General features: G+C 44.9%; 4 protein-coding genes across 4 annotated transcripts in view; 1 reads left to right on the plus strand and 3 right to left on the minus strand.

Annotated features, from left to right (window-relative positions):
• The window catches only part of RPL22 (ribosomal protein L22), an 11978-nt gene extending 2771 nt beyond the window's left edge, over positions 1-9207 (minus strand). Inside the window, exons 1-3 of the mRNA XM_044671238.1 lie at positions 9131-9207; positions 6028-6132; positions 1-80 (exon numbers count right to left, since the gene is read on the minus strand). The exon at positions 1-80 is cut by the window's left edge and continues 45 nt beyond it. Coding sequence (XP_044527173.1) covers positions 1-80; positions 6028-6132; positions 9131-9142 — 197 coding nt within the window. The 5' untranslated portion in view covers positions 9143-9207. The remainder of the gene's footprint in view (positions 81-6027; positions 6133-9130) is intronic.
• An 8517-nt stretch (positions 9208-17724) lies between these two features.
• On the plus strand, positions 17725-34045 carry RNF207 (ring finger protein 207). Its single transcript, XM_044671239.1, has 17 exons — positions 17725-17915; positions 18872-19004; positions 21670-21814; positions 21915-21996; positions 23721-23796; positions 23903-24028; positions 24367-24413; positions 25482-25554; positions 26466-26534; positions 27427-27495; positions 27648-27745; positions 29184-29370; positions 30194-30379; positions 30865-30916; positions 32113-32230; positions 32711-32788; positions 33941-34045. The coding sequence occupies exons 1-17, from the start codon at positions 17725-17727 to the stop codon at positions 34041-34043; spliced, it is 1833 nt and encodes a 610-aa protein (XP_044527174.1). The 3' UTR covers positions 34044-34045.
• Positions 34046-40416: 6371 nt separating this feature from the next.
• Positions 40417-49620, minus strand: ICMT (isoprenylcysteine carboxyl methyltransferase). Its single transcript, XM_044671240.1, has 5 exons — positions 49435-49620; positions 45361-45449; positions 44269-44438; positions 43092-43309; positions 40417-41020 (listed from the first exon to the last, which is right to left on the minus strand). Exons 1-5 carry the CDS (start codon positions 49618-49620, stop codon positions 40838-40840), a joined length of 846 nt encoding a protein of 281 aa, XP_044527175.1. The 3' UTR covers positions 40417-40837.
• Positions 49621-68643: 19023 nt separating this feature from the next.
• Positions 68644-68956, minus strand: LOC123243072 (40S ribosomal protein S29-like). Its single transcript, XM_044671242.1, has one exon. It carries the CDS (start codon positions 68954-68956, stop codon positions 68786-68788), a length of 171 nt encoding a protein of 56 aa, XP_044527177.1. The 3' UTR covers positions 68644-68785.
• Between the last annotated feature and the right edge of the window lie 912 nt (positions 68957-69868).

A 69868-nucleotide genomic window follows, 5' to 3' on the forward strand; every position in this document is an offset into this window, starting at 1 on the left:
CTTCTCTCAATTGTTACAACACCACCACCAAGGTTGCCAGCCTTTCCATTCACTTTGATTCGTTCTTGTAAAAACTGCTCCTGTGAAAATGAGAATGGCTAATGAGGGGCCAGGCCATGCATTTGAAATCTGTCCCCAGAACTTACCATTTCCGGTCTTTCTCTGGATTCTAAATATAAGGAAAACACATCCACAAGGGAACTGGGAGGAAACTTAGTTTACTTCCTAGATAACAGTGATCATCAGCTCTTAGTACAACTCTTAGGACTTCCAAAATCTAGGACCCAAACAGTAAAAAAGAAATACATAATTTTTAAAAACCTGAACTTACAACTTTTGGCATAATTTGTAGTTAAAATAACAAAACCAGGGGCACTAGAGATTACTTTTGTCACTTCTGTCAGGGTTGTTTTCATCTCCTAGGGTGTGTGGGAGGGGGAAGGGCACTGAGAAGTAAAAAAGGCAGAGCTGCCAGGTCACCACTACACACATAGATAGAAGCAACTAACAAGTATGGAGATTTGCAATTAAAATCTAGCCAGAAGGGGCAGCTGGGTAGCTCAGTGGATTGAGAGCCAGGCCTAGAGATGGGAGTTCCTAGGTTCAAATCTGGCCTCAGACACTTCCCAGCTGTGTGACCCTGGGCAAGTCACTTGACCCCCATTGCCTACCCTTACCACTCTTCTACCTATAAGTCAATACACAGAAGTTATGGGTTTAAAATTTAAAAAAAAAAAAATCTAGCCTGAAGACTAAGCTAGCACCTTTAGTCTACACTTAGAGCTGAAACATCTGGGCATGGCATGGATGGACAACAGTCCATGCATTGTACAACTATCTTGGGAGAGTTTGTTTATCATACCCTGTATTGATTCTAAGACAGAAGGTAAAGGCTTAATAAATAAAACCCCAAATGAGTTATGAAGGTTGGACATACATAACTGAACAATACAAGTTTTTATATAGCATTTTAAGGGTTACAAAGTGTTTTAGTTATGCTTTTTTAAAACCCTTACCTCCTACCTTAGAATCAATACCGTGTAAGAACAGTAAGGGCTAGGCAATGGGAGGTAAGAGACTTGCCCAGGGTGACCCAGCTAAGCTGTATCAGAAGCCACTTTTGAACCCAGGACACCTTGTGTCTCCAGGCCTGGCTCTCTATCCACTAAGTCACCTAGCTGCCCTGCCTCCCCCTTTTAGGTATACTTTTTAATTTCATCCTTAAAGTTAAAAACAAAAGGAAAATAATTCCAATAACAAAGAATGGAGTGGCTGAGAGTACTGTAGCTACAAAATTATTATTGATCTACCATTTCTGATTTTTCAAAAGACACAACCAGAACTTGAAAGCAAGGAAAGAAAACAGATGATGCTTGGTTAGATGCTTTTAGCCTCTTTCCTGCTTTAGTCCATCTGATGAAAAAGCATGGTTAGATCCTCTAGGGAGAATGTCAGAAGTGAGTGCAAAATGAGATAGTATTTCAAGGAGAAAAAAATAAGAGTCAAAGGAAGATAGAACAGAGAAAAGCCAGAACAGTTAATAGAGGTGATAGGTAAGTAAGGAGATAGAAAAAAATGACACCCATCACACATCACAATGGTAAGCTCAAGTCATCTAACTCAACTTATATCCTAGGGCAGTGATGGGCAAATTTTTTAAAGAGGGGCCAAAGGAAAGGAAATGCTCATCTGTCAGTCTGTTTCTAAGGCAGCTCTTTGGGAAGTTTCATTGTATTGTGTCCTACTCATTGTATTGTCAGATCAGGAATGTCTGGCAGAAGGATAGAACATTTCAGGGGGCCTAATCTGGCCCTCAGGGTGTAGTTTGCCCATCACTATCCTAGGCAATTGCAGTGGATGTGATTGCTGAACCACTGGCAGGTGGAAGAAAGCAAAATTGTTCTAATTGAAAAAAAAAAAAAAAAAAAGCCTGGACCCTGCAAACTATTGCCCAGGGAGTGTGTCAGGTCCTAAACCATTACTATCATTAGTGGTCATCCAGAAAATGACAAGAGTGGTCACTGAGTTAGCACTATTTCATCAGAAACAGGTCATTGTAAAGTTTCTATTTCTAGACTAGAAGATAATTAACCAGATTTCAGGAAATCTGGAGTCTCTCATGCTATCTTCATGCAAGAAAAATGGGTAGAAGAATGCAGTTTAAACCACAGCAGAATGAATTCAGAACTCATTGCAGGATCAGTCCATGGAGTCATCATCAATAGGTTGATCTCTCTCTCAGGGATAAACATCCCTGCCCGGCGGATGTTCATTTATCCCATTTGCAGCTGACACACAGTCGAGGGGCTTAAACACTGGATGATAGCCAGGGGAATGAGCCGCAAAGAGGCCAGGATGGAGGCCACGTCTTAAACTTGGGATTTTAAAAATCAACTTCCCGATCAAAAGCTAGGGCTTGTGTCTATGTCTATAGTTCATCTGATGAATATGGCGATTCAGCGGGCTGCAAGCATGATGTGGTCAAAAAGACTAAAGCACACACTAATATGCATGGAATGCCTATCCCTCATCACCTTGGTCAAGAGGGAATACAACACAGCCACACAAGGAAATAAATGCCAAGTCTATCTAAAGTAATGCAAAGTACAGGGGAGAAAGTAGTAACAAGGAGGGGGAGGGAGCAGGGTCAGGAAAGACCTCAGATAGGAAATAGCACTTTAAGAAAGCTCAGGGCTCTCAGAGGCAGAAGTGAGGAAGCAAGGAAACACAGTGCTAAGCCCCTTTACAAATACTACTACATTTGACGTCACAACAACCCTGGAAGGTAGATGCTGTTATTATCTTCATTACATAGATGAAGAAACAGAAGCAGGCAGAGGTTAAATGACTTGCCCAGGATCACCCAGCACCCTGGTGATAACTCCTAACTCAAGGAGCCTCCTAGCTGAAGGGAGACTACATTCCAGGAATAGGGTCAGCCTGTACATGAAGTTTTATTTAAGGGGAACAGATGACTGGCCATTCTGAGTAGAATGCCTATATGTGAATAAGAAACAAGTCTAGAAGGAGAGGTGGGAGCCAAATTTTGGTGGGCTTTAAATACAGGCTGAATAGCCAAGTGGTCTGAATTTTTCCCTAGAGGCAATAAGAAGTCAAAGAGGGGGGAACAGCACCAGGCCTGGAGTCAGGAGGACTTGGGTTCAAATTTGACCTCAAATACTTCCTAGCTGTGTGACCCTGAATCTAGCCTTTGCTGTTACCTAGGCCTTGCTACCTTTAACTTATAACTCACTTATAACTAATTCTGAAACAGAAGGTAAGGGTTGAAAAAAAAAAAGATAGAAGTCAATGAAGGTTTTCAAATGGAAGTGGGAGAGGGAGTGGATTAGAGATGGGAAGAGAGGAAGGAACAAAGTGAGGCCTGTTATAGGATTATCCATCTGATATGTGTATAAAGATGGACTGGAGCAGGGAAGAGACTAAAGGCAGGGAAGCCCAAGCCAAAGCCAATTTGATCAGCTAGGAGAGTGATGGTGATACCTGGAACTACAGTAGAACCTGTGGGAGTGGTGGGGAGTCTGTCAACTGACACGATGAATAAATGAAGAGAACTAAGGATGAAGGAGTTCAGAATAATTCTGAGGTTGAAAATCTAAGGCGATTTGAAGAATCATGGTACCTTAGCCAGAAAAAGGAAAATCTGAAGGATGGATGGGTTTAGAGAGAAATGTCTTGTCTGAAACCTATTTTTCTGAGTTATCTTCAGTCAATAACTCCACAGATGAACTTGTCCAAAAAGTAGTAATTCAAGACTGGAACTTAAGTAACACACACAGAGATTACATATACATATATAGAGAGATTTGGAACTATCTGTATAATGACCGAATATGTGGGAGCTAATGTGATCTCTGAGAATAAAGACAAATGTTAGGAGGGAAGGGGGAATGGGATGTCCAGGAGGATAATTCAGAAAAGGGAATTAATAAATGAGTCAGACTCACAGGAGAGCAAGAAAGTGCAGTTTCACAGAAGTCCAGGGAAAAGAAAATAGCCAACAATGACAAAAAATACAACTATGAGGACTGAGAAAAGGTTATTAGAAAAAAACAATTTTAGTTAAGTGATAAGATAATAAGGAATTAAGAGAGTGAAAAAAAGGAAATGGAGGCAAGAAGGACAGAATGTGGGGGAGACAATCACGTTTGGAGAAAGGAAAAAGTCAAAGGATAAAGATGAGAAAAATAATGACTGGGGGCCGGGGAAAGGATCAAAAGTACAAGTGAATGGGGTTGGTACTAACAAGGAGAAAGGCCCTTTGATCAGAAATAGGCATAAAGGGGAAAAATCAGGCAAGAGGAAAGTTTTTAAGATACAAGAGAAAAGAGGATGCTTATATGACAATAAGCCTCTGCTTTTTCATAAAAGTAGGAGGGAAGTGGGGAGAGAAGGGGGGATGAATGCTGCCTCAGTGGAGCATGAGAATTCATCAGGGAAAATTCACATACTGCAGCGTGAGGACCCTGCTGAAATTAGTCATATGGAAAAGGAATCTGCTTGTTCTTTATGATCCCAGAAGGGACAACTGAGAACAATTGTGTGTGATGTGACAGAGTGGTAGAAGGGCTTCAGCAATAAGGAGGAGAGCTGCAGACAAGGCAGATTTTGGCTGAAGATAAAAGAAAATGTTCCTAATAATTAGATCTAAAAATGGAATGGGCTGTCTACAAAGATTGTACTGAAATGGGTCAAATTTTCGGAACTGAAAAGAATCAGAATTCTTCTGGCTGGACCTTTTCATTTTCCAGCTGACAATACTTAAAACCCTGAGAGACTAGTGATTTGCCCATGGTTACAACAATAACAACAGGCAGAGCCAGGATTAGAACCCAAGAGTCCAAATTCAAGCCTGCATTCTTTCTACTTTAATACTGCTTCCTTCACTTATTAGGTCTTCAAACCAAGACTGGACCACCACTTGTGTGGATGTTATAGATTTCTATTCTGGTATGGTCTGGGTGAAAAAGTTCTGAAGTCTTTCTCAACTCAGACATCCTACAAATTACAAGGGACTGTGCCAATTATGTTCTATAAAGCACACTTAAAAAAACAGGTAAGTCTAGTGGGCATCTTTATTTTACATATAGTTCTACTGTAACAGTTTTCAATTGAACACAACTTGACTTTTCCCATACTGATTGGGGAGGTAAGGCTATAAAAAGATCCTGGGAAGGAGTCTTCTACACAGAAAGAAAGCCTGAGCTCTCCTCACAGGCAGGTGCTGAAAGCAAAAAGGCCAAGGGACTGGCTAGCAACTTTACAAAGCTGAAATAAATTCAATTTCTGCAAGGATTTCATCTGTCTAGGTTTCCATTGGGAGAAAGCAAAGCAGAGATGCAAATAAATTAACACTTAGAAGAAGCTAATTCAAAGACTTTAAATTGAAGTTGGCAGGATTTTAGGAAGATACCAAAATGGATTCCGGAATTCTAAAGACAAATCATCAAAGGCCAGTTCACATCCAGGGTCTCCTCCATATGTGTTGTTGTTATTGCTGAGTCACCTAAGGCTTATCTGACTCTTCATGACGCCATCAGGAGATTTCTTAGCAAAAATACTAGAGTGGTTTGCCATTTCCTTCTCTAGCTCATTTTTTTTTTAAACACTCACCTTCTGTCTTAGAATCAGTTCTAAGACAGAAGAGCCATAAAGGATAGCAACTGGGCTTAAGTGACTTGCAGAAAATCAACCCAGCTAGGAAGTGTCTGAGGCCAGTTCTGAACTCAGGAAGAGGACTCTTCCAAGCCCAAAATACTATCCATTGCGCCACCTAGCTGCCTGTTTCCTCCATAGCTGAGAAACTAATCTACCAGTCTCGCAGTCATCACTTTCAGACAACCAAAATCTAGTAATTAGTTACAAGATATCTTGTTTCCTGTCCTAAAAAAAAAAATTAAGATGCTTGCTGCTTCTTAAATCATTTCAGGAATGAAACCCACACCTATACTTTCATACTAAGAGTTTACTAGAGCTTGAGAAATGAAAAGCTTTGGGGATATAACTTACGAAATTAGCTGCATCCATAATCCCATCTTCCACAGGATGGGTACAATCCAGGGTAAATTTGAGGACTTGCTTCTTTTTTTTGCCGCCCTTCATCACAGATTTCTTCTACAGAAAAAAAAAAAAACACAAATACTGTCTGTAAGTAGCTAAACCTCAAACACACAAAAAAGGAAAAAAATAATACCTACATTCAAAAGCAAAATCCCAAATACTTCCAACTTTTTTTTTTTTAAACCCTTGTACTTTGGTGTGAAGAGTGGTAAGGGTAGGCAATGGGGGTCAAGTGACTTGCCCAGGGTCACACAGCTGGGTGAGGCCAGATTTGAACCTAGGACCTCCTGTCTCTAGGCCTGACTCTCACTCCACTGAACTACCCAACTGCCCAGTACTTCCAACTTTAAGGGGTCAAGCAAGGGACTGGTTCCTCCAATCTAGAAGTTCTGACTTTTTTTTTTTTTTTTTTTAAATAACCCTCACCTTCCACCTTAGAATCAATCCCATGTATTGGTTCCAAGGCAGAAGTGTGGTAAGGGCTAGGCAATGGGGGTTAAGTGACTTGCCCTGGGTCACAAAGCTAGTAAGTATCCAAGGCCAGATTTGAATCTAGGACCTCCCTCTCTAGGCCTAGCTCTCAATCCACTGAGCCGCCCAGCTGTGCCCCAAGTTCTGACATTCTATAAAACAGGATGGTTATTTCTCACCAAGAGGTTCATAGCCTAAAAAATAAACCTGGATTTATCAAACAATTCTTCAACTTAATGATACTTTTATTCTGTATATTTGAATATTAAGTTGTAGGAAAGTATTATTTCTTAGACCTACTGACTATTTAGGGTTGTTCTTTCCTGCTCCTTTCCTTGCTATGTGATATAGTCCTAAAATTACAACAACCCACTGCTATATCTCACTGCCCATGAAACCTTCCCAAATCTGCTGAACTAAGAGATTGCTCCCTCCTTGAATATGGTCACTGTTTAACTTCTCTTATATGCTTAGTAATTTCCTACTGTGTATATTGTTGATGTCTATCTGGTTCTTTCACCACTCCCTCTAGGTTACAAACTCCTAAAGTTATAAACTCCTAAAGGTCGGGGCTATCCTGTTTGTATGTTTAAATCTCTACTCCTGACACATGTTAGGTACTGAACAATTTTGGAATTGAAAGGTAGATTTAAGTGTCTGAGGGCATGATAACTTTTATCTCTTTAATTCCCTCCTTAAAGACATTCTACCTTTTAGATAGGGTTAATCTTTAATCAATAGTCCCCTAAGCCAGAGTAACAGTATTAATCCTTCCCTCCAACACATAAATACAGACACCCTCACACTTGGTCTCCAAATTACTCAACTCTTGAAACTTATTCAAAGCAAGGATACTGCATGCTCAAAACTATGGAAAAAATTTTTCCCCTAAGCTCCCTACAGTAATAATAGTTGGCATTTATACAATGCTTACTATGTGCCAGGCATTGAGCTAAGTATACTTCACAATTATCTCATCTGATACTCATAACAATCCTGGGAGGTAGCAGGTGGTATTATTATCCCATTTTACAGATAAAGTTAGGGAAATAACACTTTTTGCAAAGTTAGGCTGCTCAGTGACACTCAAATCATAACATTTAAAGACTCTCTTTTTAAAATCACAAAATGTTAGAGTTGCAAGGGGTGTACTCCAAATTCTGATCATATTTATAGAGAAAGAAATTTAGGATAAGAATGCAAGTGCCTTCCCTGTCACAAGACTATTAAGTGAGAGAATCAAAGACTGAAATCTATGGAGGCCATGCTTTGCACCCATCATCTCTTCACTTAAGTTATCATGAAACTGAAGATTTTAAGATTTCCAATCAAAAAACATTTGAACCTTACACCTTTACTTAAATCTTTGAGATACAAAAGTACTAGAGATCCTACCAACAAGAAACTTAACTCTTCCAGTCAGTGAAGTTTCCAAAGAAAAAGAGGGATACATATGACCATTCAATCATCAAACCTAAGATGGACTCTGGGAGAAGAGGCCAAATGTACACAAAACACAATTCCTGCCTTTAAAAAACTTACATGTTAAATAAACTACAACCATGGACAAGGAAATGTTCCCAGGGACATATAACTGAGTTCCTTAAATCTGAAGGTGGAATTCTAGTTATTACCGAAAATAAGAGGAAGGGAGGGAGGCTGTATCACCGAAAGGATGGGGACAGATGGAGGAAATCGACCCCCAACCCCGCCACCTTGCCCCATCCGCCTTCAACCAGGCAGATAGGGTGTAAACTCCCTCTAGAGAATTTATGCATCTTGCTCAGAGCCACGAGGTGGGCCTAGACCCCAGCTCTTCCTGGCTTCGAGCCTGGCTCCATACCCACAACACTCAACAGTCTTTAAAGTCTCAAAGAAAGTCCGAAGAAGTCATGAGTTTCAGAACCAAGAATAACAATAACTCATGCCTTCACACACTCTCCAATTTGCAAAACCTTGTGTCCTTAAAAGGGTAGGAGCAGTTGTTATCCTCATTTTGCAGGATGGGAAACTAGGTTCCGAGGGGTACGATGAATCCCCCAGAAGTCCGCCCCGGGGCTGGCTGGGAGCCTTAGAGACCCAGTCCAGCCCCAGAATTCGCCCAGAAGAAGCAGGGGCCGGCGGCTACAGGAAGTGCCCGAGGCGGGCTCCCCCCCCCCCAATCCCCGGTCTCCCACCTCCACCCCCAGACTTACGAAAGAGTAAACTGAGAACCCGGAGGCTGAGGCTTAGGCCGTCCCTCATGCCCGCCCGACGGGCCACACCCGGGGCAGGAGATCCGGCGTGGGGCAGAGGCAGCCCCAACTCCGGCGGGGCCCCATCGGGTCTCAGCTGCCCCTAAGCCCACTCCGGGCCCCCTCTGGGAACCAGGCCCCGGCCTCGGCCTCCTCCCCAGGCAGCGTGCAGCAGCCGGGCCCCGCAGAAGTGGAGGCAGCGGTGGCGGAGGCAGCTGGGTCCTGCCCCGATCCCCCTCCCCACCCACCCCTCGGCCCAGACTCGGGTCGGGCCGAAGCCCCCGGAGCCCAGGAAGGTGCGCGGGGCAGGCCCCCAAGGAAGGCCGCGCACGGAGCGCGATACTAACCACGGGCGCCATGGCGATCGAGGAGCCAGAAAGGGGCCTCCGAGGACCGCGCAGGCGCAAAACCCTCCGCGAGCACGCCCGGCACGCAGGCTCCAGGCACTGTCAATCCCTCAAACACGCCCCTGGATCGCCCAGGTCTCCTTCCGGGCCGAGGCTCTCGGGGAGCGATTAGTGTGACCTAGAATGTCTACCTTCGGCCTTCCCTCCGCCGCCGGGAAGCCGGTATGTTCCATTGGAGGAGGAATGAAAGGGGGGAGACGGCTGGTGGACTCTTCCATAGGGACCGAGAGGGAACGCCCGAAGAGCATGCAAAGGCCCCTCCCACCTCGATTCTTTGCCGACTACTTTGTAAAGACTTTCATTTACTGACTTGTAAACTTGTATCCCTGCTTAAAAAGTAAGCCCTTAGAAAGCAGGAGCTGTTCATCTTTTTTTTTTTAACATTTATTAATATTTATTTTTTAGAAAAGTTAACATGGTTACATGATTTATGTTCTTACTTTCCCCTTCACCCCCCCCCGCCTCCCCCCCTCCCATGGCCGCTGCGCATTTCTACTGGTTTTAACGTGTCATTGATCAAGATCTATTTCCAAATCGTTGATAGTTGCATTGGTGTGGTCGTTTCGAGTCTACCTCCCCAATCATGTCCTCATCAACCCATGTGTTCAAGGAGCTGCTTTTCTTCTGTTTCCACTCCTGTAGTTCTTCCTCTGTAGTTCATCTTCTTAAGTGGTTCTTGACCCTCTGACGCTACCTAGCTGGGTGTCCCGGGGCACGTCTTTTAATCCCTCTAAGCCTCATTTGCTTTGTCTATAAAATGGGGATAATAAAAGCTCATCCCTCACAAGGCTGCTGAGAGGATCCATTGATATAACATATGAAAAGTGCTCTGCAAACCTTAAAGCTCTTTAGAAATCAATCAATTGTTTAATGATCTGATTTAATTATTAAAGTTATTAAGTGCCTATTTATGCCAGAGCAACTAGGTGGCACAGTGCTTGGCCTCCCAGTCAGGAAAACTCATCATCAAATCTGGCCTCAGACCCTTCCTAGGTATGAGACTGTGGGCAAGTCTCTTAATTCCAGTTGCCTAGCCCTTACCTCTCTTCCGCCTTGGAACCAATTCACAATATTGCCCTTCTGTCTTAGAGTTGTTACTAGGGCAAGAAGGCAATTTCCTTGAGAGTAGGGACCATTTCATTTCTGTCTTTGTATTACCATACCTGGCACATAATAGGCCCTTAAATGCTTTTCTGACTGAATTAAAATAAACCCCTCTCTTCAGCCTTGTGCCCAGAAATACTTGGTTAAAGACTGACAGGGTCAGAGGATTGTAGACCTAGAGACCTCAGAGTCCAACCCCACTTGTTTTATGAATGAGGAAAACAGGGCCCATTGTGAGTTTTCTAGGGTTACCGAGCTAGTGTGCCTAAAAGGTAAGATTTTGAATCCAGGTCTTGGCTTCAAGGCCAGGGCCCTACCTACTAGGTGCACTAGTTCCTGAAACCTCGAGTCCCCTTCACTGGTAACCCATATACAAGCCCCACCTTGCCACTCCCTGTTCTAAAGATTAATAAGAGATTTAAATCAGGTGAATCTGCAAATTCCCTTCCAACTCAAATATTCTAGCAGCCAGCCATGATCTCTTTTACTTAGATTATTAGATCCTTTACGTATGCCAATTTTTTTTCAGCCCTTACCTTCTGTCTTAGTATCAAGTCTAATATGGAAAAGTGGCAAAAGCTAGGCAAATGAGGGTTAAGTGCTTTGCTCCAGATCACATAGCTAGGAAGTATCTGAGGTCAAATTTGAATCCAGATCCTCCCCAACTCCAGGCCTGGTGGTCTATCCACTGTGCTGTCTAACTGGCCCCTATATCATGTCAAATTTAATGAGGATCGTTATAATCCAGAGAACAATAAACACGACAAGAATAATACAAGTAAAAATAATTGTTAAATGAAGCCTATTGCAGAAAAATTGAAATGGCTGATCCTATCACTGAAGAAGGAGCTAGCTGGTGATGGTTCAGTAGATAGAACACTGGGCCTAGACTCGAGTTCAAATTCAGTGTTGGATACTTCCTAGCTATGTGACCCTGGGCAAGGCACTTAACCTCTATTTATCTTGATCCATTGGAGAAGGATATGGCAAACCACTCCAGTGTCTCTGCCAAGAAAACTCCATGAACAGTGTGACAGGGTCACAAAGAGTCAGACTAAACAACTATCCAATAGCATCCCTGGAGAAAAGATAAGAAAGTGTATGAACTTGCCAGTAGAAAAATAAGTCAGACAGATGTGGAATGTCCTCACACAAGATCTTTGAATCAGTAGATTTTATTCAGCTATTTTTCTTGGTTATGAGGGAAGGTTCATTGGGTTGGGAGTAGGGAAAGAAGAATGATTATGGTAGAAGGTCTAAGGACTTGTGACTAAGAAGGACAGGAATGGCTGGCATTAAAATAAAGCCACCTCTGCACTGCAATGATCTGGGACAATCCTGAAAGACTTATGATGGAGAATGCTCTCCAGAGCATTCCAGAGAAAGAACTGTTGGAGTCATCTTTCACTTCAGTGTATTTATGGCTTTCTTTTGGGGTTTGGCTATGTATGAGTTTGCTCTTACAACAATGACCAATATGAAAGTGTGTTTTGCATGTTAAAAAAAGGGAAAAAGAAATTTAGAGAGCACTGAAAATAAAGAAATAAATGCTTGTTTTCTTCCTTCCAAGTACAATCCAACTGGCAAATAGTAGGTATTTGATAATTATTGGATTGGAATACTGAATAAATACGTGAATGAAAATAAAATAAAACAAAATAAAGCCATCTACAAAATGTCTTATTTTTTAGAAGGGAGTTATTGAGCCATGTTTAGAGGCAAGATAGAGGGGGGGCGGGGAACAGGGGTCCCCATCCAAGAAGTCTGGAATGAAACCAATCTATTGATGGTGAAAGAGATTTCTCAGGACAACTTCCTAGCCAGGCTAAGTATCCAAGTCAGATGCCAAGATCTCCAAGTGTGGAGAATCTAGCCAGACCAGGCTAGATCAGAGAGGATGGGCTCCTAGGATGCCCTGAATCATAGCTTCCAATGGTGTTTCATCGCTGTCGTGGATGTGTATTCAAGAAATCAGTGACGGCAGCACACAGATGAACCCAGTTGATTGACAAACAGAAAATGGGCTCGATAAATCTTCCTTAGCTGGATTGGATGCTGGGGGAAGAAGCAAATTTATGATCCCAAGAGTTCCAACCTTCAGCAGAGGTCACAAGCTAAAGGGCAATCAACCTTCACATTTGTGATCTAGTGGGTGAAAACACTCCTGGTGGATCAAACTTGAAGACAAATCTTTCATTCATTCATTCATTCATTCATTCATTCATTCACTCAGTAATCATTATGATCCTACTATATGTAATACTGTCACCCTCTATGCTAATTAATCAACAAACACCTAAAGAGCTAATTTATGTGCCAAACTCTTGGCTAAGTGTTGAAGATACAAACACAAAAACAAAACCAGCCTTGCCTTCAAGGGGCTTACACACACACACACACACACACACACACACACACACACCACATTCAAGGTAGATACAAATTAACATTAGACCAGAAGACAATCGCAGCAGGGGAGTGCAGGAAAGATTTTCTGCAAAACATGGGCTAGCAACAATACAATGTACCAAGACAATTCCAAAGGACCTGTGATGAAACATGTTATCTACCTCCAGAAAAAGAATTGATGGAATCGGAATGCAGATTGAAGCATACTAGTTTTTTACTTTATTTTTCTTAATTGGTTTGGTTGGGTTTTGGTCCTTGTGTTTGTTTGTTTGTTTGTTTTTGTTTGTGTCAAAATGGTTAATATGGAAATTTGTTTTGTATGTCTGCCTATGTATACTCTACATCAAATTGCTTGCCTTCTCAAGAAGGGAGGGAGGGAGAGAATTTGGAACTCAAATTTTTTTAAAAACCAAATATTAAGGGACAGTTAGATGGCTCAGAGGATAGAGAGAGCCAGGTTTAGAGACTGAAGGTCCTGGGTTCATATCTGGCCTCAGATGCTTCCTAGCTATATGACCCTGGGCAAGTCACTTAACCCAAATTGCCTAGCCCTTACCTCTCTTCTGCCTTGAAGCCCGTACTTAGTATGAATTCTAAGATAGATGGTAAGACTTAAAAAGAAAAAGTTTAAATTGTTTTTACATGTAATTGGAAAGGAAATAAAATTTAAAACAACCATAAAAAATCTAATTCCTAAAGGAAAACAAGAATTCTAAGAAGCAGAGATGAGAGGACATGAATATTACGAGACTTAGCCAAATTAATTCTCAAGGATGCTTTCCATACTTTTTTTAAACCTGTCCATCTTAGTATCAATACTATGTATTGGTTGCAAGGGAGAAGAGTGGTAAGGACTAGACAATGAGGGCTAAGTGACTTGCCCAGGATCACACAGCTAGGAAGTATTCTAGGTCAGATTTGAACCCAGGACCTCCTGTATCTAAGTCTAGATCTCAATCCCCAGAGCCACCTAGCTGCCACTTTTCCATACTTATTAAGGAAAAAATGAGTATAGGCTAGATATGATAGAATTTGCTCCTAAAATACATGGCCAGACTTTACAATTTAGGAAAGTCACTTTGATCAATGGATGGTGGATAAATCTGAGCAGGAGATGAAAGGCAGAAGACCAGTTAGAAAGCTGTCACACTAGTCCAGGCTAGGAGTGATGACATTTGTATCAAGGTGGTAGTTGTGCTCCTGAGGCACACCTCCAGCCCTCTCTGATCAAAGTTAGAACCCTCAGCCCCCTCCTCTTTCTGGGATTCTAAACGGGCCGACCCTTCACTCCATAGGTTCACAACATTCTGTGGCCTTCTACCTCTTCCTTGCAAAATTCCTCCTTTACAGTGCAAATAGAGAAAAGGGGACATTGAGGAGAAATGTTGTAAAGGCAAACATGGCAAGATGGTCAACTATCTGGACACATGAGATGAATGAGAGTGAAGCCTCAAGGATAACTTCGAGGCTGAGAATCTGGATGAGTGGAAGAATGGCAATGTCTCCTATAATGATAAAGAATATTGGATGAGGGGTGTATTGGGTAGGAAAGATAATTTCTTAGTTTTATTAATTTTTGAGCTTTAGTTTAGACATGTTATATTTGAGCTGCCTTCTGGACATGAAATTTGAAAGGTCCAATAGGAAACTGATCATTCAAAGGACTAGAGCTCAAAAGAGCGACTGACTAGTCATTGGCATAGAAATGGAAACTGAATCCACCCAATGAGAGAGAGTAGAGAGAAAAAAGAAAGCCTTGTGTGTAAAACTCTGATTAAAGGTGTCACATAGATAAAGATCTGGTAAAGGACACTAAGAAAGAGCAGTGAGACGAGGAGGGAAACTGAGGGAGAGTACTATCACAAAAATCCTGAAAGAGCATATCCAAAGAGAAGAAAATGGCCAATAGCACTAGTTAAATATCTTAGAAGCCAAGGATGGTCATCGAAGGGGCCAAAAGGTCATCAGATTGAGCAATTAGACTCCGACAGCAGGAAGTAGCTTTATTTGGACAATGAGGTATGAATGCAGAACATTTAGAAGTGAGTGAGAAGAAATGTAAGTGCCTTATGTAGGTGGCCTTTTAAAGGATTTTACCTGAGGAGAGGAGAAATAGAAGATGATACTATTAGTCATGGTAGGATCAATAACATTTTTAAGGATGAGAGGGATAGGCTATAGTCATCAAGGAAGGAACTAGGGGGCAGCTGGGTAGCTCAGTGGATTGAGAGCCAGGCCTAAGGTCTTAGGTTCAAATCTGGCCTCTGACACTTCCCAGCTGGGTGACCCTGGGCAAGTCACTTCACCTCATTGCCTAGCCCTTGTAACCAATACATAGTTTTGATTCTAAGGTGGAAGGTAAGGGTTTGTTGTTGTTTTTTTTAAGGAACTAGTATATATAGAGAGATTGAAAATTAGAGATATGGGGAAATGATATCCAGGCAATCTACTAGGAGTGGTGGTGAGAGGGATTGGGATTAACAGCAGAAGTAGAGGGATTGACTTTGGCTAACAGAAGGGCCACCTCTTCATTAGAGACAGGAGTAAAGGAAAAGAGAATGGGGAATGTGAGATAAGGAGAGAGAGACAGAGACAGAGACAGAGAGACAGAGAGAAGAAGGAGTTTACAGGGAATGACCTGGTTTGGGATAACATATGAGGCAAGGCCATCAGCTGACAAAGGGAGAGGGGTGTGTGCGGTGGAATGCTTAAGGAAAGAAGAACTCTGAAACATTCAGGGAAAGAATGAAAGAGAGATTCAAGTAAGAAAGAGTAGAAGCAACGTCTTATCTTAGTGAGAGTCCAGTTAAGATCGTTGTGTAAATGTTTTTCAGTAATAGATGACTCTTCATGACCCCATTTGGGATTTTCTCGGCAAAGACACTGGAGTGGTTTGCCATTTCCTTCTTCAGCTCAATTTACAGATGAGGAAACTGAGGCAAACTGGGTTAAGCTACTTGCCCAGAGTCCCATAGCTAGTAAATTTCTGAGGCCAGATTTGAACTCAGGAAGATGGCTTCCTGAGTCCAGGCATGTACTCAATGCACAATGGTTCCACCAAGCTTTCCGCAGTTAAGGTTAGAAAATAAAAATTCTGGCCCAGTCCTGCTAACTCAATTCAATAAACATTTATTATGGTACTGCAAAAAGGATCAATTCCTGCCCACAGGAAACACATTCTACAACAAGGCAAGGAGCTTTGCACTGTATTCCACACATATACAGATATGGAAATACAAGGTAGAAGTGAGGAAAATCCAAAGTAATTTTGTAGGAGGTGGAAGAGGGATCCCTACTAATTGGGTTCGTCTGTTGTAAGGTTGGACATCCTGGAACTAAGCTTTAGGTGGGTGGGGTAGATAGAATGCTAGTCTTAGAAAAAGGAAGACCTAAATTCAGATCAGCTTCAGACACTTTATTAACAGTGTGATCGATCCTAGGCAAGTCACTTATCTTCTGCCTGCCTCATTTTCCTCATCTGTAAAATGAGGACGATATTAGCTCCCAGGGTTATCTTAAGAATAAAATTAGATAATATTTATTTTTTTTAAACCCTTAACTTCTGTGTATTGGCTCCTAGGTGGAAGAGTGGGAAGGGTAGGCAATGGGGGTCAAGTGACTTGCCCAGGGTCACACAGCTGGGAAGTGTCTGAGGCCGGATTTGAACCCAGGACCTCCCATCTCTAGGCCTGACTCTCAATCCACTGAGCTACCCAGCTGCCCCCTTAGGCAATAGTTATATAAAGCACTTCACAAACCTCAAAGTACTGGGCATAAATTATAGGTATTTTGTAAGCCTCGAAGGAAGCTGGGGCTCCCAAGAAGAGGTGATGATGAAGAGGGGAAGCATTCTAGGCATGGTGGCTAGCCGGTGCAAACACAAGGGAGAAGAGATGGAGTTCACATTCTAAGAGGAATGCCTGAGACCTATTTGCAACACTGGAGGGGTTGCCAGAGAGAGGGCTTTACAGACAGAGTTATTGGGAGCAAGCCTCTGTGCCCTGCGGAATGGAATGTGGCGATTTCGGTGACCCAGGGACTCCAGAACAGAGACTATCCCTGTGGTAGGAGGTGAGGAAAGGTTTGGAATTTCTCGGGAAGAGAAAATGGACCCATACCAGAAACCCGAGGTTGGGTCAAGTAAACCAGGGCCCCAGATGGACCAAAAAAGGGGGGAAAGAGGATGGATCCCTCCCACTAGCTAGAGCCTCTGTCCTCAATTGTGCCCTAGAGTTAGTTCCCTGATGGCCTTCACCCTCCCTGGGCCTCTTCTGCCTGCCCAAAGGAGTTCCCAAGTTCCCCCACCTCCTAAAGCTCCTCCCTGCCTCAGGGATGGACATTCCGCTTTCCAGCCCAACCCCTGGCCTTGTAGTGGAGGGCTTGATGTGGGGCCCCTCCTCCTGCCAGCGGGTGGAGACAGAAACAGACCAAATTATCTCTCCTGAGTAGGGGCAGCTTCTATCCTCTGAAGGCAGAAACTGATGTGCCAGCAGAAAAATCTAGTCTGGGCAGCCTCTCCCAGCCTGGCCAGCGCTTTTCCCAAGGACCAAGTAACTGCTCAGAGGTGGGAAAGTGTGTTGGAAGCATCTGCAAAGAAGGTAGGAGAGGAGTTTGCCTACCTCTTCCCCCCACTCCGCCCCCCCACCCCAACTTGTTTTGGGGAACCTGAACCCAAGGAAGAGGATGAAAATGTATCTTCTCCTTCACACACAAATTCAAGCCCATCCTTGAGCTCTTATGGGCCAAAGGCACCCGCAGTTTCTCCAATTCTCCAGCAGGGCCCAGGGCTCCAGAGGTGTCCACAGGCCAGGTGGGAGGCAGCCTGTAGGGGGAGAGTTGTGCTTGCCCAGGGAGCCAAGATTCTCTAATCTAAGACCACCCGCTCCCCTCCTACCCATAGCCCTGAGGCACAGATGATTGTGGGTCCCCTTCTAGGCCTTTGATGAAACTCCCATCATCCCCATGACCCTGCGCAGCTATCCTCTGAACCGAGGCCAACACTCCCACCCAATTCCCAGCAGATGTCCGGAGAGATCTTTTCCCCTCTGGAGAGCCTCGCTGCCCTGGACGCCTCCAATGTCCATCCCCTCGTCTGCTTCCTGTGCCATGGGCAGTATGAGCACCCGTGCCTGCTAGACTGTTACCACAACTTCTGTGCCAGCTGCCTGCGGGGCCGGGCAATTGATGGCCGTCTACCCTGCCCGCTTTGTGGGTGAGGAATGTGCCCTGGGGGGGGGAGGGGGCGCGGTATCCTGGGACAAAGGGCCAGGGCCAGATACAACCCAAACCCCACTGCCCAATCTGGAGTCAGAGGGGGGAAATGAGACTGAGACCAGGGCGCCTTAGCTGGGCAGAGGTCTTGGGTGGCCCACGTTGGGGCATTTCTTTCCTGGTCTTCCTGGCAATCTCCAATCCTTTCCGGACCACCACCCCCCCCATGCCCTTATGGAGATCGAAGCCCGCCAAAAGGGAAGTGGAGGTGACCGAGAAGGGGAGGTGTCCGTCCGCAGTGTCTTAGCTCTGCTGCTGGTCCGGTCCTACTCCTTCCTTCCACACCTGGCTGCCTAGCGCGTAGGGGAGAGGAAGGGACACAGAAACAATCCAGCCTGCCCTGGGCCGGGAGCCCCGGGGGGGAAAGGGGGGGGGCAGATAGGATAGGGATGTTCCTTCACGCCGTTCTAAAGCAACGAAACCTGCTAAATCATCAGCGAAATCTGATTTCTGGACTCTAGGACCGCGTCTGCACTGGCTTCTCGGACCCTAATTAGAGTCCTGGGTCTAAATAACCCAAGTTTCCCAGGAACACTTGGGTTGAGCGACTTTTGCAGTCACTCCGACCAGGGTAAAGCAGTCGTGCAAAGGAAGAGAGCGGACTTGGACTAGGAGGGGAGGGAGAGGAAAGGAAGGCTTTGACGCTTGGAGATCTCGAGTCCAGAAGCCCTAGAGGAGAGCACATAGTTCCAGGCCCGGGGGCCGGGGTAGAAATGAGGCCTCGGAATGGAAGCTATTAATAGAAAAAACAAGAGGCCGGTGTCCGACCGTTTCCCCGGCGCCTCGCAACTATATTTAGGTCCTGGTGAGAAAGTGTGACAGGAAGGGAACTGGGGACTCGGGCCAGAGAGGGGCCACCCGGCCGGGGCTTGTCTCCAGCCTCTCCCATGCCCGCAGCCACCCGTCCGTGGTGAAGGGAGCCAATGGGCTGCCGCCCGTGGACCGGCTGCTGCAGTTCCTGGTGGACGGCTCTTCGGACGGCGAGGAGGCGGTGCGCTGTGCGAACTGCGACCTGGAATGTCCGACCCAGGTAAGCCGGACCGAGAGTGAGAATTGGGGGAGGGAGAGGCGGAGGGATACCCCAGAAGGCAGGGCTCGGGGGTAGATCTCGTTAACGAAAGAAACCACCGGGGCCGCTAGGTGGCGCAGTGGATAAAGTGCCTGGCTTGGAGTTAGGAGGACCTGAGCTCCTGTTGGAACACGAACACTTACTACTAGCTGTGTGACCCTGCCACTTAGCCCTGTTTGCCTCAGTTTCCTCATCTGTTGAATAAACTGGAGAAGGCAATGGCAAACCATTCCAGTATCTCTGCCAAGAAAACTCCAAATAGAGTGTCACAGAGTCTGACAGGGCTTAACAAAGAAACACCGGTTTTTGTTTGTTTTTTTAACTCCTACCTTCCCTGTTAGAACCAATACCATAGCTGGGCAGCTGGGTGGCTCAGTGGATGGAGAGCCAGGCCCAGAGGTGGGAGGTTCCAGGTTCAAAACTGGCCTCAGACACTTCCTAGCTGCGTGATCCTGGACAAGTCACTTCACTCCCATTGCCTAGCCCTTACTGCTCTTCTGCTTTGGTACACAGCATTGATTCTAAGACAGAAAGTAAGGGTTTAAAAAAAAAAAAAAAGGATCATTACTCTGTATTGGTTCCGAGGCAGAAGAGCAATAAGAGCTAGGTAATGGGGGTTAAGTGACTTGGTCAGGGTGACACAGCTAGGAAATATCTGAGGCCAGATTTGAACCTATGACCTCTTGTCTCTAGGCTTTACTCTCTGGCCACCAAGCCAACTAACTGCCCTTGCCTTACCTCTATAATTAAGTCAGCCAATAAACATTTCTTAAGTACCTACTATGTTTGGGTACCATTCTAAGAGCTAGGGATAAAATTTATAATAATTAGGATAAAATAAAGTCCCTGCTCTCAAGAAACTTACAGTCTAACACTAATATATTTAGCCCTTTAAGGTTTGCAAGTCATTTTACAGATATTTAATTTTATCCTCATAGCAACCCTGGGAGATAGGAGCATATAGTTAGAGCTAAAAGGAATTTTAGAGATTATTTAGTTCAAACTCTTCATTTTGCAGCTGAGAAAACTGAAACTGATAGCAAGTGACTTGTCTAAAGTCATTCAATTTGTAGAAGAAAGGAAAAGGGAGTGGAATTGGAACCCAAGTCCTGGATTCAAAAGCCAACATTCTTTCCACTGACCCATGCTTCCATTTCTTACCTCCTATCCCTTCCCTGCCTCCACACGCTAGAGATCAGTCACTAGTCTCCCACCCTCTCCCCAGGTCCTTTGCCCTACACCCACTATTCTTCCCAGGGACTCAGACTAGAGTGGGAAGATCCAGTGTTGTGATAAAAAGAATTGTGGTTTGGAAACCAAGCCTTGATACTTTCCTGTAGTTTGATATGACCTTGGGTAAGTCACATAATTATTTGTATAATGGAGATACTTTCAGTCCTACCTCACAGGAACATTGTGATAGAAGTGTTTGGAGAGCCTTTGAAAGGCTATGGAAATATGAGCACTTATTAGTGGAAAAAAACCTTTAGGTTTAGAGTCAAAAGACCTGGGTTCAAGTTTCAGCTTTACCATTTCTTTAGCATACCTCTCCTGCAGGCATTAGTTTTCTCTTCTATAAAATGGTTCCATTCAGCTTTAAAGCCTTCTATCCCTTTGGAGATCTTTGTTCAAGGGCCAGGAAATTATCCTCTGCCCCTCCACCCACTGGGACAAGAGATTTTTTTTCTTTTTCTTGTTTAGATGATCTCTTGGAATTTTGGATGTCAATGAAAACTATTTTTATTTTTTATTTACTTCCTTATATATGGCCAGATTGAGTAATCTCATTGGTATAAGGTAGCCCAGTTAGGAAACTTTCTTCTGAAAATGCAGGTTGGCGTCTGCTCTATAAAAAATGTTGGAACTCCCGGGCCTTGGTTTCCTCTTCAGGAAAATGAGGAGATTTGACCAGAGGGCCTCTGAGATGCCTTCCAGCTCTAGCTCTGTAAGTCTATTATTGTAGGGCAGGGGCCGTTTAGCACTTTTCTTGATGCCCAAGTCACCCAGCACGGTGTTATGGTACCCGGGAGGGGTAAGGATTTGACCGATGATATCCGTGGTCCAGGGAACTCTACAGTGAAGAAAGTTCCTCTACCAATTCAGATAGACACCTTTTGGGCAGGATTTTCTTGGCAACAATACTGGAATGGTTTGCCATTTCCAAAACTAAACTGAGGCAAACAGGTTTAGTAACTCGACCAAGGTCATACAGTTAGAGTAAGTATCCGAGGTTGGATATGAACTCAGGCCCAGTTCTCTATTCATCCATTGGGCCAACTGGCTGCCCAAGCTAAATCCTTTCCAGCTCTAAAATATTGTGATACTAAGACCTGTAAATGTCTCTAGTTAGTGTTTGTTGAATGAATGAATGAATGAATGAATGAATGAATGAATGAATGACCTTTTTAACAACCAAGACTTACCATATCGTCCCTCTGGACAGTTTCCAATATTCCGGTCCCAGCCATTTCCTCCCTAACCTGGATAAACGCAGGCAGAGGCCCTAAAATACAGGTTGTTTTTCCTGGAGGAAGTCCTCCTCCTATCTTGGACTGGGGCCACAGTAAAGTCAGCTTGGCTCTAGTTCAGCCATCCTGTATTCTGCTCTCTTTCTCCTCCTCCCTAGGATGCAGAGACCACCTACTTCTGTAACACTTGTGGTCAGCCACTATGTGCACACTGCCGGGAGGAGACTCACAAGGCCAAGATGTTCTCCCGCCATGACATTGTGGCCCTGGGCAAACGTACCAAGGATGCCCACAAAAAATGTTGTGAGTGTCTAGTCCTTGTTCCCCAGAGAAATAGGGAACTACTGAATACCCTGGTGCCCCCGACACTCTGCCACCCAATGAACTTGTCTCCCTTTTGTAGCTTTGCATGGTGAGCCTTTCATTATGTTCTCCACTGACAAGAAGTCCATGCTCTGCATTCGATGCTTCGGGGACATGCAGGGGTATGTGGCATCCTTCTCTCCTCTCTTCCTCCCTTGTTCTCTTCTCTCCTCTTCCTCCCATCTTTTCCTCTTGCCTTATTTCTTTCCCTCCCTAGTTCCATTCTTCCTTTTATCCCTCTCTCTCCAGCCTTTGTTGCTTCCTTCCCTTCATCTTTCCCTTCTTTCTTTCCACTTTCCCTTCGTTCTCTCTCCCCATCCTTCAGCTAACATTGATTAAGTGCCTTCTGTTGATAAGGCACCATGGCGGGCTCTAGGAGAGATACAAAGCCCAGATAAGACCTTGGCCCCATTTTCATGGACCTGCCAGTCTGTTAGGAGGTTAAGGCCAGACATATGAGAAGCAATGCTACTGAAGTATTATATGAGGGACAGGGAGCGAGATTATGGCTGGTGCTACATTGGAGAGATCAAGAAAAACTTCTTGAAAGAGAGAGTTTGAGTTGGGTCTTAAAGGATGGGAAGACTTGAACCATAAGGAATTCCAGGCAGAGAAAAGGCAGAATAATGCTGGATCTTTAGGGAGAGGAGATGGGAAGAGACTAGTCTAGTTTGTCTGGAGGGTAGATTGCTGGAGGAAAATAATGAAAGGTTAAGACTGGAAAGGAGAAATGGATTCCACTCTATCGTGAGTTCAATTCAGTTCAATAACTGCTTATTTATTTGTTTGTTTGTTTATTTTTTAAGCCCTTAACTTCTATGTATTGGCTCCTTGAAGAGTGGTAAGGGTGGGCAATGGGGGTCAAGTGACTTGCCCAGGGTCACACAGCTGGGAAGTGTCTGAGGCTGGATTTGAACCTAGGACCTCCTGTCTCTAGGCCTGACTCTCAATCCACTGAGCTACCCAGCTGCCCCTAACTGTTTATTTATTGAGAAGTTGTGTAGGGCAGAAGAAAAACAACCGCTTGAACACATGGGTTGATGTTGGCATGGTTGGGGATGTAGACTCGACACACCAATGCAACTATCAATAATATGTAAATAAGTCTTGATTGATCACACATGTTAAAACTAGTAGAAATGCTCATTGGATGGGAGGTGTTTGTTTTAAATTCAGGGAAATGTCTAGCAGACCCCCTATGGACATATGAGGAATTTTGAAACTACATTTCCCATGATTCCTCATGGCAAACAGGAAGTATGATGATTTAAGAGAGGGGATAAGACTCCTGGGTCAGGAGGAAGTCGCCCTCTCTTAGCTACTGGGCTCGGGAAGATATGAAAGGTAAAAATGGCTGAGGCAATGTGAATTCTTACTGGCGCATGGTCTAATGATCATTTTTAATCGTAACAGAGGGGTGAAGGGAAAAGTAAAAACAAGAATCATGTAACCATGGAAAATTTTTCTAAAGAAATAAAATATTAAAAAAAAAAAAAAGAAATTGTGTAGAGGATCGGATCCAGGGTTAAGTGACTTGCCCAAGGTCCCACAGCTAGGAAGTATTTGAGGTCAGATTTGAACCCAGGTCCTTCAGACTCCAGGCCTGCCACTCTGCTATCTAGCTGTCCCTTTGACTGATCTTTGCTCTTGAGGTTCTGGACTCTGGGATTGAGCTTCCGCCCTTCCCTAAGATGGGTTGGAAGGGAGAGAGAATTCAGTCTGATAGCCACACCAGAGGTAGCGTCCAAGTCCCAGGAACCAGGCTATCCGGATAACAAGGGAGAACTTTGTAGGCCGCCTTATGGAGGGAGGTGTGGGGATTCCCTGAGGCACACCATCTTTGCAGGGAAAGCCGGGCACACTGTATTGATATAGAGACGGCCTATGTGCAGGGTTGTGAGAAGCTGGACCAGACTGTCATGGTAAGTAGCTGGTACCCGCCTCTGAGGGCTGAGGGAGAAGTGGAATGGGGAGGAACCAGTGACCCGAGGCCTGCCCAGCCTGCTGAACAGCTCCCTTCCTCCCAAGGCTGTGAAGGCTTTGCAGACTTCCACTCGGGAGGCAATTGCCCTGCTCCAGACCATGGTGGAGGAGGTGAGACAAAGTGCGGCTGATGAGGAGAGTGCCATCCACACCCTCTTCGGCAGCATGCAGGTGAGTCGTCCAGCTACCGTGGAGCAGACGGCATCAACTGGAGCTCTTCCCGAGGGCCCGTTAAGGTATGACGGTGGCCGTGGGAGCCGGAGGATCCTAGAACTCTTGGAGCCGGAAAGAATCTCAAATGGGCATTTGGCCCAACCCATACCTCGGTTCTTCCTACAACATCCACTTGAATACCTTCGGTGCTGGGCAACTCTCTGTCCCTCAAAGACAACCCAGTCTGCTTTTTGAACACTAGCTCCCATCCTCCAAAGGCAAGCTTCTCCTCTACCTCCATCCCAATCTTGTAGCCCCCCTCAAATTCAGATTACTGCCTTATTGGTCTCTTTTAGGAGAAGCTGACGGAGAGGAAGGCATTGTTACTGAAGGCAGTGCGGAGGTTGGTAGGGCCAAGAATAAGAACTATTCATACTCACTTGTTTATGTGTTGAAAAAGCACTTGCCTCACACAGCCCTGTGAGGTAAGTAGTGGGAGCGTCCTTGTCCCTGATTTACAAGGACTGAGGAAACGGGGACCCAAAAAACCTAAGTGACTTGCCCAGGGTCACTCATGTGAGTTGGGACTCAACCCCAGGTCTTTCACCCCAAGTCCACCGCCTCCGACTCGCTGGGAGCACTCTCTCTCTCTACACTGCGTTAAGAACTGCTGCGGGTCGTGGCCGAGCAGTACGGTACAAATTGGAGAAAGCGCTCGAGCTGAGGGCATCTTCACCAGAAGTGAAGGAACATTCTCAAAAATGCACCAGCGTGTGACACTCTGAAGTCATCACTCCCTAGCACCAGCCCATGAGATTGACCCAGATCCTGAATCTCAGACCTTCTCCCTTTGTACCGGGAAGAGGTTTAGGGACCCAGAGAGTGAATTTTCAGAGTTCTTCAGAGAATTCAGCTTAAGTGTAGGCACTTCAGTGGAACAATGAATAGAATAGCGTGAGGCCTGAAGTTAGGAAAACCCAAGTTTGAAGCCACTAACGGTGTTAACGGTGGGCAATTTCACTTTACCTATTTTTGCCTCAGTTTCCTCAACTATAAAATGGGGAATCATAATGGCACTTAGCGTGGGTAGCTCAGTGGGCTCAGTGGATAGAGAGCCAGGCTTAGAGATGGGAGGTCCTGGGATCAAATCTGACCTCAGACACTTCCTAGCTGTGTGACCCTGGGCAAGTCACTTAACCCCCACTGCCTAGCCCTTACCACTGTTTTGCCTTGGAGCCAATACACAGTATTGATTCTAAGATGGAAGGTAAGGATTAAAAAAATAAAGAAATAATGGCACTTAGCTTGTAAAATTGTGAGGATCAAAGGAGATATTTGCAAAGTGCTTAGCACAGTGCCTGGTGCATAGTAGGTACAATACAAATAAATGCCTATTCCCTTCCCACACCCCTTCCTCATGCCAATCCCTGAATCTAGGGCCCTCACTGCCCTGCCTTTCCTGTCTCCCCAGCCAGTATGAAGAGAAAGACAAGGCCTTCAAGGATCAGCTCTCCCACCTGGCCTCCCTGCTGCCCACGCTTCAGGTAAAGAGCCAAAGACAGCTTCCTGAGGACCAGAAAGGGCCACTGCCAAGAACTAGCAGGAGGCTGAGGGTTGTCTGGGGATATCTGGGCAATCCCTTCACCCAGGATTTGCACACCACTGAGTTTCCCTTGATATTCAACCAATGTTTATGAAATGGGGAAAGGAAAAGGAATACGCATCTTTATAACATCTACTATGTGTCAGGCACTGTGCTTAGCATTTTACAAATATTAACCCATTTGGTCTTCATGACAACCCTGCAAGGTAGATGCTGTTTTTTTTAACCCCTCACTTTCTGTCTTAGAATTGAACCCAGGATCTCCCACTTACAGGCATGGCTCTCTATCTGCTAAGCCATCTCGATGCTCCAGTGCTTTTCTTTTTCTTTTCTTTTTTTTTTTGTGAACCTTTTCCTTCCATCTTAGAATCAATACTGATTCTAAGGCAGAAGAGAGGTAAGGGTTAGGAAATGAGGGTTAAAGTGACTAACCCAGGGTCACCCAGCCAGGAAGAGTCTAAGTTCACATTTGAACCCAGGACCTCCCGTCTCTGGACCTGGCTCTCAATCCACTGAGCCACCCAGCTGCCCCCCAGTGCTGTTATTTTTCACATTTTACAGTTGAGGAAACTGAGGTCTCCTGTGTTCAGAGCCCTGAGCTAAGCTGTGGAAGGTACAAAGTTTAAGTGAGATCAAGCCCTTGTCCCATGGAGCTTAGCTGGCAGAAAGAGATGGTGACTCACACCCAAGTAAAAACAGAATGCAAATTCCTGTTGTCATCTGAACCTGTGAGTTCATCTCCATAGGCCATCCCCTCTCCCAAGGAGTTTAGCACCATTCTTTGGGAATCATCCAATTCTATTCAGACTCCAGGGGTGGATGGTCCATTGTGGGCACTAACCTGTCCCATAGGTCCACCTGGTTACCTGCTCAGCTTTCCTCAGCTCGGCCAACAAGGCAGAATTCCTGGACCTGGGATATGTGAGTCGCCCCATCAAGGGCTCCTCAGGAATGGGATGTGTGCATTTGTCCAGGCAGGGGTTGGCAGCATTCTGAAGTACCCTGCTGAGTCCAGTACAGGGCTTTCCCCAGGCTGGCACTGCTCCAAACGCCTCCCCACACTTTTCTGCAAGGGCAGTCATCTGGGTTGGCCAACTCCTTTTCCATTCAACTCAACGAGGTTCTCAAAAGTGCCTTCTAGAAACCAGGCGCCGGGGATACAAAGGCAAAACTGCCGGGGAGCTTTATAATTCAGACGGCAGCTTTGGGGACTCACAGACATCATCCCCTTCAGGGTGAATGATTTTGATAAAATAATTCCATTTCTTTGCGGAGAATGACTCCTCTGAAGGGATGGGAATGTGGGTTTGAGGAGTGCAAAGAGAAAGAAGACTCAGCTGGTGGGCTAATGGGGAGCTTTGGCTATCTGGGGGACCTAGTGGAGTCACTGAGTTCCTTGGGGCAGGGGTGGCCATCCAAGGCACTTTGGGAACTCCCTTGGGTGACAACTCTTTAGCCCAGCCCCATGTGCTTCCGAGCAGTTTCTGCTGCCTCTAGCACCTCAGAAGAAGGCTCTTCTAAGACTCTGGCCGATGGATCAGCCTGGACCTTCCTTTTGCTTTTCCCCAGAGGATACCAGGTCGTTCTCTGCACTCAAGCTTCCCAAGAGCTGGCCTGAGTATGGGGCAGGTCTGACTGGTTGCCATCTGGGGCAAAATGGCACAAGCTGACCTGGGAGCCTCTCCCCTCCCTTTGTACTTAGTTTCCCTTCCCTGAACCCAAAAGGCAAGCTAGGAACGACTGAGGGTAGGGATGGGAGGGGGACCAGAAAGGGCTCCCCGGGGCCCTGAAAGCTCCCTTCCGGCTGCCACAGGAACTGATGGAACGGCTTCAGGGCATCGTCACCCAGCCCCACCACCTGCAGCCAGCGCAGAGCAGTAAGGTGCAGAGCTGGGAGCCGGGGTGTCGGGAGGAGAAGGCTAGAGGTGGATGGGGCCGGGGGTTGGGCCACTGGGTCACGTGGTTTCCAGCTGTGGGGTTTCCAGGCCCGAATGCCCCCACTCCTAACCCTCCTGCCCTTGGATGGCCCTTCAGATCACCAGCGACCACCGCGCTGAGTTCGCCCGCTGCCTGGAGCCTCTGCTGCTGTCAGGTGCGCGCAGAGCGCCCGCGACTGGGGCTGCAGCCACCATGTGAGCAGTGTGGGCAAGGCGTGTGCTCCTTTCCCTGCCCCCACAGCCCACAGCCTAGCCCAGACGGCACAGCCCGCCCAGGTTGCCCCAGAGCGCTGGAATCCTTCGTTAGGGTAATCGTCTCATCGACACACTGAGGAGATCAGTCCAGGCCGGCGCTTCCGGAAAGCGCCCAGATCGGCAGAGGGGCCGCCTGGCCACTTCCTTCCGCAGAAGTGATGAGCAGAGGTCGAGGTGCCAGAAGTCTGGAGAGCCCTGGGCCAGCTAGCTCTCCTGGTCCCTCCTGGCTCTCTATTAACCCTGAGTCGCCAAGTTCTGCCTGGCCAGCTATAGATCCTTGGGGATACTGGTGTCTCGGGGAGGTGGGGAGACCAGGCAGGAGGAAGGATTCAAAGCCAGGGGCCTGTGCCTTGGGAGCTGGAGGTTTACTGTGGGGCAAGGTGCTGAGGTGGAGGGATCCCATCCACGCTGGGACTGGTACAGCAGAACCAGCTCAGCCTGAGCAGCCTCCTGGCCATTTTGGGATAGGGAAGATGGCTGGAGGAGTGGGAGGCAGAGAGGAAAAGGCAAAGGAATACTTGCAAAAATCTCTAATGCTGTGCGCCGTTTAGGGAAGGCATCAGATGCCCACTCCCTCTGCTTCCAGGGACTGGCTGTGTATGGTCTCCTCTCTTCCCTTCCAAACAGTCCTTCAGGATAGGAAGAATGAAAACTCCTTTAGAATCACAAAAATGGGGCAGCTGGGTAGCTCAGTGGATTGAGAGCCAGGCCTAGAGATGGTCCTAGTTGTATGACCCTGGGCAAGTCACTTAACCTCAGTTACCTAGCCCTTACTGGTCTTCTGCCTTGGAACAGATAGGTAGTACCAATTCTAAGCGATGCCCAATGGCTGATTCTTGGGTTCCCTTGGAGGAGCTCAGAATCTTTGACTGAGTCTCCAGATGAAGATCTCAGGCTCAGGGATGGTTAGCCTCAAGACTCCAAACCTCATATTCTCTTTGCCTGAGTCCAGCCTACCCAGCATGAGGCTTTGTCTCCTCACAGGGCATGTGCCCTGCATATACCATCCATGTTGGCGGAACCCTCCTCTGCCTGAAAAATGATAGAAGAGGAAGGAATAAAGTGGGTCTGTCTTCAGAGGTCCCTGGAGAGGAGCAGCCAGCCTCCAGTCAGCCTTCCATAACCATTGTCTGAGCACTCACACTCCCTGGGGCTGACTGAGGGCAGCACTACTGCCTCACTGGGCAGGGCCAGGCTGGGGCCAATGTACAAATGTCTTTAACAAATGGCTTACCCTGATCAACTTTCCCCTAAGCTTGCTGATAAGGGTTTAGGGTTTATGTTGAACTCAGCAGCTGGCACTGAGGGTGGAGGACATAGTTAATCCATCCCCAACCCTCTCCCCCAACTCATCCAGGCTGCCTCTGCCTCTCCACAGGCTCTCTGGGTGTGCCACGACCAAGGCCCGGAAAAGCTCTGGCTGCCCATCCCCAGGTGGAAAGATGTCTGGCTCACCTGTCCACAAGCCCACACTGCACCGATCCATCAGCACCAAGCTGCTGCTGGCAGAGGGAGGTGACACCCCCTTCGTAGAGCACTGCCGCCACTATGAGGAGACATACAGGGTGAGGGCCTGGAAGGGCTTAGCTGAGTAGCCTGGCTTCCTCTCTTGCCCAGTAGAAGAGGCCTCTCCCTTCGAGGCATGAGTAAGATCAAATCCTACAGATGAGGCAAAAATATCGCAGGGTTCCTGAAAGTCAAAAACCTTTGCGATTTACCCTGGGAGTGTTCATGGAAATGTCAATCCAATTCCAGGGCAATATCCCCCCTCCCTTACTCTCTTGAACTCCACTCCCTCTCATTCACCAAAAGCTGGGCTTCTCTTTCTTTGAGGTGTCTGCCTATAGTATCATTACATTTTGCAAAATCCCTAATGACCAGTGAAACAGATAAAGGGAAAAAAAATTGGTTTTTCTTGGATCCTGAAGCCCATTTTTAAAGGAAGTTCCCCTTAGCTTTGATACTAGACACAACTCAGGAGGACCAAATGTAGTTACCTGAACGACCAGATAGAAGAGTGGTTAGAAGACAGCAGGGGGCAGCTGGGTAGCTCAGTGGATTGGGAGTCAGTCCTAGAGACAGGAGGTCCTAGGTTCAAATCTGACCTCAGACACTTCCCAGCTGTGTGACCCTGGGCAAGTCACTTGACCCCCATTGCCCACCCTTACCACTCTTTCGCCTAGGAGCCAATACACAGAAGTTAAGGGTCTTAAAAAAAAAAAAAAAGAGAGAGACAGGAGACTCTGAGTTCAAATCCCCACCTATCTTGTAGGGCTCTGTGCCTAATCTTTGTAAAGCCCTTAGCACAGCCTGGCACATAGTAGGCACAATATAAATGCTTATTCCCTTCCCTCCCCAAACCTCAAACCTGGGCTTCTCTGATCACAGACCCTGCAATCCGAGATCCAGAATCTGAAGGATCAAGTTCAAGAATTACATCGGGATCTCACCAAGCACCATTCCCTCATTAAGGCAGAAATTATGAGCGACATCTTGCAGAAATCCCTGCAGGTGGACGGGCATATTGCTTCCCAGTATGCCTCAGTAGAAATGATGAGGGCTGTCTTTGAAGAGGTAAGAGGCCTCCTAGGGGGAAATGGCCCCAAAGTCTCTTCTCTCTTCCACTAGAATATCTGTAAGGCTGGAGGATGGAGCCAAAAAGGAATCGTGTGGAAATTTGTGTGGAAAGCCAGTGGTATTTGCCATCTGAACTAAAGAGGACTCAATTAAAGGGATACCCTCTTAAGAAGGAAGTGATAGGGAGAGGAACAGGTAGAACAGACAAGCTCCCTGATGGATAGTTCAGACCCGGAATCGGGAAGACCTGAGTTTAAATATGGCCTCAGACATTAACTATGTGATCCCAGACAAGACCCTTGACCTCCTGCCTCAGCTTCCATTTCTCTAAAATGAGGTAATAACAGCATTTGCTTCCCAGGTTGTTTTGATGTTCTATAGAGCACTTTGCAAATCTGAAAGCACGATATCAGTTCTAGCTATTATTATTGTCGAGTGTTCTGCTAGGCAGGTCAGTTCAACTCTCTCGTTTTTTCTTTCAGAAATGGGAGGAAACCTATCAGAGAGTAGCAAATGAGCAAGAAATTTATGAAGGTACCCAAACAATTGCACCTTCCAAGTGAATAAACTGCCCCCCTTCAGCCTAACAAATTTCCTGTATGAAGGTCATATAAACCAGGGAGGGGAAATGCTGTAGTCAGATTCAAGGGGAAATGTTATTAGTGATAGTGACCAAGCATTATGCCAAAGAGCCATGTGAAGCATGCCTCCTATCTCCCATTAGAGAAATAGTGGAATACAACTACAGAATGAAGCGTCTCCTGGCAGACATCCTCAAAGGGCTGGTTTATTCTGTTTAACTGTAAAAGGATTGGAAGAAAGGAGTCACTGGGAAGGGACATTGATTTTTCTTAAGCATCAACAAAATATTTTGTAAAATACGAAATAGGGGGCAGCTAGGGGGCTCAGTGGATTGAGAGCCAGGCCTAGAGACTGAAGGTCCTGGGTTCAAATGTAGCCTCAGACACTTCCTAGCTGTGTGACCCTGGGCAAGTCACTCAACCCCCATTGCCTAGACCTTATCGCTCTTCTGCCTTGGAACCAATACACAGTACTGATTCTAAGTTGGAAGGAAAGGGTTTTTTTTTTTTTTAATATGAAATAAAAAACCCTAGATAATTGCACTGACTATATGGTACTTTACAACTCATCTGGGTCTGGAGCAAATTTAATATTTGCCCTATTATCCCTCTTTTCTCTCCCATGATGAAATAGGTAATAAGTGAGAAGGGTACTGAATTAGGTAAAGGAGATGGATATTTAAAATCCTATTAAGACCCAGCAGCATTGGTGAACCTTTTACTAGTTTGAATGCCCAGAGGGCAAATTCAAACTGTCTATGACCCCCCCTATTACCTGAGAGAACTGAGGGAGAAAGTGCTTGTGGGACATGCAAAAAAATACCCTGGGGCACTAGGAAGAGGGGAACTAGAATAGCTCTCCCATGCTGGCTCCCCACATGTGCCACCTCTTTACCAACAGCCTTGGAGGAATCTAGGTGGAAACATGACTAGAGCACTGGACCTGGAGTCAAAAAGACATGAGTTCAAATCTAGCCTCAGACACCTCTGCCTTGGTTTCCTCATGTATAAAAGGGGGCTAATAAGCACCCATTGTGATGATCAAGTTAGATATTTGGAAAGCTCTTTTCTTATCAAAGTTTAATGAATAAAGGCCCAATTGCTTCCCTGCTCCCAAAGCTGAACTTTAGGGTCTCTTGTTCTCGGCAGCCCAGCTCTATGACTTGTTCCAGCTGAGACAGGAGAACAACTACTTGACCAACATCACCAAGCAGATCACTCCTTATGTCCGCTCTATCGCTAAAGTAAAGGAACGACTAGAGCCTAGGTAAGAAGAGACTCCTCACCTCCTCTTAAACAAGGGCAGATACTGGATCTGCAGGTTTAGGTTGGCACAGGCTTTTGTCGAGGATGTTATATAAGATGCAAGGTGGGTGAGGTGGCTTCTAAAACATCATCGTAAAACTGGCAGGGCCATGTTTCCATCTGTACGGAGTGAGATCTTCCACAGGATCAAAGCAGTCAACACTCCTGGACTTAACAAAGTCCAGAATGTGAGACCACCACTAGCCCTGCCAGAAATAGTGGTAATATGTAGTCATTTTCACCAGGAAATGTGAAATGAGTAACATCCTTGGGGGTGAGACTGGTTCCTCCAAATCAGTCCTGAGAACCTGAGCGAGGAGGGAATCTTATCAGCTAAAGCTTGTCGCCTATATGCTTAGACTTGTTTGTGAAGCAATAAAAGTGAACTTGCTGGCTTTCGTTTCTTCTAAAGGTTACAGTTAAGAGATTCTCTTTCTGATAGATTCCAAGAACCTATTGATGAGCAATCGGAGAACTTGCAAAAAGTATATGAAGACACGATCGATGAAAATCAGACCAGGTAGGTCCATGGTGGCTTTTCTAGAGACAAAGGTCAATGTGAAAAGGTGGTGATAGTTGTTTTTTTCTTTTCCGAACAGTAGTTGGAAAATGTAAGTTTAGTTAGAATTAAAACAGAACATTCTTAACAGCAGTCAGAGAACTAGAAATAAGGCTGACAATTTGGCTTTTGGCACTTATGAAATTGGCTTAATGCAATCTCAATTTCCATCCATCCTGTAAAGGCTTCAGGGAAAAACCACTTCCTCCAGGATGCCTTTCCTGATATTCCCCATTCCCTACTTCTTTATGTGTTTGTATATAAACCCTGGCCTCTTGTCTTTATCAGTTCTAAGAGAGAAAAGCTGCCAAGGGCTAAGCAACTGGGGTTAAATGACTTGCCCAGGGTCATGCAGCTAGGAAGTATCTAAAACCAGACTTGAAAGCACCAGCTCCAGGACTAGCCCTCTAATCATAAGGGAATTTGAACTATTTTATTCAAATCAACAAACAATAAGCACTTATAAGACAGTGGGGGCAAGAAAGGTTAGATTAGATTGCCCTGGTCTGCAGGGAGCTTAGTAAGAGATATTTTGAGAGTAAACAGTGATAGATGTAGACTCAAATCTTTCCTCAGACACTAGTTGCGAGACCTTAGATAATTCACTTAACTTCTCAGTGCCTTAAATCATCTGTAAAATGATTCAAATTCCCTTATGATTAGAGGGCCAGTCCTGGAGCTGGTGCATTCAAGTCTGGTTTTAGATACTTCCTAGCTGCATCAGACTTGATGGTCCTCTGAGGTCTATTCTAGCTCATTTGATCCTATGAACTAGCTGCTCCAGTCTTTGTTTATTCAGTATTGCATAGTTCATAGGATTTGAACCTACGTCCAGCACTCTTTACGCTCAAAATATCTCCTACTAAGCTCCCTTAAATGAAAAAAAGGACCTTGCCCGAAGCTTATAGTTACGAAATTTGCCAAACTAATTGCTATGGAAGGGTGGGATCAAATATTGTGTAGACAAGATGCCCAGAGTAGGTCTATTTGCAGTGGAGATGTCAGGATTTATTCTCCAATTGTTGATCCACAGGAATCTTATGATACAATAAAATGGGGCGTTTGGGAGGGGGGAAATTATCTATAATATTTCACATGAATTTGTTCCTATAGGAATGAACCAACAAACAGTTCTGAAGAGAAGAAAAAAGATGCTGGAGTCCAACAAAGGGGACAGCCAAATTCTGAACAGACTGTCAGAACACCTGAAAAATAAAGACCGACAAATCCAATGAGAAATATAGGATAGATCCCACCACTAGGAACGAATCTATAGCTTAGCAACAGGGAAGTGTCATAATGGGCTCATTTCCTTTTTTAAAGCAGATTTAAAGTTTCCTTCTATTACTCATTAAATGTAATGGATGTGGGACAGCCAGGTGGTTCGGTGAATTGAGAGCCAGGCCTAGAGACAGGAGGTCCTAGGTTCAATGAGCCCTGGATGAACCACTCAACCCAATCACCTAGTCTTTATTGCTCTTCTGCCTTAGAACCAAGACACAGTATTGATTTTAAGATAGAAGGTAAAGGTTTTTGAAAATAAAGAAATAAATGTAATGGATAATTTTGCCAAAGGTAAATTGTAGATTTAGCAATCAGGGTTTTTTAAATTAAGATTTTTTTTTTTGTCAAATTAAGGTTTTATCCTTGCTTGAGCTAAATTTGCCCTTTTCTTCCCCACCCTTATACACCCACGAGTAAACCCAAACCCCAAATACTACCATTTTGGAAAATGGGATTTTAAAACTCTCCTCCAGTCAAATTTCAAATCAGAGTGAAAATCTGTCCCCACTGGGCATGTCAGTCATAACTCCTTCCCTGAGCTAGGACTTTTTGCCATCTCTTCTGGATCCCAGGACTTCTCCAATTTTTTTTTTTTTAATTCTTACCTTCTGCCTTAGTATTAATTCTAAGAAGAGCAGCAAGGGCTAGGCAACCAGGGTTAAGTGACTTGTACAAGATCACACAGCTAGGGATTGTCTGAGGCCAGATTTGAACTCAGGATCTCCCATCTCCAGGCCTGGTACTCTTATCCACTGTGCTACCTACCTGCCCCCTTTCCCCAATTTTTTCGGTAAGATTTTGCTGATACCTTTCCTGAGATAAATAATTCCAGTTTCTTTTCAGCCAAAGCTTTCCTATTAAGGCAATGTCATTTGAAAAGTTGCAGTTATGGGCTCAGCAAAGGGCGAAGGAACAAGTCTCTCCAGATTCTCTTCTCTTTCAGCAGGGGATGTGCTTACAGGGAAATTATTTCAAGTTGATAGGCAGAAATAAGGACCTTTCTAAAGACAAAGTTCAATTTCTCCCCCAAATACTGCCATTATAAGTTGTTCCCTTGGCAGCTAGGTAGCTCAGTGGATTGAGAGTCAGGCCTAGAGACGGGAGGTCCTGGGTTCAAATCTGGCCTCTGACACTTCCCAGCTGTGTAACCCTGGGAAAGTCAATTGACTCCCATTGCCTACCCTTACCACTCTTCTGCCTTGGAGCCAATACTCAGTATTGACTCCAAGACGGAAGGTAAGGATTTTAAAAAAAAATAAGTTGTTTCCTTGCTGCAGATAGTTGTTGTCTTTTAAACCCTGACTTCCTGTCTTAGAATCCATGCAAATATCATTTCCAAAGCAGAAGAGCTACAGCTAGGCTAGGGCTAGGGGCAATTGAGATTAAGTGACTTGCTCAGGGTCACCCAGCTAGGAAGTGTCTGAGGCTAGATTTGAATGATCTTTCCAACTCCAAGCCTGGCATTCTATCCACTGAGCCACCTATCTGTCCTGAAGCAGATACTGCTTTTTGTCAATAAACCACTTGAAGATTTTTAGTCTAAAAGAAATTTATATGAATAAGAAACCCCCTCCCTCCACCTTCCACAAGGGCTTAATAAAATGGTCTATACTGGAGCTAGTTTTCCTGATTGCTGAGTAACAAGTAGCTCATGTCAGACATCTCTCCTCTTGGTAACTATGGTTACAGAGATGGATGAATTTATTTCTGATTGCAGTATGCTGATGGAGCACCTTATGGTTACAAAGAGTTTTACATACATTCTCATTTAATCTTTCACAATGATTCTGTGAGATGGGCAATCCAAGTATTGAGAATACTCATTTTAGAGATTCAAGAGTGGTCATAGGGGGGCAGCTAGGCGGCTCAGTGAATTGAGAGTCAGGTCTAGAGGTCCTGGATTAAAATCTGTCCTCAAGTACTTCCAGGCTGTGTGACCCTGAGTAAATCACGTAACCCACCTTGGAACCATTGATTCCAAGATAGAAGGTAAGGGTTAAAAAAATAAAAGTGGTTGTGATTTGTTCATCACCCTCTTCCACACACACACACAAACTCAAGGCTGGAACTTGATTTAATCTAGATGTCCTACCTAACTTCCAGTCTTGTGCTCTTTGTAGTATCCCACCTGTGAGACTGTATAGCCCAGGACTCAAGGCAAGTACATAGCAGAAGTGCCCCTAAGCCTTACAGGCTTTCTGACTCTCAAGTTCAGTCTGATCGGAAATATTAGCTAAAGCAGGCAGGGTAAGACCAAGACTTGCATAGATAGGACTATTACATGCTAGTGGTTTGATAGGGAGTCTCCTAGTTATTTCCTCAAGTTCTATGGATTCTACTGCTAAGATTCTACCTTGTATTTGGGCCACTAACCTAACCCTGGTTCAGATCCTCCTCTTCTTTCACTGATCTACTGTCATAGCCTCTTTTTTCCCCCTAAATCCTTACCTTCTTTCTTAGGATCATTTCTAAAACAGAAGATTGGCAAAGGCTAAGCAGTCAGGGTTAAGTGACTTGCCATATGTTGCCATAGCCTCTTAACTGGCTCCTTGCTTTCAGTCTTTCCCTTTTCCAATGCATCCTCCACTGCTTGGCTATCAAGCTGATATTCCAGAAGCACAGGGCTGACCATGCCATTCCCCTGCTCAAGCTGTGTGGCTCCCATTGTCTCTCTAAGGTAAAATGTAAACTCTCGAGTTTGGCCTTTGAAGTCTTTCTGTGTGTTTCCCTCTTTCACACATTCTACATTTCAGCTAAGCTGGCCTCAATTATTGAGCACCCACCTCCAGGCCTTGCACAGGTTGGCCTCACACCCAGAGCGTTTCCTGTTCCACCTGTTTCTTGGACTCTCAAGCTCAGCTGCTACATATTACACGAGGCCTTTTCTGATTTCCCCAGTTGTCACTACTTCCTCCCCTCCCCTCCACCCAAATTTATATAGGGATATATTGTAAATTCTGTGCATTCAACTGTGTGAGATGCCCTCAGCTGAATATTAGTTCCATGGGAATGGGGAATGTTTCTTTTTTATCTAATGCTTCTTCATCTGAACTGACTTCCTACCAACAATTTCTTCCAGTGAAATTATCCACGACAATTTGAGAAATGTGTTTTACACCCCACACTCTTCATATTGAAATCAAGAATAGTTTTATTTAAGAATTGGAAAGAATAATCAATATCTGTGAAAGAAAATTCATTTAAAAATATTTAAATAAACATTTCTTCATGTAAAAAGAAGAGTAGAACAATTACTCCATTAATTGAATACATCCTGGGTCTGGGGCAGGCTTCCAAGAGTCAGGCACAAAGGACTTCTCCAGGTGAATCCTGGTGAAAACAGATGTCCCTAGCCCATCCCAAGTGATCAAGCCTTTGTAGGAGCAAGGAAGCAATGTAGCAATAATATAGCTTCCTCCTACAGATTTTTAGAGCATCTCCAACTTAGTAGAAAAGCCATATAGAATGGGAGCTCAGAAAACTAGCCCAGGCAGTAAGGAACAAAGTGCTGAGGAGGGACAGTGATTTACTAGGCTCATTACTAGGAGGTGATTGATTGCTTATGGTGAGTTTGGGCTAAGATTTCATGAAGCCTTAAACAAAGATATTTGTATTCATAACCTATGAGTTTAGGAATCTATCTATATATACTTTTCCCTCCAGTCAGAAATCTAACTGAATCAGGAAGAATATTATGTAAATAGAGGGGAAAAATAGGACTAATAAAATTGACTACCTTTTAGGCATCAGCAGCAATTTGTACTAAGGAACAGTCAGGTCCATGTCATCATTTATTGACCTTGAAAAAATATATTTGGCTCCTAGTACTACTCATTCTCTGTCAACTCAACCCAACATGATGCACTGAGGAGTCCTGTGGGGGATCGCCAGACCCTGATGCTTAAGAAACACTGCTCCATTTTACACAGCTCTGGGCCCCAGTATTTTACAGGACTCTTTTTGTGGATAAGAATATATATATATATATATATATGCATATATATATTCATTTAAAAACTTTGAAATAGAAAAAAAGCATTTCCTGTCATTTCATTATTTAGAAGGAATTAGTGATGTCAACTTTAAAGTGAATGCCAGAGAAGCAGTGAACTCATCCACCTAATTTTCTGTACTGTACACAATTATTGCTAAGTTTATATATTTTAAATGAAACCAAAGCTCATGGTATCAGATCGAAGTCAAAAGTACTCAAATCCTGCTTTCAAATACTTTGTATGCTCCCCACAAGTAGTTGCTGACCTCTGCCCTGATTAAGGTAGAACTGATTTCTCTTCTGCTCCCATCGGAATACCACCAGCTTCTTCCATAAGCCAGAGTGAAACACAGTATTCAGGGCAGTTGAATAGCAGCAAAATAAGGGCAACCTTAAGACCTGGAGGTCCATGGTAGCCTGGGATTGGGGCTTGGTCAAATGAAGATAATGCACTTGAGGATCTAAGAGGATGAGTAAATAATTATACCCTGATACCTGTAGCCTTCTGGTCCATGAAACATGGAGATCATCTAGTAGTAATTAACCTTGCCCCCAAGATCACATGCCACAACAAAAAGCTGTTGAAAGGACAGAATATGTGGCCTTCAAAAAAGAAATCAGACTCTGGATTTGGACCTTGCTAGGTTCAAAGAAAGAAAAATCCTTCCTCAAGTGCCTGGGGATGACTGTCCAAAAACTCCACAAGTGTCTCTCAGAGGATGTGAAGTTCTAAGAGCAGAATCTGCTCAGCTCAGCATAATTTGGAGAAGAATGAGGTGGGAATTAACTGAAGCCACTAAATAAGTGCACATAATCTTACCATCAGAGACCAAAGGGTTGTTGCAAAGAACCCCAAGGCCCACAAATTCAGCAAGTGACCTTTTCCTAATCTGGTCTCAAGCTTGTAACTAGAACAAAGACTAAAAGTCTGGCAATTATCCATGTAGTCCTCCTACCAGCAAGTTTTCCTACCAGTAATCAAAGAACTTGTAAAGCCTCTTTGGTATATAGGAACAGAAAATAAATTAAGTCATGAAACCTGGAAATAAGAAATATTTCTAAATTGGTAAGACCTAAGATGCTTTGAATATACATTTTAGGTATGCGTGTATAATGTCTATACACAGGCATTTTTTCTATTTTGCACGGATTATAGTTTTCTCTTAGACAACATCTCTCATTCATCTGAGTTAAAAATGCGTAAGAGACATTCTTTCTTATGAATCCTCACAACACCCCTGTGAGGTAGGTGTCATTATCTCCACTTTACAAGTGGAGAGATTTAGGCACAGAAGGGTTACGTGACTTTACACAAGGCCTCGTGGTGAATCAGTGGTAGAAATATGCTCTACCCACTGGCCCCAGATGCCTTCACATTCAAAGCTAGCTAGTACCACTTAGAAGGATCTCACACCCAGACTAAGCTCTGTATCGATTTCAGATTCCAATAGGCATTTTACCTTTTAAAGCTTGTACATTTGACTTATAAAACCAATCGTTTCCCCTGCACTTGGGAAACAATAAAGAGAATTGGGATTATGAAATGGATTTTCATGAATGAACTCAAAGTTGTAATAACTTGTCATTAAGTGGCAAAAATCAAGAAGCACACTGGAATTTTAAAAAAGAGAATGACCAAGAACTGGAGGGTAACAACTTCAGATTGCAAATTTTGAATGAAATGCAAGAAGTGCAACCAATGGGTGGGCAGGCAATTAAGTGGGTAATAGCTAGCAGAGTTTCTCAAAGGGGCTACAATGATAGCTTTCTGTAGTTCCTGATCCCCTCTTTCTGACAGTAATAAAAAGGTCCCAATACTGAGAAGTCTCTCACTTCTCCCAAACTCCACCTTTGGGGAAGGAATAAAAAGCAGGAAACACAACTTCCCACAAAGGTCATGGAGAGTGTCATTGGATTTGAGGAAGTCACGTTATAGAATATTTAGTGTAGTAGGGAAAATTTGCAATTTTAAAGTTTTCACTCACCTTAAAACACTCTAAAATAATTTCAAAATGTAAAGTTCCCACATCTATTTGTTGCCAAATATAAAAGTGACAATAAAAAAATATCAATTGACTGAATGACATGGCTATTTTTTAAAATTACAGAAAATGGGGAAGAGCCAAAGCATCTTCTAAGCAAATATTTTCAATGTGAAATGGATGCTCATGCACTTAAAAAGGGGAGAAATAAAAAGGTTAAAGTAGTGAAGTCTGGGCTTATTGTTGAAGTAAGTTTTACAATCAAGTTTCTAATGTAAATAAGAAGCACTTATATCCCCCCCACCCCCCCACATATTTTTTTTTGCCTTTTCATAACATTACTATTGGGAAGCAGTTAATCAATTTTTGTTGCAGAGATTCTTCAGTTCCTCTCCGGTGGGCAAATGAGACACTAGGAAGCTTGTCACCAAGTTCCTTCTGAGGAACACCATCAGAGAAGATGAAGTCACTTCCTCCTGGTTTACTTTGAGCTAGAAGTCCTACCTACCACGGCCAAGGATAAAGATGGATCTCTGTTATCTTCTCAGATCCATTAAAAGCCTTCTGACTACCCAGCCCTTCGTGCTTCTCCATAGGATAACTGGTAAAATACAAAATGACTACTAAACCTTTTGCTTCCGAATACAGAAGCATACATGGCTCCTTTCCTCATGCTGCCCAGAGCTGGAGGTCACCTCGCCTGGCCTAACGGAACCAGAGACACCATCACCCTTCATGCCATGCCTTGTGTTAAAGCTCTACTTTAACTCCTTTAATAAAAGGTAGGCCTGTTGGCACCTTCTTTTTATAATCTAGGTATTCTTCTCCAAAAAAGTGGATCAATGAGATTTCCTCCTCTTCAGTTCGATCTCGAAAAAATCGCCAAACTGTCAAAGCATATGCAACACCGCAGATTGGGTTACAGAGCATGACCTGCAGAAGGGAAAGAAGATAAGGAAAGAAATCAAGAGGATTGAGGACAGGGGACACACACGCACACAATCACATACTCAGACACACAGACTCACAAATCTTAGTTCCCAGATGTTTCCCCAAACACAGATGAAGCAATCACAGGAGGTGCTGTCTAAGACTCCTTCCAGGTATAAAGTTCTAAGAACACATAAAATTAATCCAGTTTCTACTGAGGCCCCAAAGTCACTTTACAGTAGGTGTTTAACATGGGTTGATGCGGACATGATTGGGGATGTAGACTCGAAGTGACCACACCAATGCAACTATCAATAATACAGAAATAGGTCTTGATCGATGACACATGTTAAAACCAGTGAAAATGCACTTTGGCTATGGAAGGGGGGTGGGGATTGAGGATGGTGAAGGGGAAAGTAAAAACATGAATCATGTAACCATGGAAAATTCCTCTAAAAAAAAATATATATATATATATATATAAAATACAGTAGGTGTTTAAGGTATAGTGTTCATTTTTTCAGGTGACACAGTACTGTTTAGGAACACTATTACTGTTTTTCTAGGAGCTGAAATTGATCCTGTGATTAATTAATCATCCTGAATTTGAGCCCTGGTTTGTCTGCTATCATTTATTAGACGCCCTTTAGAAATTAAAAAGCAGACAACCTTCTTGGGGCTCAGTTCCCTCACAGATGGGTACATAGATATCGGTGGTGTTAAATGATATCAAATTTTCCTTCCACTCATAAAAGGCAGTATGGAATGGTGGAAAGACTTTTGGACTTAGGATCAGGAGAGATCCAAGTTAAAAATCCCAGCTCTGACAAATATGAGTAGTGAGAGGGCAATTCCCCTTACCTCTCAACCTTAGTTTCTGGAATCAGATGAGACAATTCAAAAAGCACTTTGCAAACCTATATAAACTTGAGTTATTACAAGTAAATGACCAGATGATGTGATTCTTCTTCTAGTTATCAAATAATAACCTAGAAAAGCCAGAGTCTCCTCCTCTTTCCATCTCCTAAATGTGTGTGCTCTCCAAGATCCCCAAGGCCCTCACTCTCTAAACTTCTTTTACAGTGTCTCAGAGGAGATGATGGAATTGTCTACATTCTCCAGAAACAAGCAATGTGAATTCTAAATGTTGTAGACTTGACAGCTAGAGAATGTTTTGAATATTGTCATGTGAAAACATCAAAGCCAGAGGAAGTAGCTGAGAGCAATAATTTGCTGTGCAGTGAGTGAACTGGAATCAAGGGGTAAGTGGATTCTTTATGAGCTGCCTGGCCTTCCTAGTGAACCCCATCTGATGGCTTGAACATCTGAGAGACAGCACCTAAGAAGCAATGCAATGATACATGAGCAAGGAACTGAGCAAGGCTATTTAGGACATGCTGGACCAAAGCTGTGCTATTTAGATCACATTGGACCAAAGTTGTTAGCATGACCTCATTAAATGGGCTAACCAGTGACAGAGCTGAATTAGAAAGGCAAGCGGTCCCTAGGTTCTGCACAGACTCTTCCCAGGACCTTAATCACCTGTCCCATCATTGTGCCAGAGATGGAGGAATAGAGAAGCAGCAGGCAGCATCCCCTGGCATTTGCAAATTTAGGGCACAAGGATTTTAGACCCACTATACTCTAATACTTTTGAGAAAGTATGCTGATTTTGTGGGGATAGGTGCTCCTTTCAATGATGCAGACTGAAACTGCTCTCTACAATTTGGAAGGCCTTTGGGAGTTGCTGGAGAGGAAAAATCACCATTCTAGAGCCAACCTACAAGATGAGTCTCTTTCCAATGAATAATGCTTATCCTCAAGAGGACAGACATGCTGGGTCAATGTGGAAAGAAAACCCTTCTGGGAAACTGCTTCAGGAAGAGAAGGTCACCACAAGACACCTTTAGGCAATGGAAGAGGCTGGAGTGAAGAGAGACTCTACTGAGTAGAAGTCACCATACCATTAAATCAGGTCTATGGACTCCTGACTTCAGGTAATTCCCATTCAAAATATGTTACAATGAAAATCTTAAACGACAAGAGAAAATAATGCTCTCCAATTAGATAGTACCTGGGTTCCAATACTCCAGTAAAACCATCCGACATAAGAAGGGTGCCTGAACCAAGCATACACACCACTTGTCACCAGTGTGTGTGTCTCTGATTTCTCATTCTGAACAACATGGTTGAAGTTGGAACCAGCTGTAAACATGGCAGCTTTCCGAAGACACTCCCCAAAGATCACCATAAGTAGCCCAGTGACACTGAGCCATGTTATCTGCTTCATTTCTGCAATGAAAGAAACAAGAGAAAAAAAAAGATTGGAATATTTCATTTGAACCCTTACCTCCACTTAAAATCCAGCTCCAAGATACCACATCTTTCAAAGACACAAATTCAAAGATGACACAATTATTTGGCTAGGGTCACATGTTTTAGCACTTGTAGTACAGTGGCAGTGATGCTGAAATATCAGTACAATATTCCTCACTAAGTCAGATTTGTCCATAAATCATGAAATACCTCTTCACAAGGCAAGGAATTAAAGCGGAGGGCTCCAATACACAAGCGTTTCTTTCCTCAAAATGGTGAGCCTGACAGTTGTGTGAGCAGTTACATTGCCACAGCTGTAAGCAACATCAGCTCATTTTCATCATCATTTTGGTCATGATAGCAATGAAGAAGGAAAGAACAGGAAAGAATTGATCACATTTTGTCAGGGACCTCTAAAAATAACTTCTAGTCTTGACTTTGAGAGCCAACCCTTTATTTAGCAGTTCACTAACCCATAATCTTTTATTTCCCAAAGTTTCAGAGTATGTTTACAGGTACAAAGAGTTTGAAGGGGTTTTAAAAAAAACTATTTTAATATAATTGGTTACCTTTGTAATCCTATGGATTCTATTTTATGCATTTTAAAAACATGATTCTGAGAAGTGGCCGTCTATAGGCTTCAGCAGAATTCCCTAGAGGTCCATGGCACAAAGAATCTTTTAAGAACCCCCTCATCTGGAACTACAGGAGGCTGGGAATTTAGATGACACTGTATCATATTGGATATAAAAGAAAAAAGTTGGTGACTATGCCCTCAATTCAAAATCAAGGAATGATATCCAGCAGAAAGATTTATCCTTCCTAAACACTTTAGATGAAGGGGGCGTGGGGGGACTGTATCTAGACCCAAGAGATAGTCAAATGCCATTCTTCTTAAACTTCCATACCCAGAGGGAAAAGCTATACATACCAACCTGGCCAAAAATAATTTTCAACTGTGAACTCTATCCAAGAAGAGACAGCAGCTACTGTATACTCCAGACTATGGTTCAGAAGAAAGGAGTCCAGGGAGAGACTTTTGGGATTGTTGACTGCTGTCACTAAATACTCTGAGTAATGGAATAATGACAAGGAGCACATATACCTAAAACAAAGAAAAAAGAAAAGTAGAGCTAGATGGCAAAAAGTCTAGAGCAAGCCAAAATACAGAGCTGGGTTGTGAGTCTGTTCAATTGTTCATGGAGTCTACAAAATGTTTTGCTGCCGCCCATTCCAAAGCTGACATCCATCACTTGCAGCATCACACCTTTTTTGTATAGCAAGAGTTTTTACTGGGACTCAGTTTTTCAATTCCATAAACAAGAAAACATTAGGTTATTGTATTGAATACTGTCTGGATCTCTTAAAAATGGCCATTGCATGTGAGAAAGCATGAAAAAGGAGAAATCGTAAAAAACAAAGATACAATGTATGTCAGTTATAAAGCTTAAACACAACTGCAACATAATTCCAGTAAAGAAGGCTTAGATGGCTCATAGCATTGATAAGAGGATATAAAGCTTTTTACCTTTAGGTCACTGGTTCAAATCCAGGTCATGGACTAGAAGGCTCAAGGGACTGAAATCATATTGTAGGGGAAAATCCTACAATGGCCCGTGGGGGATGCACTAGATGTGACCTAATAGAAATTAGAGATGGAAAAGGCCTATGAATCCAAACAGAGCCTTTCACCTTTATGTCATTGATCTGACTCCCATTCAGGTCAGGATGATACACATCATTGAACAAACAGGTGAGGGACACCTGCAGGGAGATTTTCATTCAGACCTGTCTCCTGCCAACAACAGGGCCAGATGAAGATGATTAAGACCTAGGAATCTGACCAGAAACTGGAGGTGAATGAATTGATAGCCAGTACAGAACAGCCTTCAGCAAGTCAGAGATGAAATATTGTAACCAAGAGGTTGAAAGGCGGAATGAAACGCTACTTCTAATTCTATGATCCATCCATGCCAACCCATCCTACCCCCTCACTGATAAACAAATAAAAATGAGTGATTGCTTACCAGCCAAAGTGACTCCAAGAAGACTGGCTAAAACTTAGCAGCAAACCACATCCGAAGACAAAGCCAAGAAAACAGGCCCGGATGGCTATCTGAAATAGAGAGGAAAGAGGGAAGGAGAGAAATGGGGGGGAGGGGGGGCAGAGAAAGGCTCTATCACCTCAGGCCACAGGACTCTTCACCACAATGCAAAAACCTCTGAATGCTGACCCAGATGTGACAACACCTTTTACATTGACATTTCACAGACAAGCTTTTTTTTTTCCCCAGTCTCAATTCAGGATTTTGTTAAGGGGATGAGTGAGTTTAGTCTATTGAGAGGACAACCAAAGAACATGTACTTCCCCAAGGTTACCCCTAAAATATAGAGCAGAGCCCTAGAGAACACCACCGCCACGCCTGTGGGGCCAGGGCAGGGACTGGCCCTTTTAACTTGGCACGGGCACCTTCAGTTATTATATAAAATAAAGTCACATGTTTGTACCCCACGCACATCTGCCTCTGCTGCAGCTGCAGAAAAGCACGAGCTGCAAATGACACCCACTTCCCTGGTTAGGGAGGGTGTCAAGCCTTTCTCCAAAGACTTTCCCTGTACCCTTGGAAGAAGCCAGCCATAAGACCTGAATATGGAATAGGAGACTTCAGGGGGTTCCTTCTCTTCCAATAACTATTTCCCTCATCCACTCCCCCAGAAATGCAGCCACATAAAGGTCTTGGCCTGTCAACTGCCAAGAGGACCTTCTCAAAGTCCTTCCCCCAAAAGGCCCATCAAAGCCCCCACAATGGCTGCCTTCCCTACCTGCTGTCCCTCACCCACATCAGTTAATGCTCCTCCCCTCCAACAAAGAATTCCCCATTCTACCAGTGGTCTATTCCTCAATCCTTGACTTCTGATCCATCCTATCCTTCCCCCATTTTGACATCCCCTTACTATTCCCTCCCATTTCTATTCCTCAACTACCCTCATCTCCTCCATGACTTCACTCTGAAGGTCCCATCCTTCCCACCTCAAATATATATATCCATGCTCCAAACATCCCAACTGTCTTTTCCATCCCACTTATAATACTCACAGAACTCTCCTAGCGCTATCTATTCCTATCTGCTAATAACTGATTATGGGGCAGATAGGTTGCAGAGTGGATAGTGTGCCTGGCTTGGAGTCAAGAAGATTCACCTTCACAAAGTTCAAATCTGGCTTTGGACACTGAGATTCTGTGACTTTTGGCAAATCATTGAACCCTGTTTGCCTCTGTTTCCTCATCTGCAAAATGAGTTAGAGAAGGAAATGGCTAATCTACTCCACTATCTTTGCCAAGAAAACCCCAAATGGGGTCACAAGGAGTCAGAAACAACTGAAATAACTGACCATTTATTTCCCACCACATAGCTCCAACAATGTTCCTACCATCCCCCAAAGCAGTTTTCCTACACCCTACAGACACAGCTCCCAGCCCTGTCCCTCCAAATCTCCTAAATGCTCTATCTCCTCTTACTAACCAACACCATTGCACCAACATACCCTAATACCCTTCCATTCCCAGCACTCCTATATCCTGTGCCCCACCCATTACACCTAAAGTTCCATAGCCCCCACACACAACCCAATGTCCCATTACTCTCCCTAATGCTCATCTCTTCCCACTTTACTCCCAAAGCCTGATCTCCCCAAATGTACCTCACCAACAAAACCCAATTGGGCAGTCTGACATGTACCCTAGATTTTGGGAGTCTGACATGAACTCTCTTCTGAGGGAGAAAAAACTCAGTCCCTGACTTTCCTCTCACCATCCTCCACTCAGAGCAGCTGATTTATCTGACTCATAATCCCAGGCTTTCCTTCATCTTGATTAACAACCTAATCCTCCCCCCCAACCCAGATGACTACCCTAGCCATACCCCACATTAACCAATAGTACCTCTAAGTACTCCCCAGGGATCACCCCCGAAACACTAGTCCTCATAATTCAGAACTAACCCCCTCAGTGATCATCATCTCTACTGCCTACTCTAACTACCCCTTAATAGACTCTTTTCCAAACTCTGTTTTAACCCCAAGATTTATATTTCTCCCTACTATCATCATCCATAGAAGCTATTTCCTATCATTACATATCCTTCCCCACTTGCTGCTCTTCATAGTTCATAACTGAAACTAGGAATTAACACTTCCAATCCAAACCTTACCTGCCAAACTACATAACTGCCCACACTAATTACCTCAGGGCCAAAGCAACCCCATATCTCAAAGCTAACTAACTTTAGTAACCCTGACCTATGGCCCCCAACTAAGAAACAGTAACTCTCTATAACTAGAGCCTCCTACACAGTCTCCACCTGTTGACTAATCCTAATTTCTACTTCTTGTAACTTATAAATGATATCGGGGACCATCAAATCTATACTTGTCCTGTCCCCATCCTCTGTAGTCTTCATAACAGCCTTCATAATCATTTCTCCAATGACTACTTTCTCTAACTTACACATGACCCAGGTATCCAACAGCCCATACCCTTCCTACCAATCCCTTAACACTAATAGCTTTTCAAAGACTCCAGAGTATCTGGAGCTCCTTGTAATTACCTTCAGTATTCTGACAGAATGGGAGCTGCCCCATTTCTCACAAGAAACTATCCCAAGTACCACCTTCCTCACAGACCCCACCCTCAGGATAGGAGGCTCCTTGGAAACTGCCAAAATTACAGCTCTCCATTACTCACATGGAACTGATCCAAGTTCTATCTCCCATGGACTCCTGTCCCTCAGTATGTACAGCTCCCCATAACCAACTTGTGGACCAAATACAACAACAAAAACTATAGGTCATTATTACTAAAAATGAATTGAAGCAGGGTTAAGTGCCATTGGTTCCAGTCCCTGCCTCCCAGTCCTTTGGAGTGCTCCTCAAAGCTACTTAATCAACCCTCCCCACAAAACCAAAAGATCTCCAGTGTTTAAAAGGAAATGACCCTAATAAACATCAGCCCAACCAGCTCAGCAGTACAAACAGCCCTCATAATCACCTCAAAATCATAGTCCCCCAATTTCACAAGAAAATTGATCCAGGTAAGCTCTGCACCTTTCCTGTTGGCCTCTGCCCCTAAGAATGGGCAGTTCCCCATAACTGCCTCTCCCAGAATCATACCCCACACAAAAGCTCCCCAATGTTTACAAGGAATTGAGTCAAGTAAATATCACATATAAGCCCCAAAGTCCTAAAACCTCAATACAAAATAATAAATCCATAATAGCTCCCTTTACAATTCCCAAAAACCCTTGCTCCCAAGGAGCTAAGGCAGGTAGGCAGCCCCCACTTCTTAGTACCAGCAGCTCCTCATAAATATTCCCTGGATTTCCAAACCCAAGTTGAACTCTGCTGCCAGGGAGCTGCCTTAAGTAGCGCCTCCTTTAGTGCCAGGGGTTCTCCATAACTGCTTCCTGGTTTGCCTCAAACCTTGCTCCAGGGAGCTAGCCTGGTAGGCACTTCCAATCTCCAATACCACAGGGCTCTCAATAACGTCTTGGCTTGCCTCTGCCCGGGAAGCCGACCAAGTGTGCACCCCATCCCGTACCGGGGCTCTCGCCTCTTCCCGGGGAACTGCCTAGGTAGGCACCCCACCCTCGTTCCAGTATTCGCAGCTGCTCATAACTCCTCGGCTAGCCCCTGCCTGGGGAGCTTCCCTAGGTGGGCACTCCACCCCGTACCAGAGGCTGTCACTAACTCCTCGGCTGGCTAGCCCTTGCCCGGGAGCCTCCAGGTAGGTACTGCCACCACCACCCCCCCGTCCCAGCGGCCGCCCCTACCTCCTCGGCTCGCCCTTGCCCGAGACGGGCACCACCACCCCCCGTACTAGCGGCTGTCCCTAACTCCCCGGCTCGCCTCTGCCTAGGAAGCTGCACAGGGTGGTCACCGCCATCCCTGCACCAGAGTCTGCCCCTAACTCCTCGACTGGTCTCTGCCCGGGAGCCTCCAGGTGGGCTCCGCCACCCCCAAGTATTAGCGGCCACCCCTAACTTCCCCCGATGGCCCCAGCCCAGGAGCCGCCAGGTGGGCAGCTCGCCCCCGCCCCGGCTCACCTGGTAACGCGGCGGCGGACGGTAGAGCAGCAGCAGGAGCGCGTTGAGCGCCGCCACGTACAGCGCCAGCACCGTGCGGGCCTGCAGGCCGGAGCGCGTGAGCAGCGGCAGCACCACCACCGAGGCGCCTAGCAGGAAGGCGGCCAGGCTGAGGCGTGCCTCAGAGCCCAGCGCGGCCGGCGCCATGGCGCTCAGGGAACAGAGCAACGGTGCGAGTGAGGAAGAGCGGCACCGGGCGGCGGCCGCGGCCGCCGCTGTTGCCCCGGGAATCCCGCCGGCCCACCGGCCGCGCCTGCGCACTGCGCTGCCCGAAGCCGCGCTCTGACGAGAGCTTGCCAGGACTGGGACTCCCCGGCCTGGACGGCGAATTATCGCGAGAACGCCGCCCCCCGCGGGGCCCAGTGGCCTGAATTTGGCGGGAGCTGAGAAGGCCCCGCCCCCTCATTTTCCTCCGCCCCGCCCCACCCCATCCACTGGGAACCTCCCCGCCTCTGCAACTTAGAGCCGCCTGGGACCTTAGAGGTGCGATCCCTCTTAGGGCAAACGGGGAGACTGAGGCCCAGAGATGAGAAAGTATCCTAAACTTAGAGCTGAAAAGGATCTCAGAGGCCATCTAATCCAACGCCCTTATTTCTGTGGATAGAGAGCCGAATCTGGAATCACAAAGTCACATCTTCGCGAGTTCACACCGGGCCTGAGCCACTATTTGTGTGGCCCTGGGCAAGGTACTTAACCTAGTTGGCCTTAGGTTGGTCATCTTTAAAATGGGCGGAAGGAGGAAATGGCAAGCCATTCCAGTCTCTCCGCCAAGAAAATCCTAAATAGGGTCATGAAGAGTCAGACACGACTGAAACAATTGAATAACAACCTCATTTTACAGATGGGGAAACTGAGGGTCAGGGAAGGGTCCCGGCACAACTACTCTTGGTAGGCGATGTGTCATCACGTTTGGCTAAAATATCTGAAAATAGGTTTTACCAAAGTCAGTTAACTAGCCTTTACTAAGTACCCATTATTTACCAGCTACTGAGCTAAGGGCTGGGTTATAAAGAAAGGCTAAAACAAAAACAAAAACAAAACACATAAAACAACTATGCCCCCTTGTAAATGGGAAGCACAGTCAGAAGAAAGGGATTAGAAAAGAGTGGAAAACGTAAAATTTGCAGGGTGTCGGGAAGGCAGTCCGAGTGGCCAGAAGGCAAAAGTCAAGAGGGAAAGTATTTCCGGTCTGGAGCCAATGGGATACAAAGTGTATCTCAAAGAGAGAAAGTAAAGTTAAAGAAGCCTAGAAAGGGGTCAGTTTTTTAAAAACTGTAAATGCCAAACAGAGGATCACATAGTTGACCCTGGAAGCAACAGGAAGCCACTGGAGTTTATTAAGTAGGGAAATGACAGCCAAACCTCTCTGTCTTAAGAAAAACACTGGCAATTGGAAGGAGGATGGATTGAGGCACTGGAGAGATTTGAGGCTAGGAGACCAATTTAAAGGCTATTATTGCTATAGTCTGAGAGGTGATGAGCATGATTGCATCTCAGTTGCCCTTTGAAGGAAAGTAAAGATCACAAGAGGTTGATGTGGGAACCAGAGCATCCCTGATGTGGGGGAAAGCAACTAATAGGAAGAATGAGAGACACCTGAGGAGGTGAGTCATCCAGGTTGCAAGTGTCTGAAAAGGGATTCAAATCCAAATTTTCCCAACTCCAGGTCCAAAACCCTAAACACTATGATTCCAAATACAAAACCTGCTCATGCTAGCCCTCAAACTCCATCACCAGAATTGCCCAGAGATGACGATACCCTTAGAAGAAATTCTCCACATCCCCAAGTCTAACCCAGGGTCTTCCTGATAAGAGTAAATTAAAGGAGCCACTAAATAGCTGAAATTCATGCATTAGGGTTCTTTTAGTTTGGAGTCTCAGGCTTCTTTTAAAATGCAAATACAATCTAGAAGAGTTAACTCATTAAGCTGCAGATTTGTCATTCCCACTTCAGGGCGGATTAGTTTGATTCCAAATGAGGACAGTTCCTTAGGGTTTTGATAGGTTAGGGAAGAAGTAATTTTGGAGCCTGGGGCACGGAACTGGCAGGCCTAAAGGGATGAAGGGAAAGGAAGACTGCTCAAAGGTACCTGGGGAGGAAGTGGGCGGGTCAAGGAGAAACTTCTCTAGGATATGGAAAATCAGGGCATTCCCTTCAGGCTCTACGCCTTTAACCCTGCTGTTTCTTTGGAAAGGAGCAGGAATAACAGAGAATGAAGTATCAAATTAAAAATACCTTAGGTTTTTCTGGCAAAGTATTACAATGTATCCTGGAAGTGAAAAGTCTGTGTTGGACAAAATCAAGAATGAGTAACTGCATTTAAAATAGTGTCGTTCTTCAGCTGTGTCCATTTGGGGTTTTCTTGACAAATATTGCTGGAATGATTTACTATTTCCTTCTCCAGTTCATTTTATATCTGGGGAAACAAACAAATAGGGTTAAGTGACTTGCCCCTGGTCACAGAGCTCATGTTTGAGGCTGAATTTGAACCTAGATCTTCCTGACTCCAGATCCAATGATCTATCCAGTGTGTTACCTAGCTCTTTGTCTAGCTCCACATTTCAACATCAGGACTGGTAAACAAACACAAATATAAAACCAAGAAAAAAATAATTTTTGTTGGATGTCTTCCCGTTTTTAGAGCATCTTCGTCTCCAAATATTCCCCCTTCCTGTCCCAACCAAAAAATTACTCTCCTAATAAAGAACAAAAATTGAGGTGGGAAGCAATTCTCCCCAATTAGCCAACAACAGTACATTCTGGGTTCCACATCTATAATTCACTACTTCTCCAATGAAAAGTGGGAGATGCATATTCTGATTTCTTCTTTAGAGTCAGGTTTAATTTTCCAGATGAAGAAACTTGGACCCAGAGAATTTAAGTGGCATAGATGGCAGATCAGGGATTTGAACCCAAATCTTCTGATTTCTAAGTGACCATACCCTGCCACCATGTAAATAAATTTTGAATTGGAATCAGGATATTATAGATTTATTCTTATACATTTCATGTGGATAACCAATTTCTGCCATATAATTTATAGGATAATTACTTGGCTCCATCTAAAGGAACTGATTTGAGATGTTACATCATACAGCAGTGGAAGAAAGAAGACTCGAGTCTGAATTCTCTTGGGCAAGTCCATTCATCTCTGAACCTCAGTTTCTCCCTCTGTAAAATGAGGGGTCAGTTTACATGGACCTCTTAAGGTCTCTTCCATTTCTAGTTCTGGGACCTTTTCTGGTTCTTTCTTAGAGTGGAAGGGTGGTGTCACGGAAAGAGCACTAGGTTTATAGAGACTGGAAACAATTTCCCAGTTCTCCTACCCTGGGTGAACTTAGGCAAGTCACTTTTCTAGGAGTCTGCCCCCGCTTCTAAGAGAAAGTTGAACTCATCATAGATTTTAGAGCTAGAAGAGAATTTAGAGGCCACTGTACAGAGGAGGAAGAAGAGATATTGAATGATTAAGATGGGATTTGAACTTATTTTTTCCTTATTTGAGGTACAGCTCCCTACCCACTGCACCATCTTGTGGCCTATAACATTCTTTGCAGCTCTACATCCTATCAGGCTCTGAACAATAATAAGCTTTCAGTAATAACCTTGTAGTATTTCTACCTGACACCCAAGAGCAGGGGTCGGCAACGTATGGCTCTCGGGCCATATCTGCCTCCACCTCCCGACCTCCCAGTCCGGGCAGAGCCCCAGGATGTGCCCCAGGGGCTCCTTCAGCCCCCCCCCCCCCATATTCCATCGACTTCTGCCTCCATTCTCCTCCTTCCAAAGGCGTTTATGGCTCTCACAGCCAAAAAGGTTGCTGACCGTTGCGAGGGTAGCCTGAATTCCTCTTGCAAAATCTAGGCTTTGAGGTCTCAGGGTATTTTCCTTCATCATTAAAAAGATTTCTGAATACTGAGTTTCATAAACTGACTTGTTTTTTAAAGTTGTAACATCTTTCCCTGGGAAAAAAATGTTTTTAATTAAAATTCAACTATTTTCAAGGTACTTAACGACCAGTGTGTCCAAACTCATCTAAAATTTCCATCCACAATGACACATGTAAAACCCAGTGGAATTGCTCGTTGGCTACAGGAGGGGGGTGGGAGGAGGGAAAGGAAAGAGCATGGTTTGTGTAACTATGGAAAAATATTCTTAATTAATTAAATAAATAAACTAACTTTAAAAAAAAATTTTCCATCCAGCTCTGGGCTGTAATGACCGAAATACTTTACTACAGACTTCTCCTAGGACCTAGGACCTGCCCGAATTACTTTCCCTTTTAAATCTGGATGCAGTGCTGAACACTAGAGGGAGCGCGTGGGCTGCTTCAGCAGCACTGACCAGGACCAGTTTCAGAATCCAAGAAAGACCTACTCCTAAAACTGCAAGGCCAGGCAAATCCATCATTTGCATTCACTAATTTGCATCTGTAGTGAATGCTTTCTTTCTCTCAGTGGTGTTCTCCCCAGGAATTGTGCTGGCCGCAGAGCCTGTGGAATAAAACGTTATTCAGATGAAACAATTAGATTCTGGGCAGAAACTGCTGTGTCTCTCAAATTCTCTCAGGCACAGTAGCTTAATAATCCCCTCTAAAGAAGGAAACGAGGAAGAGAAAACATCTGGAAGAGGCAGAGTCTAAGAAAATCAAAGATTTTTTTTTAACTTGACGGGGAGTGAGAAAGAGAAAGAAAGTGAGGGGAAGAGAGAGAGAGAGGGAGAGGGAGAGGGAGAGAGAGAGAGAGAGAGAGAGAGAGAGAGAGAGAGAGAGAGAGAGCCAATATTCATTCCTCTGCTGAACAGAAATAAAACTATTCAGTGCCTGGCCCTTAGAAAGAACTTAATATATGTTTTTTCATTCATTTACTTTTACACTCATTCATTCATTCATATTCAATCCATTGGTGGATTGTATGATGGAATTTTTTTTAATGGTGTGACCATTTTATATCTAAATACATGTTATGGTCTTAGATGTAACAAGTCTATTTTAACTCAGCTGGAGAGGCAGTGACCTAGGAGATACAAAACTGACCTCACAGAAAAGAAGACCTCTACCTGTGTTCCAGCCCAAAGTGGTTTTGTGAGTCTGTGCAAGTCTCTTAACTTTTTAGTGCTCTAGGTGGACTTCTAAGGCTTCCAGAGATAGAGATGGTGCCAACTTGCCTCCCAAAAGAAGTTCCATATCCTAACTCAGCTGAAGTGCCACCCCACCCCCAGCTATTGTTGTTGTTCATTTGTTTTCAGCTATGTACAACTCTTTGTAACCCCATTTTTTAATTTCCTTGGCAGAGATACAGGAGTGATTTTCCATTTCCTTCTCCAGCTCACTTTACAGATGAGGAAACTGAAGCCAACAGGGTGAAGTGACTTGCCCAGGATCACAAAGGGAGAATGTGTGAGACATTTAACCTCAGGAAGACTCATCTTCCTGACTCCAGTTCCAGAACCCTGTCCACTGCACCACCTAGCTGCCTAGCCTCTAGCACCCCCAAAATATCATGGGTGCTATCTCCTCTACCTGCTAATTTGTGGTTCCTCCAGGGTAGAAACTGACTCACTTTTGACTTTGTGTCCTCAGGGCTTTGAAAAGTACTTAATCTAAGTGTACTGACAGAGTTTGAACAAACTTTATTTTTGAGAAACTATGGAGGGTGCAAGATGCTTGGGAAGGAAGACATAGGCCTTGTCAGTTCTCAAAGAATTTACACCTTTGTTGGGGTGATGGGGAAAGACTGAGGAAAATGTTGGAGTAAAGCAAATCGCTATTGTACAGTATTGGGGGTGGGAGGGGTCTGGGGGGGAGAACAATCTCACTTTTCTTTTTAATTTGAATTTGAATGTTATGTTCTGAGAACTGAGGCCGGAGTAAAAAGGCTCGGAGAAGAGATTCCTTTCTCATTCAGGAATAAACCTTTAACACCTACCTCCCAGTCCAGTTGCAGTCAGCATTCCTCAGCTGAATCTGTGCTTTCCTGCTTTAAAGGGATTTGTTTTGGACTTTAAACAGATTCAGCACAACTTTTACAAATTGGCTTTTTTTTTTTTTTTGTAAAGGTCTCTCCCTATTGCACACTGAGTTGAATAAATTGATTTACTGTCTATTTTGTTTGTATGTAATGAGTTAGGCATTCTTGATTTAGACCTAGAAGAAACCTTAGAGCTCTTCTGATCCAATCTATGGTACAAAGGAAGAAAAAGTAAATGATGAAGGCTCGGAGGTTTCACACAGATAGAGATTAATAGATTCAAATTCAGGTCCCCTGACTCCTACTGACTTCTTTTTTCATTTACCACTCAAGAGAGTTAGCTTAGATTTAACCTCCCAGAATAGAAATTCAAAGTTATTGAACTATTGAATTAAAACAAAATTAAGGGGGCAGCTAAGTGACTGAGTATATTGAGAGCCAGGCCTAGAGATGGAAGATCTTGGGTTCAAATCCTAGCTGTAAGACCCTGGAAAAGTCACTTAAGCCGCACTGCCTAGCCCTTACCACTCTTCTGCCTTAGAACTGTATAGATTTTGATTGCTCTTTTTTTTCATATCATATTAATTTCTGAATATACCCCTTTTCTCCTTTCCCCCATAAGCCTTTAGAATTATAGCAAAGATTTATTTTTTAGTTCAGCAAAACATTTTGACCTTGTCTAATAGCATATATAGGATTCCACACCTGTGCTGCCCCACCTTTCCAGGAAAGAAGTAAGGTCTATTTTTCTCTTCTCTGGAGCCAATATTGATCATTAGAGAATTATACAGTGCTCAAGATAACTAAGTAGTGGGCACTGCTTCTTTAGGGATACATAGCAAACCCCTAAAATGGGTCATAGTTAACAAAGGGCAAATCAACCTCCTTTAAAGTATTGCCAGAGATACTTTTCAGCCTTTAAAAAGCCCTTTCTCTTGAGGAAGATTTCTTCCTTCAACTAGGAGTTATTCAGCCTCTTTTGGCCAGATACTGTTTCCATCTGAAAGCCTTGCTCCTTGTTTGTATTGTATAACCTCTCAAGGGCGGGGCCAGTGGGGTGTGATTGCAGGATTTCCAGTGAATCCTGTTTTCTCTCAAATGTAGCTCTTTCTCCTTTTTCTCCTCTTTTGCCTTCAGCGAATGCCAACCCCTCATCTAGAAAACTGTGTAAATGATGCGGAATTTATAAGTGCTTCAGCCCAAAGTGCCTAAGTTCCAGCTGAACAAAGGGGTCCCGGGTAAATATTTAGAGATTAGAGCCAGCTGGGGAGAGATACAAAAGCCTGGGACAATGGGTTCTTTCTCAATGCACTCTTCCCAACTCCAGCAAAGCCCGTGCGGTATTCATGCACTTACTTACTGGAGGGCCCAACCCCATTGTGTTTCCTCCAGGGTCCTTTGGCTGTCAAACCCGTTTGTAGTCCAAACCAAACTAAAGAGATTTAAACAACTGTGGCCTCTCTAGACCCATCTGGAGACAATTGACTGAGTTATTTAAGCGCATTTGCTGTATCCCCAAAGTTAATTACTCCACGGAATCACTTAATTCCTCTTTGAAATATATCTGCAAAGGATGAATTCTTGAGCACTGGGGGCACAATATCACCGATGGACAGCCAAGAGCTCACCAGTTAACTTTTGTTTAATCACCCTTGACTGGATGACGCCCCTACGCCCTTAGAGAATGCTGCCATGGCAGGGCTAAGAATATTGCTGGGGGCCCACAGACCTTGATTCCCCTTTCTCTTCTTGGCTCAACTTTCTCTGAAATTTCTTTTTTTACTTACAAAGTACAAGAGTACGACTGAGGGACAAAATGGTCACTAAAACGCATTATAATAGCTGACATTTATATAGCACTTTAAGGCTTACGAATTACTTTACTTTCAATTCAACAAACATTTATTAAGTGGCTACCAAGTGCCCAGCACAGAAAATAAGAGTTCTTCAATCTCAGGGAGATTACAGACTATAGGGGGTGGGAGTAATGGGGGAAGGAACACCAAGTGTACACTGACAAGTAAATATTACATATATATACATAGTAAATTTAAGGTCATTGGAGTGGAAAGAGGATTCATAATCCTTCCATTATCTCACCTGATCCTCACAAAAACTGTCATTATTATGCCCATTTTGCAGATAAAAAAACTGAGGCTCAAAAAAATAATACATTACAGCTAGCATTCAAACCCAGGCTTTCTGATTTACGGTCATAAAATCATAGGATCATAGAATTTGAGCTGAAAGACATTTTGGAGAGCATCTAAGTCTAACCTTCTCATTTATCAGTCTGTATCAACTAATCGTGTCATTAAAATGTAGATATTCTTTATTATCTTACCTTCAGTCTTATCAATCATATTGATATTAAGGGTTGGTTCCAAGGCAGAAGAGCAGTAGGGCCAGGCAACAGGAGATAAGTGACTTGCCTAGGGATACACAACTAGGAAGTATCTGAGGCCAAATTTGAATCTAGGACCTCCAGTCTTCTAGGCTTAGTTCTCAATCCACTGGGCCACCTAGCTGCCCCCATTTTATTTTATTTTAAATATAAATTTTATTTCATTTTTTTAAAAATATTTTTCTATGACTTCATGATTCATATTCTCTCCCTCCTTCCCTTCTTCCCTCCTCCCAGAGCTGACAATTCCACTAGGCTATACATGTATTATTGCTCAATGCCTATTTCTAAATTATTCATTTTTGTAACAATCTTTTAAAACCAAAACCCCAAATCATATACCCATATAAACAAGGGATAAATCATATGTTTTCTTCTGGTTTTCTTCCCCAACCATTCTTTCTCTCAAAATGGATAGCGTTCTTTCTCATCAGTCCCTCAAAATTGTCCTGGATCATTACACTGCTTTAAGTAGCAAAGCCAATTACATTTGACCATCCCACAATCAGCATTTTATTTTTAATGATCTATTTCTATTATCTTTATTTCCTTTATTCCTCTGTTTCCCTTCTCTCTTCTCAAGAGCCAACCCCTATAATGAAGCATTTAAAAGTGGGGTGGGGGGAAGGAACAGTGTATCAAAATTACAACATCCATCAAGACTAATATATGTAGTGACCACTTCCCCCACCTTTCAGAGCATTAAAAAAAGCTGGTATATGGTTGTGATGGAATGCAACTGTGTCATAAGAAATACTGAGTAGGATGGGTTTAGAAAAACATGGTAAGTCTTGCATGAAATAATACAGAGTGCAATCGGCAGAACCAAGAGATTGTGAGAACTCTGAGAAAGCAAGAACCAACAGCAATATCGTTGGAAGTATAATTGTGAATGACTAAGCCAGCTTGAGTATTCCTATGAAGGACTCGGGAAGGAAGATGCTACCCATCTCTAAAGAAAGAACCGATATGGGGGAGTATACGTTGTATTCTTCCCATATACACTTGTATCCAATGTTGTCTTTCTCTAATGTGGGATTGGGAAGGAGGAAGGAAGACAACTCAGATCTCAAAATGTAACAAAGATAAATAAGTAAAAAGCTACAACTGACCTCAGTTTTCTACCTTTAAAACAATAAAGGTAACATCAAGATTTTTTTTCCCCTTTTAAATAAGAAAAGGGCAAGTTTCCCCAAAGGTTCTCTGCGTCAAATGTGTTCTATTTCCTATCTCACTCTGGGATCACAATATAAAAGATGAAAAACATCAGGCAACCTACATTAGAGGTTGCATAAGCAGCCATGTCTAAGATTATCACTCTGCTTCCCAGCAGTCAGGGTCTCTGACCTTCTCTGCTCTCACACTCAAGCTGAGTAGAGGGGGAAGATGTGGCCTGTTACCCCTTTCACACCTGCCTCCTAAAATAATTCCCCCAGGGTCTTCACACAGTAAGTGGACCCCCTATGCAGGAATCTAACAGCTTCCTGAAACTGGAAAAAGAGGAACCTACCTTGTTCCCAGCACTAGAATACCAAAGTTAGGGAAGGGAAGACAGGCCTCTCCAAAGGCAAAAGGGAAGGCTCTAGAATTAGAGATTTTGTCTAACTCTGAATCCTTTACCCACAAATGAGCATTTTAAAAATTCACATATCAATGGTTGACCTAGAAAAGGGACCAAAATTACTGGTGGCCACTTTCTACTGTCCTACCCACATCACAAAGTAAAGAGGAGTGGGAAGGACCATTAGAATTCCATAGAAAAGGGAGCAGCTGGGTAACTCAGTGGATTGAGAGCCAGGCCCAAAGATAGGAGGTCCTAGGTTCAAATCTGGACTCAGACACTTCTTACCTGTGTGACTCTGGGCAAGTCACTTAACCCCCATTGCCTAGCCCTTACCACTCCTGCTTTGGAACCAATACATAGTATTGATTCTAAGGTGGAAGATAAGGGTTAAAAAAAATTTCCATAGAAAAGTTCCAGGAACCTTTGTTTCAGTTATTCAACTAAAAAAAAATTTTTAAGTCCATTAATCAAGTTTCCCAATGTGTTAGCAGCAGCACTTCTCACCAAAAGCCTAAAAATACATCATCTGGCACCCAGGTCGTTTTCTGGCTTTATTCCTATTTCCACATGCTGGCTCCTTTCTTTAATATCTTTATCCTAATTTATTTCAGAGGAAGTGTGCTCAGAGCTCACTAAAAAGCTAAAGGAAAGAAAGACAGGAAGTGTATATTATTAATGAAGGCATCATATTTCCAGAAGGCTGTGGGCATCAAAGACAAGAGGAGTATGGGAAAAGAGAAGTAGCTTTAGTGGAAAAGGGAAAGTCATACCTAGGGCCCCAGATATACCATCTTCCTAGCCGGATCATTGAAAGGGAGAGCAAAAATTGTAGATGGGGGCTGGGGCTGGAGAATTGAACCTTCAAAGAAGGGCCCAGGGTTTTGTCAAGATGGGTTGGCTGGACCATCCTGCCCAGCAAGTCTCTGAGGGCCCCAGGCTGTAGGTCTGGATGGGGAGGTAAGGGGGAGGGGAAGGGGAAGGCGGGGAAAACATGGCAGGCCCATTAAGTAGGCCAGGGCTTGGAGCATGAAGCTGAAGAGAATAGTCCTCCAGCAGCAGAGGCCAGGGGCTTGCCTCCCGCAGCCAGAGCAGAACATTGCGCATTAGTGACATTTTTCGGTCAATTTTCCACCGTTTAAAAGTGACTGTACCACCCACATGAACCAACTCTGCCCCAATGGGGACCAGGGGAAGCAAGAGGCCCAGTGCAGGGGGAAGACTTTTCTTTCCTGTCTCTCAAGGAGCTTAGAGGAAAGGCTGCAGGATATTAGATATTACATAGAAAAGCTATGGTGGGAGGGAGAGGGGAAAGGGGAAGAGGGGCAAGCAGGTAACTAGGAGGCCCAGTGGATTGAGAGCCAGATCCAAAGACTGGAGGCACTGAGCTCCAGTGTGGCCTCAGGCACGTTCTAGGTGTGTGACCCTGAACAAGTCACTTAATCCTCATTAGCTCTCCCTTATTGCTTTTTTGCCTTAGAACCAATACACAGAATTGATTCGAAGATGGAAGGTGGGGTGGGGGAGAGAGGGCAGTAAGGGAGTGGAAAAGAGAGAGAGATGGAGGGAGGGAGAGGGAGGAGAAAGAAAGAATGAAAGAAAGAGAGGAAGGAAGAAAGGAAGGAAGGAAGGAAGGAAGAAAGGAAGGAAGGAAGGAAGGAAGGAAGGAAGGAAGGAAGGAAGGAAGGAAGGAAGGTCCCAAGGCTTAGGTCTAAACACTGCTATTGGGATAGGTAGGAGATGACCCCAGNAGGAAGGAAGGAAGGAAGGAAGGAAGGAAGGAAGGAAGGAAGGAAGGAAAGGAGAAAGGGAGAGTAGAAGAGAAGAAAAGAGAAAAGGAAGCTTCAGAAAGGAAGACTGTAAGAAAAAACTATGTAAGAAAAGAGGAAAAAAAAGATGTTCCTTCGGTGTACAGAAAGTATGTGGGGAAACCAGGCTAGCAACACTGTTGGTATTGGAGAAAGCTCTAGTAGTGTGTAAGCTTCTTGAGTATGGGGTATATTTTAGATTTTTCCTTCTAATAGTTGAAGCACACACTAAGAATCAGCTCAAGAGTAGAAAGAGTACCCAGGAACCATCTAGCTTAACTCCTCTTCTTTATTTTATTTTATTTTATTTTATTTTTTTAACCCTTACCTTCCATCTTGGAGTCAGTACTGTGTATTGGCTCCAAGACAGAAGAGTGGTAAGGGTGGGCAATGGGGGTCAAGTGACTTGCCCAGGGTCACAAAGCTGGGGAGTGTCTGAGGTCAAATTTGAACCTAGGACCTCCTGTCTCAAGGCCTGACTCTCAATCCACTGGGCTACCCAGCTGCCCCCTAACTCCTCTTCTTTAAAGATGAAGAGGTCGGGTGATTTGTGCAAGTTAATGACACAGGTAGCACGTGGCAGGACTCCAGGCTGTCTCCTCAGAACCTCGCACAAATGTATGGAATTGGACTGAAAGAGTTCAGCCAGGGCTCTCACTCACCTTTCACTTTGCTCTTGTTGGGGATGGAGAGGGCTGTTGGGAGGCGGGAGGCAGGGGTTTGCTTGACTCCCTGGAGGTGCCATCTGAGGCCATAGGAGTGGTGAAAAGCCGTAGCCAGGGGCCACTTTATGGGGGCGCTAATTCTGGAATGGGGGTTAGAGGCGTGCCCTTCTCTGCTCCACCATCCCCGGCCCCCAAAGGCCTCGTGACTGAATTGCCCCTGGGCCCTCGAGCCCCTGCAGTGCTGAGAGGGGCGCTTAACAAGGACCATTCGGTTGCTAATGGGCCCTGAGCCTGAAAGCTCCATTGGACCCCTAGAGGTTTATGGGGAGCGAGCGGTAATTAGAGGACAAATTACCCCCGCACCATCCCCCCTTGGCCTAAGAGGGAAGGGGAAGGGAGGAGCGGTCTTTCCTCTTAACTTTCAGAATGGGGGTAGGGGGGCATCCAAAGAAACAGTCCCACATCCCGCCCTCCTCCTCTTCCCCCACCCCCACCCCCCAGGTTCGAAGAGGAGGAGCGCAGGACTAGGCGTTTCCTAGCAGCCCGCCGCTGCCTCTTCCCCAGCAGCAGGAGGGCTGGGAGGGGGTGCGGGTGTGCGGGCCTCTCGGCAGTCCAGATGTTTAGCAATTCAAACCCCTGGCCTATGTCAGGCGCCTCGTGTTTGACCAAAAAGGCCGCAGGCTGAGACTGCCTTTGTGAATACCACACAAAGGAGCCTTTCCCACCCCCATTCCCAACCCCCTCCTCCCCTTGCCCCTGCCCCTTTTAGGGGCGGCTTCTTAACACTCGGCTACCCCCAGTGTCCTGTTAATCCGAGCAGTTCTTTGTGCCGCCGGCCCTCGAGCCCGGCCCGCCCGCAGACTCTTTTGTCTTGGGCCCCGGTCACAAAGACTTGAACAACTTTGCGCCTAGTCCATAGAAATTCTCCGGGGCCCGGAGTGCGACCCGACTCATCAAAGCGGCTGGACACGTGCCTAGGGCCTCCTCCTTGCCCGCTACCTGCTTAGGCCCAGCTTTCACCGCTTAGGCGCATTTCCCTGGCCCGGTCCGACCCGGCCAGGCCCCTTGGCCCGGGCTCAAGGGGCCCCCAGGGGAGAATGGGAGGGAGGCGCGGGGAGCAGCCGGCGGGGCTGAAAGGCCGGAGGGCGGTGCCGCGATTTTCCACGCTGTGAGGTGCAGTCCTGCCTGAGAAGGCCTGCGGGAAGAAGGGGCCCCAGGGGTAGACAGGCCCCATCAATATCCCGCCGCGACCGAGCAGGGAGGGCCTGAGACAAGTGGGCCAGTTGAGGAACTCTGCGAAGTCCCAGGTGCGCGGACTGGCCTCGGATCTCTGCCTCAAGTCTCCCACCCCACACTCCCCGAGGCCTCTTCCTGAAGTGGTTGGGCCATTTCCTCCCCCCCGCTCTTCCTAGTTAAAGTTCTCTTCTCTGGCCCGGCCAGGTGTGGTGGGGAGGAGCTAACACCATGGTGGCAGGCCGGAGAAACCGGAGACATGCGTAGATTAGTGTCCTCTCATTCGTTCATGAATTTCTCCATACCTAATCTAATCCAGTTCGTATATATTTAGGTGCAGCTACTACTCTTAACAGGTCCCGCCCTGTGCGGAAGAGGCGCGTTTGCCTGTCCCCGTCCTTATCAGGAATGCTTCTGCTTCTCACTTAAGCCTTTTGACCTGACTTGCTTCCTTCAAGACTCTGTCCAAAAGCCACCAGTTTCGGGAGCCCTTCCGGGTAATCCCTTCCTCTCAGCTGCCGCCTTCTTTCTAAGGTTGCCTTTTATCTATTTGGTTTGTATTATATGTATATGTATATTGTGAAAATATGACAAATATACAAAGTGTTTTTAAGTTTACATATAGCTTTAAAAGTACCCATTAGAAAGCAAGCTTCCTGAGGGCAGAGACTGTCTTTTTGAGCTGAGCTCAGGGTCTTGCACATAGCAAGAGCTTGAAAATGGTATTTTCCATTCTCTTCGTGGTACAGTGAAAAGATTTCTGGATTGGAAAGCAGAGATCCTGCATTCAAATTCTGACTCTGCTAGGAAATACAAAGATAAAGGAGGCTGGAGATAGAATGACTTGTATGGGTGACAACTCGTGCACCTGGATCCCAGAGAGAGAGGGCTGGGAAGAATGGGGGAAGAGGAATAGCCAATTGGCCTGCTTGGCTTTGGGCAAGGCGATTAAACTGCTCCCAGCCCCAAGTTTCTCAATTGTAAAATGAGGGTAATTGGAGTAGATCAGTGGTTCTCTAAGTGTGGTTTCCTGGGAGGTCTCAAGGTCAAATCTAGCTTCTTAATAATAGTAAGATTTCTGGGGGCAGCTGGGTAGCTCAGTGGATTGAGAACCAGACTTAGAGATGGGACATCCTAGGTTCAAATCTGGCCTCAGACACTTCCTAGCTGTGTGACCCTGGGCAAGTCACTTAACCCCCATTGCCTACCCTTACCACTCTTCTGCCTTGGAGCCAATACACAGTATTGGCTCCAAGACAGAAGGTAAGGGTTTAATAAAAAAAAAAATAATAATAGCAGTAAGATTTCTACTTGAGTAAATACTATTGATATAACCCATTTAAAAAAAAAAAGCTCTGGAGGTGGCTCCTCAATAATTTCTATTGAAGTTAAGACCAAAAGTTTGGGAACTTTTGAACTAGATAATCTTAAAAGTCCCTTCTAGCTCAAAATCTAGGATCTTATTAAATTATTCCTATTACCCAGATGAGTTGGTAGTCCTGGAATTTCTAAACCTGGGAAAGTGATAAGCAAGCTAAAATATCTGTTTGCATATTTAAAATGAATCTCTTATTTCATTTGCTTCTCACAGCCTTGTGAAATAGGTACCATTATCATCCTCATTTTACAGAGCCAAAAATCGAAGCACCTATCCTTCGTGTCTGAAGTGGGATTTGAATTCAGATCTTCCTGACTCTCCAGTATCCTCTAGCTCCCTTAAATTAGGAGAGGCTCTTTACCTGGATGATTAATTGTTGTTAAAAATTACTTTTGGGTCACTGGAGTCCATAAAGACAAGACTACCAAGGGGCAGAAGAGTTTCAGCATCACTGGAGGAGCGGATCAGAGCAAGGTTGAAATTGTGGATCTTTTAAAGTTTGGAATGTCCCTAGAGAGGGTTTTTTGGGGGGAGAGGGGGATGTACTGTTATATTGAATCTCTGGGAGCTTGGAGTTCACTCAGTGATTGACAGGTGGATCAGTTGGATGTCAGAATGTTCCCAGAGGCATGGGGACACAGGAGAGGGCAGTTGGGAACCCTGGCAGAGGTTCTTGGGTCTTTACCTGTCCCTGAGGCTGGAGATCAGTGGATCCTGGTTTTGGGGGAAATTGAGACTTGCAAGCTAAACCCTGCAAGCTCCTCCAGTGTTTCCTGTATCGTCATCAACTTGTATCAGACCACCATCTCTGATTCTACTGCCCCTAAATATTAGGAAGTAAATCATCTTAGTCATCTAGGCTTCCCAGGGCCCAGGAGGGATCCGGGAAATGGGCAGGAGAAGAAGAAGAGGGTGGATAAAGGGTGGATATCTCAACTGATTAAGCTTAAGATCTACTGAAGAAGAAGCTGAAATTACACAGCAGTTTGCCTGCTCTGGTGTAGCCCTGGCCAGGCTGTACCAGAGAGAAGCTATCATCTTGATTCCTTCATTTTGCCTGCAGTTAGAGAGTCATTATTATCAAATATCAATTTATTATTATTATCAATTTATTCATTATTATCAATTATCAATTTAAAGTAGAGTCTCCCAATACCTCTATTCCATACCATTATCCTTCTGTGCCAAATATATTCAAAGTTTTAAAGTACCTTCCTGAATTGATTATTCAAAGTTTATTTGGGAAAGGATCACGCAGTCAGATAACCAACGTTACCTCAGCTGAAGAGCCCAATAATTAATATCAATTAACCCCAGGTGGGTCCTGAAGGGATAACATACATTGACCTAAAGGATCCTGCCTGGGCAACTGTTATAAAGGAGAAGTGTCATCCTATCCTCTCTCTGTAATCCATCTACATATACATCTAATAGATAGCAGTACCTCCCTTTTTAATATAACAGTTTTTGGCGAGCCAGGTAAGAGACCATTTCCCTACTGGGCTTCCAGGTTTCCTTGAATCCTGCTCCCACAGGCTTAGTAATGCCTTGCTCTTATTTAGCATTGTGGGATTCCAGGAGAAAATGGTTAGGTCCTGTGGGGGTTTTGATTACTTGTTAGAGACTGCATTGTTACCCAGTACTCCCTTTTCAATTCATCAATAAGCATATACACCAGTGGTTCCCAAACTTTTTTGGCCTACCGCCCCCTTTCCAGAAAAATATTACTTAGCTCCCTGGAAATTAATTTTTTAAATTTTAATAGCAATTAATAAGAAAGATAAATGCACCTGTGGCCATCACTGCCTCCCTGGATCACTGCAGCACCCACCAGGGGCCGGTGGCACCCACTTTGGGAATCACTGATATACACACTATACTCCAGGCAGAGGCAGCAGTAGGTTAAGTATATAGAGAGCTATACTTAATATATATAATATAATATATAATATTAATATTATAATATATAATATCAATAAACTCAAATTTCTGCCTCTGCCACATACCAATGGCTGGGCAATCCTGGGGCAATTCGCCCTCAGTGCCCTGGGTGATTCAGAGAAGGTGAAATCCCAGGCTTGGGTTCAAAAAAAATGTGCCCAGCTCAAGAAACTTTCTGGGCAGTTAGTATGGATACACCAGGTCTGGAATGGACAGGTTCAAATCTGTAATTAGACAAGTCATAGCTGTGTGATCCTGGGCAAGTCACTTAACCTCAATGGCTGCTCTTTTGTCTTAGAACTAATACTAAGGGGGCAGCTGGGTGGCTCAGTGGATTTAGAGTCGGGTCCAGAGATGGGAAATCCTGAGTTCAAACCTGGCCTCTGACACTTCCTAGCCATGTGACCCTAGGCAAGTCACTTGACCTCCATTGCCTAACCCTTACCACTCTTCTGTCTTAGAACCAATATACATTATTTATTCTAAGATGGAAGGTAAGGGCTTGAAAAGAAAAGAAACTTTCTACCATTTGAGGGATACAATATGTTCCCATAAGTAAATACCCCTAATAATACCATATAGGGATTAACAAGAATCCTGTCAAGAAAGGAGTACAGTCAAAGCCTCTTGTAGAGGATGATCCTGGAGCTAAGCCTGGAAAGGCCTCAGAGTCTCTAAGATGAGCAGATGAAGAGGACAAAGAAACCAGGCAGGAGATGGAGTACTGTGGACTAGTGGCAACCAGAAGGCCAGTGGGAGTGGAGCAGACATAGAGCCCTGGGCGATGGAATTCGGCAACCCTTCCTTGGAGCCAGTGGAGAGCATAGAATAATTTTGGAAAGGGAAGAAGGGGGAGCGGCTCTAGAAAAGAGGGGAGATGAAGATTGACAAGTGCCCTCGGGTCTCTGTTCAGCAAATAGGAAGTGATGATTAGAGGTGGTCACAGGCTACGTAGGTGCCCAGAGGTGAGGGCTCAAGCTTGGGGAGGAGGGTTGAGAGCCGAGGTGTGGAGAGAAGTGAGGTGGGGGCTGGGGTGGCTTGTTTTGAATACAAACTGCTACCTCCTGCGTCCTGGTTTTGAGCTCTCAGGAAAGTGGGCTTGTGCTGGGGCATTTGATCCTTTTGTCTTTGCTGTCCGGGGTGTCTTTTAAATCGCAAAACGGGTTCCATTGAACCCGGTGAAAGGCCTCGTTACCGGGGGAGCTAAAGGCACAATAAAGCAATCCCGGGAGGACAAATTACTGAGAAAGAGAGAGGGGCTCTACTGGGCCTGCCGTCCTCAGATGGGAACTACTGGGAGCCAGGAAGACAGATGGGTCATTGTGTCCCCCATCCGTTCCCCCGGGGTGCAGCCCCTGCACTGGTACCGATATGCAGTCAGCAGAACCTGAGAGTCCGATGAGGGGAGCTCTGGGAGGCAGAGAGATATGGGAGTCCTGACTGTAATCACTCCCTACCCCCACCCCCTTAGAACCCTTGCTGATTTTTGGGCAGCAATTCAGCGAGCTTCTATCCTCCTCCCCGGCCCTCTGCTTATTATTCTGCTGTCTGAGAGAGAACAAATAGGGCAGAAAACAGCCAGGACTGTTAGCTTCTGGAGCCTCCTTCTTCGACCCCTCATGCTGAGGAATGGACCCCAATCTAGAGGGGATCTCCCCCAGATCCGCTGCCACGGGCTCAGGGAAAATGGGCCACCTAAAAGGAACTCATCCCCACGAGAGTGTAGGTGGGGCATTTTAAAGAAGCCAGCCCTAGAACAATTCCCGACCTACCACACACACACACACACACACACACACACACACACACACACACACACACACACACACACACACACACACACATCCTGCTACCCACCCGTACACGTGGAGCTGGGAGTGAGGGAGAAGGATTTCCACAGGTGCATAATGGCACTCCGCTGGTCCATGCATCAACTAGCAGCTATTAAAAATCTTCAGGCACTCTGCTAAACTCTGGGGTTGCAAAAAAAGAAAAAGGAGGGGAAACGTTCCTGCTTACAAGGCACTCACCATCTAATGGAGGAAACAGTATTCGAGTAACCGTGGACAAAGATGTTAACTTTGAAAAAACCCAGCACTATGAAATAGTCAGAAAAGCCACTCTTTACTTAAGGACAAGGGGGACAGGGCTGACTAGGCCTCCACGCAGAGCCCTGCGCCACGTGCCTTATATTTTTTTTGGGGGGTGGTGACCTTTTTTAATTTTATGTACAAATTAACATAGTATGAAGTATGAACAGGATCAGTCTTTAGGTGGCTCAAATAGGTGTCCAGAGTCCAGTAAAATGGCCACTGCTGATGCTCAGGGAAATCACTGAAGATCCATAAATATAATTTAGTCCAACTTAATGAAGCCGATGTCTTTCGCATATTGTCGGAAGCCCTGGCGACACATGTTCAGGCCGTACTTGCGGATCAGGCCATGCCGGTTGGAGAATACCCGGCAAGACCGAATCCCCTGGCCGAATTTGCAAGGATGGCTCCAGTAGAGGTGCTGGTGACCCATGGCACCAGCAGGAAAGCCCCTAGACCTGCCACGTGCCTAATGCAGAGTGGAAGATTGAACTCTGCTTGCTCTGGTCCCTGACCCCCAGGGAGTGCCCCGGCTAGAAGACGACTCCAAGGAAACCAAAGAAATTGGGGAACTTACATACCTTTTGGGAAGATCCAGGGGCTGGGAAAGGTGGTTGATGTCATCATACTGACAAGATACAATCAAGCCTGGGAAAGGAATCCTAGCCAGAGGCTAGGGTGTAAGGGAAGGGGCGGCTTACTATGGATACTAAAGGCTGGTCCCTGCCCAGGTGTGTCTTCCTGGGAATGGGTCTCTGATATAATGGGGAAGACTACCTAAGACAAAAGGGTATTTAGCATTTACCCTGGGGTCCATTATTCACTCTGCAACTGCTAGTCTGGGATTCCCTTCTGGGTGGATTCTTTCGGGAACAGATAGCAAGCTTGGGGGATCTCCAACCTACAAGCTATTCCTAAAACTTGGGGTTCATCAGAGGTCACAAGTTTGGGGTCTCTAGATTCCATGTCAACAAAGAACACACACACACACTCGGTAAACTGTGGGCATTCTCGGAGGGAAGGCACTAAGATTAAAGAGGACTGAGGAAAGCTTCTTGAATGAGGTGCGATTTTAGTGGAAACTCCCAGGAAGTAAGGACGTAGAGCTGAGGGAGGAGACTGTTCCTGGCGACAGGGACAGCCCCTAGCAGCGCCTTAAGCAAGTTGGCCACATTTCCCGCATTTCCAAGGCTTTGGGCTGCAGGCCCAACTATTTCCCTCCCCGCAGCCACAAACGTCTTTCTCTGGCCTGCGACTGGAGCTGAAGCCTATGAATATTTTGCCCAGGGAGGCCGCGTTCTGGGAGGGTGTTGGGCCCCAGCTTCCCGGGCAAGGACACCTGCAG

Source organism: Gracilinanus agilis, chromosome 3 (assembly GCF_016433145.1).
Source record: "Gracilinanus agilis isolate LMUSP501 chromosome 3, AgileGrace, whole genome shotgun sequence".
Lineage (NCBI taxonomy): Eukaryota > Metazoa > Chordata > Mammalia > Didelphimorphia > Didelphidae > Gracilinanus > Gracilinanus agilis.

Excerpts from the sequence above, each read along its gene's own strand:
- RNF207 (XM_044671239.1), top strand. The coding sequence starts at position 17,725 with ATGTCCGGAGAGATCTTTTCCCCTCTGGAGAGCCTCGCTGCCCTGGAC. Across the intron at positions 30,380-30,864 it reads TGAGGGCTGTCTTTGAAGAG|AAATGGGAGGAAACCTATCA; the intron begins GTAAGAGGCCTC and ends TTTTTCTTTCAG. Across the intron at positions 32,789-33,940 it reads ATCGATGAAAATCAGACCAG|GAATGAACCAACAAACAGTT; the intron begins GTAGGTCCATGG and ends TTGTTCCTATAG.
- ICMT (XM_044671240.1), bottom strand. The coding sequence starts at position 49,620 with ATGGCGCCGGCCGCGCTGGGCTCTGAGGCACGCCTCAGCCTGGCCGCC. Across the intron at positions 45,450-49,434 it reads GTCCGCCGCCGCGTTACCAG|ATAGCCATCCGGGCCTGTTT; the intron begins GTGAGCCGGGGC and ends TCTCTATTTCAG. Across the intron at positions 43,310-44,268 it reads TGAAAATTATTTTTGGCCAG|AAATGAAGCAGATAACATGG; the intron begins GTTGGTATGTAT and ends CTTTCATTGCAG.
- LOC123243072 (XM_044671242.1), bottom strand. The coding sequence starts at position 68,956 with ATGGGTCACCAGCACCTCTACTGGAGCCATCCTTGCAAATTCGGCCAG.